General features: G+C 35.3%; 2 protein-coding genes and 1 long non-coding RNA gene across 3 annotated transcripts; 1 reads left to right on the forward strand and 2 right to left on the reverse strand.

Annotated features, from left to right (window-relative positions):
- Positions 1 to 22,024: 22,024 nt before the first annotated feature.
- On the reverse strand, positions 22,025 to 48,619 carry LOC143614782 (uncharacterized). The gene is made up of 21 exons (XM_077088113.1): positions 48,558 to 48,619; positions 46,632 to 46,747; positions 46,280 to 46,364; positions 46,106 to 46,159; positions 45,904 to 45,995; positions 45,716 to 45,819; positions 44,200 to 44,275; positions 43,663 to 44,116; positions 43,223 to 43,546; positions 42,314 to 42,523; positions 25,931 to 26,693; positions 25,114 to 25,349; positions 24,919 to 25,040; positions 24,718 to 24,835; positions 24,550 to 24,605; positions 24,122 to 24,212; positions 23,855 to 24,044; positions 23,079 to 23,156; positions 22,896 to 22,996; positions 22,744 to 22,806; positions 22,025 to 22,132 (listed from the first exon to the last, which is right to left on the reverse strand). The coding sequence occupies exons 1-21, from the start codon at positions 48,615 to 48,617 to the stop codon at positions 22,025 to 22,027; spliced, it is 3,501 nt and encodes a 1,166-aa protein (XP_076944228.1). The 5' UTR covers positions 48,618 to 48,619.
- LOC143614779 (uncharacterized) lies at positions 32,806 to 42,402 on the reverse strand. Its single transcript, XM_077088110.1, has 5 exons — positions 42,310 to 42,402; positions 42,104 to 42,260; positions 41,713 to 41,785; positions 33,350 to 33,477; positions 32,806 to 33,256 (listed from the first exon to the last, which is right to left on the reverse strand). The coding sequence occupies exons 2-5, from the start codon at positions 42,245 to 42,247 to the stop codon at positions 32,948 to 32,950; spliced, it is 654 nt and encodes a 217-aa protein (XP_076944225.1). The 5' UTR covers positions 42,248 to 42,260; positions 42,310 to 42,402; the 3' UTR covers positions 32,806 to 32,947.
- Positions 48,620 to 69,668: 21,049 nt separating the features above from the next.
- Positions 69,669 to 70,463, forward strand: LOC143614783 (uncharacterized). The gene is made up of 3 exons (XR_013150350.1): positions 69,669 to 69,952; positions 70,019 to 70,103; positions 70,309 to 70,463. It is a non-coding gene; the product is annotated as an uncharacterized LOC143614783 (long non-coding RNA).
- Positions 70,464 to 72,089: the final 1,626 nt, after the last annotated feature.

Raw genomic sequence — 72,089 nt, forward strand, 5'->3', positions numbered from 1 at the left:
GTCGATATACGTTATGATTGATACGAATGATGTGAGAGAATGAATTGGCAGAGTAACGAGAGAGAATTGATAAACAAACTTGAAAACTTACATTAGTGAATAAGTTACAGCATATAAATAGGGGATGACCACATTCGTTAACATAACAGTACGAATGTGTCATTCGTTACATTAAACCACACGAATGAACTCTTCATTCATTAATACATTTAACATATAACGAGTAGCCCTCATTCGTTATCTCATTCGTTAATCTGGGTTAACGAATGAGCTTACAGATTAGACGAATGTGTTACATTAGAGCGAATGGCCCATTTAGCCATATTTACATTAAGATCCCTATACTTTAAACTAATTACATTAATGTCCTGATAAAGACTGAGACGTACAAAACGTGTATCAACAAACTCCCCCTCGTCTCGAGCTCTTTATCATACTTTAGCGTTGAAACATCTTTGTCGTCCAATCAACGCAACTATGAATCTTGTATGCGTAGCAGACACGAACAACCCTCTGAAACTGCATTGCAAGATCATAATCCTTTACATTAGCGAATCTGATCTGATTTGTGAATAACGCGTCGTTTTCAGACTCAGATAGATTGACCAGCCACATCGGATCAAATACACGTAACGTCTTCGTGCGTGAACCCTGTCCATAAACAATAACCGCTTCACCTGTACGATTATCATAATACCAATAATTAAATGAAGTGAATAGACTCTGAGGGAATATCTTCATCGGAACCCTCTTCATCGTCTTCGGCGGCTTCACTATTAAGATTAACTTCCTCCATCTCGTGCGTGCATCTATTTCGTTAATATATTTGTGTGTCGGCACCTGAGGCTGGAAGAATTTGAAACCAAAACGGGTTTCATGCAATAACTGCCTGTAGAACCAGCTAGCCCATTTATCGTCTCCACGATTAACAAATGGACGATTAGCTAAGGTTCGTACATCCCATCGAAGCATAGATAAAATATCGTGTGGGCGTCTGAAATAATAAATACCATGCTCCCACTTCACGATATATACCTTAAGATCTGAATCGTACTGCCAGGCCACCATATCACCTTTAACGTCTTTAGCAGGCTTGTACTTCTTCATCTGGTATGCAGATTCCCGAGCTTTTTCAACTTTCACATCTTCTCGGTCATGATATCTGAAAGTCTCGATCATCTTTCACATTATGCTCAAACATATGCTCAAACATACCATCAAAAGCACGTTTCCTCTTTTTCTCTGTAGTGGACACATGGCTCGATTCTGTAGCTTTTAACTTATCTTTTTCTTCCTGTAATCGATGCTCTGCTGCATTGACATGCTCAGTTGTAAAGAACGAAATACCCGAGTCATTGTTATTATCTGTGTAAAACTCTGGATATTCTTCAGCCGTAACATCTTCCACTTCCACTTCTTCAAAATCAGGTACATTCCCGTGAGGAATACCTGTATCAGTACTATCTTCCATCTCCACATCCACATTCTTACCCAATTCTTCAATCTCATCATCATTTAGATCCAGAAGCAAGGCAATTTTTTCTTTCGTTAACGAATGATCAACAAATTCACCTTCTTCGATCTCATCAGCGTTCACCATACTGTATACAATCCCATCCATTCCTACAAACAGAAGCATGTTAGCCTGAATAACGTCTATTGGCTTGGCTCTCGTGTAATCTTTATATGGAACAATCTGTAGATTAATAGCTTTTGACCCACCACCAACACTCGCATCAGTCTTATTACCCGCCGACAGTGTGGAACTTCCGCCCGGTTGCTGATCTACCCCACCCCCTGCACCATCCTGATCGTCTTCATTATTCTTAAACTTCTTTAATTCATCTTCTTTGCATGTTAGTTGAAGAATAATCTCCTCCTGTTTGTCTAACCTCTCCCCCTGAGCAGCAACTAGGGCTCGAAGTTCCTTATTATCACGCTGAGCCGATAGAAGATGCCCCAGCAAATTTCGTTGTGCCAGCTCATTTGCAGCTCGATCTGCTTGCATTTGAGTGTGTTGTAAATGCAGCAGATTCATCATATGAAACCATTGAGCATGAGGAGCTATGTGATAGAAATTAGGATGCACTGGTTGCATAGGACCCTGAGGACGACTGAATGTCATAAAAGAGTGCTCAGGCCTCGGCAACGGTGTAGGAGTAACATATGTCGTTGGCTGTGGTGAAGACATCGGTGCCAATAAAGTATGTAAGATGTCTCCAAAGTGAGGATCAGGCCTCACAGTAGTAGCCAAAGTCAAAGTTGGAGGCATTGGAGACGTAGGCATCTGCACAGGTGTTGGAGAACGAGGAAAATCTGCCATTCTAATAGGAGTAGGAGATCGTGGAATCTGTGGAACTTGAACTGGAGAAGCGATAGAAGAAATAATAGGAGTAGAAACAGCATTAGAAGGCACAAACGGCTGACTTGGTATCTCAATACCCGAACCCCTTCTAACTCGTTGTTTCTTGATTTTCTCCCATTTGTCTGTCATCGGTTCTTTACCTTTACGCTTACGCTTCTGTTCATAAGTTAACTCGGCTTGTGGTCCTGGACCACCATCACCACCATCATCTCCACCATCATGACCGTCACCACCTTCACGTTCTGAATCTGAATCATCATGTGCCCAACGATCATTAGGAGGCGCGACATAATCAATCTTCGCTAGATGACCAATCTAGCGTTTAAACTTTGGTCTATCTGCCAAACTCTGACCTCTGTACGATCTCAAACATCGCATCGTCTCATCATTCATATGATTGAGCTTCATCACGTCTGCTTGATCTTTTTCCAAGTCAGGCACCAGATCATTTATCATCATTTGCAAAAATCTGGGATACATTAAGAACTTATGTCTGCTGGTGATGTTTTCTTTCAAATGATAATAAACCAATTCGGAGAAATTGAATGGTTTATTAAGAACAAGAGCAACAAACGCAGATTGAAGCATCACCCGGCACTCGTCAAATCCACCCTTACGTCCACCGAGACAATGAATCAATACGTGAAGCAAATACTTGTATTGTTCACACAAGTTTGCTTTGTTGTACATAGATCTGCCCAAATCACCATTATACTTTACACGACCAAATAATCCTCTGATCAATGCTCGATCGAACTCACATCTGTCATCAACTGTGTCATTAAATCCCAGTGAGTCTATGATCACGCCAATATCAATCACCACCCGTTTGTCCTGAATAACCGCTTCTATATGATTATCTTCTTCATTGAACGTAGCAGTATTCCAAAACACTTGGATTATCTTCTGATAAACAACTGTACGGGTAGAAATGGCCTTGTAAATTCTTGAACGGATGAGAAAACTAATCATACCCCCAAAGATAGGAATATCTTCAAAGTTCGGCTCTAAAAACGCACATATGTTGTGGCTTTTATTCCAAGACAGTGACATATCTGTTTAGAACAAACATACATTAGTAAAATATCTGAAAATAAACAAACTGTTTAACAAATGACAATCACATTCGTTAAAAACTGTAAACGAATGGGACATTCGTTAAACATGAAAAGGTTTATTCGTTATCTTTAACGAATTATCCTTAATCGTTAACCTATTCGTTACAAGTAACGAATCAAATTTAATGAATCACTCTTAACGAATCCAATCTGATTTGTTATGACTTTAAACAATCCATTCGTTACTTTAACGAATCATACAGTCATTCGTTAACTGTTTTAACGAATCAAGCTACATTCGTTATAAAGATAACAAATCATGCTTCATTCGTTATAAAACTAACGAATCAGTTTTGAGTGTCTGTTTGACTAATATGAGAGTCAAAATACAAACAATTTTGACTATTTATAGTCAAAATCGTCATGTTCATATCAGAAACTGTTAAAATTTCAAACAATCTGTATGATTAACCATTGAGTTTGTGTTCAAAAAACCAAATGCATGGAAGAATCTATCCATTATCGATTCAAAGTAAACTTATATATAAACATTATCGATTTTAACTATTCAATTAAGTGTCACGTAAGTAATGAATCAGTTTAACACTTAAACCACTGATGAATCTTCGTGAAACACATATGATGAGCATCGTATTTACCTGCTGAACAAAAAGATAGCAATCAATTAGGCAAATATGCAAGTAATGGATTTTGAGAAAATTTTGGCAGAGTTTCGTTTAGAGAAGACAATGTAATATGAATTAGGCGAATAAACCGTCATTCGTCTAACCTTGGGATTATATCCAATAATTTCACGCGAATCAAGCAAAATTTGAACTAACGAATGGCCTCATTCGTTAACTGTTGAATCTTTAACGAATCTTCTCTCATTCGTTAAATTGTTAACGAATAACTAAGTCGTTCGTTAATCTTTAACAATCAATACATTAACCATTCTTATTCGTTAAATGTTTTAAACGAATGTCTTCCATTCGTTATGCACAACGGAAGCGAATGTCTTTATAACGAATGAGAAACTCATTCGTTATGTTTAAATAACGAATGGCTTTACATTCATTAAAATTTTTAACGAATCACCATGTTCCTTAGCGAATGAGACAAAATTCTCATTTTAAGGAATTAAATAATCATTAAAACCAATTAGGGTTTTAATCAATGAATTAAATAATCAATTAAATCCAAGTTAGGTTTTAATTGTACACATTAAAATACCCGATCACCGTGGATTGGTAATACTTAACTTAAACGGATTTTTACATTAAAACATCAATTGTTACCAATTGAAAATACGTTAAGCATGATTTAACTTAAGCTTTTTCCGGGGTTTAAATCTTTTTCCATTTCTCAATGATTTAATTCGCAAGCTTGGCAAATCGAAACTAAAGCAGAAAAAAAAATACAAAATCTTTTTGTATATTTTGAAAATTTTCAAATAGTAAAGAACTAAACACAGTAAATGAAAAGCAGAAAATATTTTTGTGAGTTGAGCAGGGAATCATATTGACTAAAAACGTCCTAGACTACACTTCAATTTTGACATTATTATGCACGTAACCCAAAGAAGATTGCAGATATAATTGTCCACTTTAAACTTTAGACAGATCCGTCTGTAACTTTACGATACATTTTAAGGTTCAATTAAGCACAAATCTTATGTGGAACCCACCTGTCAGACATAGTTTCATATCTCTTATACATTGAATTTCACATGTACGTTTTTCTTATTTAATTGATTAGCTGTGACTCATACAAAAATAACGAAAAGAAAATAAAGCAGAAAGTTAAAATTTTCCCTTAAGATCGGTATTACTACACGCAGATAAGGTTCCATTTTAACAAAAATAACAAGATAAAATAAGTTGAAGTTGCATAAAATCTTAACTCTCAATTCGGATAATCCCGTATTATCGCGCCGAGAAAGTCCAAGATTTTATACGAAACACCAAGAAAATAAAGCAGAATATCCAAATCTTAACCCTCAGGTCGGATAATCTTATCGCGCAGGAGAGGATCCAAGATTTGAATAAAAAATAAAGAAAAAATGAAGTTGAATTTCTTTGCAAAATTAAAGATAAACCAAAACAAGTGTGTCCCCCTTCCAGTTACCACATATCCATCACACGAATCTTCCTCAAGCAGAGGGGAAATAAAAAGGTGGTATTTCTTAAGGAAATTCCGAATTATAAAATTGTTCTAAAGTTTTGAAAATAATTTTAAGGGTGAGGCATAGCCTCGGGATAAGTGTGTGATTTTGTGTACAATTGTATATGATAAACAATTTAAATAGGATAAGCTATGTACAAAAATTTAAACAAGTAGGGTGTACGTATAGGGACCCTAAGCATGCTACTAGGTCGTTACGTCTAACCACCTATCTTATAGCATTCGGCTCTGATACCAATCTGTCACACCCCAAGCTACGACGGAACATGCCGTGGCACGACATAATTTGTATCATAGCTCAAAAGACACTAATTGAATTACACGTGTCAATATTTAAATTATTCATTTCATATATCATTCAAGTACAGAAAACACAATATTGTTTTAAACGAAATTAACATCACAATTAAATAATAAAAAAATCCATCATTATTCATCATGCATCCTAAGGTCCAAACTATTCTTTAACTTCTTTCTTCATCCCGAAAAGTTACCTGCATTATGCGTGAAAGAGATAGGTTTGTCAACATAAAGTTGAGCAAGTCATCATAATTTTTGCATATAATAGTATACAAAATGACAATTCCTTGCGATAAACATGAACTACTACAACTAGTATAACAATAATATAAAAAGGCCATTTCTCTCATCCCAACGGGTCGAGTTACTCTGGCTGCGTATGATCATACTAATGAGGATGAGGATGATCATACCAACAACCATAACTCAAAAATAAAAACATAGTCACATTCACACGTATCAACAAATCGAGCAATTGCATATCTACGTAAATAGTGAAATTGTAGTAAAAATGCTAACTTATTTAATTTGTGAATGCGTAACGCTCCCAAAATGTAAAATGGTAAAAAAGGGGATGTGAATTACTTACCTTATGATGATGATATAAGTTAAGAAGACAACGATTGCGCTTCTCGAGAAACGTCAACAAAAACGACCTAATTGTTAATGATAATGTTAATTAATGAGCAAAGAATTAGCAAGGCATATAACGGTTTTGAGATTTGATAGGATATTAATAGTTTTTTTAACAACATTATTTTTGTTTATAAATGATTTAAAATGGATTTGAAGTCTTCTAGGGTTTATATTGTTATACATATTATTTATTATTTATTTTTATTATTACTATAATTATTTATTAGTATTAATATTATTATTTGGTATTTATGATTGATAAATAAAATAAGTAACAAATATAACATATTTATCTATATATATATATTTATAAGTAAATGAATATAAATAATAAATAAGCAATATTTAATATTCGCAAAGTAATATATTATATGTTTTGATGGAAAACATATACGTGAATTTGTTGATAAAATGCTATACATGTACATATATTAGCGAGAAATATTATTTGAACTTCTAAGCTAGATCGATTGATTAAGCATCATATATATATATATATATATATATATATATATACAATAAAAAAAATAAATTACGAAACAAGGGTCAACATGAGGGGGGAATAATAATTCCGGTCTTCGAATTTGTCGAAATAGGGTTCTTTTAGCATTATATATAATTAAAATGAAAAAAAAACAAAAGTAATAAAAAAAATTAAGCAAAACCGGGCCTAGGGGGTTCGAACCCGCACCCCCAAGCCAGTTCATGTTTTAACACTTATGCAGCTGCCATCAAGGCAGGTGGCTAGCTCATTTAGCATTCAACAATTTAAATATATATACATTCATAGTTGCTAATCATAAACCCTAGATTATCATAATGGTTTAATTGATTATTGTTTGTTGTAGTTGATTTGGGGGTTTTGTTTGTTGATTAAAAACGGTTTAAAAGCATATAACAATTACCGTAAACGTTAACAAATTGAAGGTTAATGGCCAAAAACGATTCACGGGTGAGCTCGATGTCAATGCTAACCTTGACGGCTTCGTTTAGTAAAATTAAGTTAGGGTTTTGAATCGTGATATTGAGGGGAAGGTGTGGACGAGTTGAATTGCATTATACACGAGTATTTATAGATTAAGAAGATGGAGCATGCCGCGGATTTGATTATGACGAATTAGCTGTCAATTTACATAGTTTCTTCAATTAAATCGTCGGCGGGATTCGAATTTGGTTAATAAACGATTTGGCAATATTAATTTTTTCTTAAACCTGAGAATTAAGGGCCAAGAAATGGGTTGTGGGTGTGGGTTGTCGGCCAAGAGATATGGAGGGAAAGAAGAAGAAGTTTGATTTTTTAAATTTTTGCAAAAAGGTCCTTGGTCTTTGAGGTGTGTACAAATGTTGATAAATTGATAGTTTAGGGTCATTAATGCACATATTTGATAGTTATTATTGATTTCTAGATAAATCAAAATAAATAAATGTGTGTGTGTATGTATAGACACACACTAAATCATGCGGGATTTTATTGATGAAATTACCCGAGTACGAAACGGGTTGGGTGACGGTTACAATTACAAGAAATGAAAACCCGAAATGTTACAATTACCAAGTATTAATCTGCACATTTTGAAAAATTATAGAACTCATGTTATAACCACCTAAGAGTTGTTTAAAATATGTTATATTGCACACTCACTTAACAAGTAATTGACCGATTTTAATAGATGAATATCGACAATCCGTTTTCACAGCATTGTCAACATTCTCATTTTAAGATAATCAATTACTACTAATATTTCATTTGGTCCACATTCATATTAGGATTTATGTTTTTTTCTCCACCAAACCTTATAAGAATGGCCGTTCCCCAAATTAACATTGAGCTCGGTACTTGGTGTCTCTTTTAAATTTTATTATCCCATGCCTTATAAGAGTGGCAGTTCCCCGGCTTATCGTCAAGCTCGGCACTTAGGGTATCTTTTAAGAGTATTTTAACATTCCTCATCAAGTGATAATTACAACATAACCTTTATTTTTATAAGCCGATCACATGTTTAACCAACACTATTAAATTTCAATTAAACGATTCATTATAAACCAAGATGTTATTATGAATGTTTAGCCAATGATAAACATAATGTTAGACATCAAAACAATAGATACAAACATGATCAAATTAGAACAATCTAACTAATTTGGATGACTGATCTTTGATGCTAATGACTTCTTTCAAGAGCTTAATCTCTTTGATCTTTCAAGGGTGGATGGATGGGATAATTCTCTTATTAATGATGGAGAAAGGTAGTGGTTGAAGTGGTTTTAATATTCTTCAAGGTGTGTTCAATGTGGTGGATGAGCATTCAATTTATAGGCTGAGTTATGCACTCAACACGTCCCGTGTTGAGCTGGGCACGGTCTTGTTGATCATTTTGTCTTATTGTATTTAATGCTCGTTGTCAGATGGTACAGCAGGAGAGAGCATACGGCCGGGTTGACCTCTGAACACGGTTGTGGTGAGCTTGAAAGTGTCACATTTTGTCTTTTATCTTGTATTATCAACATGGTCGTGTTGAGGATCAAAAAAGCCATGTTGAGCTTCAGAATCTTCTATTTTGTCTTTTCCTCTTGTTCTTGTCAACATGGCCATGTTGTGACTTCTTGAATTTTGTCTTTTCTTCGAATGTTCTTAACACGGTCACGCCTTGCTTCACCATGGGTGTGTTGAGTACGTTTTCACAGTTTTCTCCATTTTCTTTCTATATCAGCTCATTTTATTTTTTAAGGTTATACTTAGAGATATTTTAGTGCTGAAAAGATATATAAATTTATATACATCATGCGGTGACACTGGTGGAGCGAGAACGGGGTGGAGCGGCGACAGAGAGGAGCTACAATGGAGCTGGAGCGGGAATGAGGTGGAGTTAGTGATGACAAAGATGAAGATCGAAAACGGTCTTGTTAGTGATGACAACGGTGATGGGGAGAAGCAGATGGACGAAAATTGCACCTCCTAGGTAAGGTGAAGGAAATAAAGGGTGAGAGTTGTAATATAGGTTGAACATCCATTTTTCCCCTCGATTTAACGTCTCAATAAAAGAATCTTGATGGAGGGATGCATTTGATCCCTTCCGAACCCCACACGGAGTCAACCGTTTCAAATTCTTTTGGAGGGAGTCAACCTGGTCCCACATCTAAACTATAGGGACGCAAAATACAGTTCTCTAACTCTCTAGATAATGTATACCTCCAGAAATATTCTAATAATCATATATACTCAGCCGTATATATGTTTGCAAGTAAACTATACGTTTTTCCTATAAAAACAAAAAAAATACACAATTGTTTAAATCCGTTTTAAACGAAAAGTACCCATTGAAAAAAAAACAAATTTTCACTATTGTTTCTTTGGTTCACACCCAAAAAGGAACTAACTACTAAAAAAAGGATAAATATATATATGATTTGTTGTTTTGGTCTAAAGAGTTTTAAGTGTTTAACCAAAACAAAAACAAAAGTTCACCACCAAATGCATTATTATTTGTGTTAGAAAGGCAACCCACACCATTTCATATGGTTGATCTCCCCAACGAAAGAAAAGGCCACATCAAAATAGCCAATCATAAATATTTGAGACGAGTCGTGTCTTTAGAAGTGGTTACTATGGCGATGTAAAATGGGGGCCGGTTATGGAGAAAACAAACCAATAAATAAAGACGGGCCCGAGCTAACTTTTTATATTTTTTTTAATAAGGTTTGGAACCACCCCTAATACCCAGGCAACCAACTTAAGACGGTATGTCAACCTTCCATATTGATTTTGAAACTTCTGACCTTACTCACGCAAGAACATAATCAATGAGGAAACTCATCACTATGGAAAAATCCTCTTGAGTCAAGTTTCGAACTTGAAACCTTAGGAAACCAAGCATTAACCGTCATCCCCATGCAATTGGGCAGCTAATTATATAATAATAAATTGTTATTGTGTATAAACTTCATAAGACTTTTATAAAATAAATAAATAAATCAAAGGCTGTTCAAGGAATATGTTAAGTCAAAGGCTGTTCTTGTCAAGAAGCTTATGGCGAGGTTGAAAGATTCGAATAAGTCGATAATTGAGAACAAGAAGGAAGTTGTGTGAATGTTGGCGGAAGTTGAGGCAACATGGAAGAAGGAATGTTGGGTCATTACTAATGGGGTTGTTCGAAAGAACAAATTGCTTTGAGAAGCTTTGGAGGAGACAGAGATTAGAGAAGCTGGCGAGGAAGATATTGGTTGAGCATCCTTTGGCAAGACATGAACTATTGAGTACAAATAGTTAAATTTCAAGTGTTTAGTAAGTGGAGCAACATGCTCGTTATTCAAAGGCTATACTTGGGTGTAAATTTTTTGGAGCCTCAAAATAAAGTGCAAAGAAAATGTTGGTTATTGGTGTAAATGTGGCCTTCAAAGTTCAAACAGTGTACTAATGTTTGTCAACAAGGTATTTTGGTTAATGGGCACCATGCTATAAAACGGTGTCTATGAGGGATCTGAAGTGGAAGTTACCACCTTGGAAATGATGTAATTCACTTACATGTAGTAGCTTTCTAGTTTGAACCAACCCAAGCCTATTGGTTTGTATCATGTTGCTACATAGTAGCTTTAAGCAAGAGCAAAACGACCTTATTTGATAAGAGATTGATTTTTTTCATAACTGAGTGAGAGGCTTGTGTTTACTACTTCATGTTTAGTAGGTTGCTTAAAACAAAAAAGATGTTCATACCTTATGAAAGAAGGGAACATAGTGTTTCGTCCTTTAAAGCTTCCAAAAAACTTCGAAGGACATTTTGTACATTTGACGATAGCGATGACTCCAACATTTGCAAAGATGTCATTTAGAAATCTTGCTACTATTGGAGATTTTGATATGTCTTTGGACAAGTGAGCTCCATATAAAATAAACATCATTGCCACATGATAAAACTATAACAAGGCTGCCATCCCTTTAAAGGTGCATTAATCAACTAGTTGATATAATGATATTTCAACTCACTTTTACATTAGCTTTTACGATCACTAACTTGTGTATACGAGTATCAACACTAGGAGATCCCCTTCCCTCACCAATTATGATATTTAAATTGCTATTTTTAATACAAATTTTTGTATTTTATAATCCATATAAAAATATTCAGAAAAATCTTTGTTTCATTGTCCGACTAAAGTAACGTTTTCAAAAATCAATTATTCAATTGTGTGACCACCAAAGTGAAGTTTGGATATCCTTAAACCTTAGCAATGCTCAAATTATATTACCTTAAAACATTGTCTTCTTAATTATATAAAAGAACCATTAGTTTGGCTAAATTTCTTATATTATATCGGATATGATAAGATTGATATTAACATTAGAAATTGTTTGGTAATGAACTTTCAATTATTTGGTTGGTGTTCCCTAACGTTTGCTTTTAGCTAAACATTGGTTAGTGCTATTAACATTTTCAAGAAATATATGAAGTAAAGTACCCTTGTTCGCCATTAACATGTTTCAATGAGTGTGCTCTTTTTTTGGACACTTTTGTTGCTTCAAATTAAGTATAGATTTCTTATATCTAATAATAATATAAATTGGTGTAGTGAATATGATGTAGTGGTAGGAAGTATGCGTTTCTCACTCACAGCACTTATGGGAGGATATGGGTGGCTTAATAAAGAAAGGCTGAGATCTTTGTGACTCCAGTTCGATCCTGAGGGAGTCCAGGTTTTACCATCAATAGGCCTTCGAGCGATTGGGTTTTCCCCATAATTGGTGATAATTTGGAGGCACCTAGGGGTTCCGTACGGCTGGGTTGGCCAGCTGGCGATGACCTTTTGTCATTAGGTCACCCTGTACGAAGTACCTAGGCATTGTATGTTTGTTAGCCGTTTAAAAAAAAATAATAATATAAATTGCAACCACTTATTTATTTGTTAATAATGTCAATTTTGTTAATTTTATAAATGATTAACATATTTTGTTTACTTTATTAAAAGGCACTTAAGACATTTACTAGGTTAGATATATGGTAACTATTAATATCATGTGTGTCATAACTTTTACATGTGGAATATAATATTGTGAAAAAAATAATAATAAAGTACGTATTAGAACAAAAGAAAAGGTATACATCATATAGGTATATCTCTAATTTAGTTAAGCTACAAAAGGCCATATGATCCAAACCTCTTATTACTATTAAATCAACACTACTTACACATGAAATGTGTTTTATGTTATTTAATACATTTCATAATATCTGAATTGCAGTAACAATATATAATATTATTATCAATTTGTTGAAATGTTTATATAGTAGAGGAAAAAATAAACATATTTGTTGGTCCAAATTCCACTCAAATCATCCACTTAACCAATGCAATTATGAACCCTACTCTTCAATGTTAACATATCATTTTGGTGTTGAAAACATACGATCCCAAACATAAATAAATTATGTTATTCTTCTGAGACGGTCTGAGAATATTGAAATGATACTTGAGATACTATGTTAATCATAACTAAATAGTTAAATATGGGCCAAAAATAGTAATTACTATTATTATTATTATTAGTAATAATTAAAACAACACATTGCTGGTCAAACCAATATACAATGCTCAACTGCAAGGTGCTAACCACATAATTTTTTGGGAAAATTACCAAAATAAGCATTTAGGAAAACAAAATTCTAGTTTTAGGTATCATTTGTAAAAAGTCCTAGAAATAAGGTATTATAAACTAGTCTTTTATGTATCATTTGTAAAAAGTCCTAGAAATAAGGTATTATAAACTAGTCGTGACTAGTAGTTTGTAGAAACCAATTAGAATTTGCCACGTGTCCTTAAACTAACCATAACAAGCACGTTCACTAATCAATTACACGTCACGACTAAATAAGTTTCATGTCTCGTAATCAATGCCCACGAGTAATTCATAAGTCTTTTAGTCGTGACGAGTAGAATACGAGACATGAAACTAATAAACTACTCGTGTAGGGAATGCAAACCGGGTAAACTAGTCGTCGCGACTAAAGGACTTATGAATTACTCGTAGGCGTTGATTATGAGACATGAAACTTATTTAGTCGTGACAAGTAAATGATTAGTGAACGTGCTCGTTACGGTTAGTTTAAGGACACACGGAAACTTTTAATTGGTTCTACAAACTACTCGTCACGATTAGTTTATAATACCTATTTCTGTAATTTTTTGCAAATGATATCTAAAACTAGAAATTTATTTTCATAAATGCTTATTTTAGAAATTTTCCCTAATTTTTTTTATATAATATTGTTTAACTTCCTATTTACTGAACAAGAACTTGAAATAAAGTTAAAACACAAGATTGTATCAAATAATTATTATCTAACTGTTCTTACTTGAGAAAAAAAAATAGTAGCAGCTATTATCTTTCTCTTTGTCTCGAGAACAGTGTTTACATAACAGAACAGGATGGTGAATCGATCGTCTTATCGGTCAACTGGTTAGATCAGATTTAAAAACCGTCTTACGTCACAAATAATTAATAAAAATAAAAGTATGTGCATATAGAAGTGTGTATAAAATACAAAACAAATTAACAAAACATGAAAATACTTTTTATCTTTTTGGTGTAAATATGTAGTTTAAACTATATGTTAAAACTTAAATAAATAAAAATATGAAGTCTTGAGTACTAAATGATCATAAAATAAGTCTTTTAATGAAAAATTAAAAAAATTGAAAAATCTGGTTTAACTCTCAGTCATGTCCATTGTATGACTAGTAACCGGCCAGTTAAAAAAGAAAACAAGCAAAGAGTCTTAGGTGTTGTTTGTTTTTTAACACAAAAACTGTCTACCAGGGTACAACAGTCGAAGCAGTTGGTATTGTCAGAGATATCCACACGCCCGAGGTTACATCGGGTAATTGTAGTGTTAAAACTTTTGGAAAAAAATAGAATAAAAAAGGTAGAGAAATCAAGTAGATAAACTCATCTCTATGGGTTCCCAACATATAATCTTCAAAGCTTTTCACCCATAACTCTTCATGCATGCATGCATTTTTCCTTGAATTTTCTACCTTGCAATTTTTCTAACTCTCTCAAATGTAGCTCATAGCCTACCATATATACAAGAGTCATGGATGGTGAAGAATCTCTCTTAATTAGAGTCATAAACTCTAATAAAACTAATCAAGTTCATTAAGTAACTCTACTTAAAAGTTTCTATCACATAAAAAGTCTAATAATAATGGTTTCATAAAATTAATTTCTATTTATTATATTATAATTTCCAACACTCTAAACTGCATGTGCGCATGTGTTTTTTAGAAGATCATTTACGCATATAGAGATAGAGATTATTTGGGTTTTTTCCTTAAACGCTTAGTTTCAAAAACCAGACATGCCGAACATGTGGGGCCCAAAACTGTGTATCCTAGTTCTAGATATACATACTAAATACGTTTCAAATGCATTTAATATGTTATATTTTGAAAACTTTCTTCTTTATTCAAAGAAATCTAGTTTAAAAAATATTTCTATCTTTGTAATATTTCAGTATATAATCACATGTTAAATTTAATTATAACATCAAGCACTTCCTGAGCTCTGTTTTATACGACCCAACAAAATGAACTAATAAAGTGGTCGATTCAATAACCAGTCCGGTTATAAAAACATTGCTTATACATGTGAATTAACAAAACGCTAATATTAGGAATCATACCGATTCCCTCAGGCCTCATGCTCATGCCCTCTAAGGCCTTAACCAAACATTCTTAGTAACAGAACAAGTTACAAAGTCAATTAAAAATATTGAGGTCCAAAAAATTCGAAAGTGATTTTTGCTTTGAATGAGTTTTATCGATCTATTGCCATCCGTCGCTATCACCGTCCATTCTTTTTATAGATATTAATAAAGAAAACCAACATTTTTATTTATTGTCTGTGGGATCCATGGTAATGACTGAGTGTACATTTATAGAGCAATAGCACATATCAATGTAGTTACGTATCCAGAATTTTCTTTTACATGTTATTCTTTGAATATATTTGTTTAATCGATGTCACTTGAATGTAGGATACATAACGGGAAAAAAAAATAATGTATGAAAATGAATGTATGGTGTTGTGTGTGTCCGTGGATGAATGTATGGTTGATTACATTATATAAACAATGAAAACTTTGTTGTATCATATTTACATATCATATTTTGATTCCTTGCTCATTGGAAAACAAATAACCGACAAAATGGAGTTGATCGAAGACAAGAGGTAATCAAATCTAGATCGGATCAACCAGTCTAACCATGTCACAAAAACCTTGAGGGTTTTGATGTTATGGATTGATGTTGGTTAACCAGCCGGCTTTATTGTTTCGTTGGTTAACCAACGAATCAGTGTGGGGATGGGGTCAGACCGAGTTCAACATGTTTCCATAGGTCCTATGTGTTTTAGAGGGGAATAATGATTTATTACCTATTATAAGGGAAGTATAAAAATTTTGTACAAATTACTTTATAACTTATAAATGAAAGAAAGACACGAAAAGTACTAATCATTAAGCAACGTGGTTTGGCTTGAAATTATAAAGGTAAGTCCCATCTAGGGCCGTTCAAACCGTTCTTCGCTCGAACTGGCTCGTCGCTCGTTTGGAAACTACTCGGAAAATGCTCGCTTATTTTGTTGCTCAATTGTAAACGAGCCGCTCTGCTCGATTCGGTTTGTAAACGAGCCAAGCAACGAGCAAAGGTCTGCTCGGTTCGGTTCGGTTCGAATATTTTTAATTTATTTTATATTTAATTATATATGAACAAATATATAAATATATAGACAACATACATAAAATATAAGTATACAATCTTTTAAACTTTTTTTAAATTTTTCCTATTCTGTCAATTTTATAGTTTTATTAGTTTGATTCAAGTTTTCATAATACTAAAAATGTGTTTACATGTTCATTATATCTCACTTGAAACTTTTTTCTCTTAAAAATTTACAACCTATTTTGCGTTTGTCTAAAAACTACTAATTTGTTTCAAGGTTGCAAAAGTCGCTAGGCGGACCCTAGGCCGACTAGGGAGTTGGGTGTAATCGGAGTACTCGGGGAGTACTCGAAAATTATGAATATAAAAAAAATTAATTTTTGAATATTAAATATATGTCAAAATATTATAAGTATGCTAATATTTGTAACAAAATAAGTGAATATCGATATAAATAAGAGAATATATATTTTTTAATACAAAATTATTCTAAATTTTGCAAAAATTAACCCAAAGAAGTGATATTTTTTTATATGAGAAAATTGGTTTTAAATAATCCCAACTATATACTATTGGCAAATAACGGTACCAACTTAACACTTGGCTGGTGGTGGTCCCAACTAAAGGTGTATTTGTTTATAATAGTCCGCGACTAACCGACAGTTAACTCCGTTAGTCTGATGCTTACATGGCATGCCTAGTTGTCCAAAATTCCTTATGTGATAGCTTGCGTGGCAACAAGGCTGCCACCTACCTCCACCATAGTCATCATTATTGCCGGCCACCACCCACCTCCACCACAACCGATCATCTCTTGCAGCACAACAACTCCCACCCATCTCCCTTTTTTTCTCGGTCCAATACCGCCACCACTTCCTTATCCGGCGAGACGCCATCACCTTCTCCTACAAGCCACCACCGAAAGCCCTAATCTGCATTTGACCCAACCATGACGGTTGAAACCTTTCAACCCCGAATGCTAACATTTATTTACCCACTCCATTGAACCCACATATGGTTCAACAACAGATGGGCATCGCGTATCTACAGCTAACCAAATTCATAGTCAATTTCAATTCAACTCATCACCGTTGTGTCGTCGATCTTCTTAGGGATCAATTTCAGGTTCAAGAGATTACGAGCATAGTGCTCATCGTTCAATCGTAGATAGAACTGGTTTATGATATGGATCGAAAATCAGATCCTCTGGGTTTGAAACTTTATTACCGACGTGTTTAGGGTTAACGGAAGCAGATGACTCGTTCTAGGGACGATTCTGGTGTGCTCGATTTTGGGGATAACTTTAGTGTGGATAATTAGAAGGCCATGGAAGATGATTTTGATAAAGAAATTACAGGTTTGAGAATGGTGGCAGTGACGGTTCTATAGGAGGAGGGGGGAGAGAGGAGTTAACCATCCGTTAGTCGGAGACCGTTATAAACAAATACATTTTTAGTTGGGATCACCATCAGCCAAGTGTTAAGTTGAGACTGTTATTTGCCAATAGGGTATAATTAGGATTATTTAAAACCAATTTTCCTTTTATATATTATAGAACTATGAATTATGTTTTCTTTTTTTTTTAAGTCAACATCGGTCCAAGTTTACCGACTAGATGTGATTCTGGCTGAGTTTGACCACATTTGATCGATTCTCAGTAATTAGGCGGAGTTGAAGAAACTCTCCTCGGCACCATACTTTGTAGCGAGTACTCGGCCTTGGAGACCTACTTTTACAACATTGATTTGTTTACAAAATATATTATTTACATCTTTTAAACTTGTTTCTTATTGAAAATTTTAAGGAGAAAAGGAAACAAAAATACTCGAATCGCACGATGTTCGATCGAAAAATGCTCGATTCGATTTGGCTTGTTTCATTTTTCGCTCGGTTCAAATTCCAGCCGCTCGGTTTGGTTCAGTTGTAAACAGCCAACCAACGAGCAATCCTTCGCTCGGTTCAGCTCGGCTCGTGAACAACCCTAGTCCAATCATTTTAGCTTTGTACCTATGTTATAATTTGTTAACATAAATTTCACTTATAACTAATTATTGTATTTATATATATAATAAAAGAAGAGTTTGGCAACGGTGGACTATGATTGTTCATTTGGCGACGTCTAACTGGACCAAGTATTATATATATATATATATATATATATGGGATAGTTCAGGAGAGAAGTCATTTTATTGCGAGAAGTACGAGAAATGATTTGCAACCCTTGATTAGATTGATCGATGGCCAACATTCCTTGTGGGATTTTTGTAATTAATAGGTTCAGGGATTTAATGAGTTTTTAATAAAATGGGTACGAATGTAAATTTCTATGTGTGAAGAAACGTTGAAACTAATTATTAGGTCAATCAGTATTCCATCACGCTTACCTTTATCAAGTTCTCATATTTTCCAAATTAATCACTAAGCTACTCAATCTTCACAAATTATCAAGCGATTCTTACAAATCATCTCTCTGTTGGTGAAGATTAGTCTTCAATTTTGCATAAAAGGGGCTTTTGGTTGATGAAAATCTACTTTTTTAAGTGAAGGAGTTGTATGCGTCTACGATTTACGGAGTTTAGGTTATCGTTCTTGATCGACTTTTATCTTTTTTTTTTTGTCAAATTAGATATTGTGGTTCCTTAATTATGTGTCGGATAGCCTTTATTTTAAAGATGAGATGTTAATCTAGATTATTATAATAACTTTTATTCTCTGGTAAAAAAAATGTTTTTCGTTCGATTGAGTTACTGATTACACCAGTTCCATTGAATATTCTTTGTTACATATTATCCAACACTAATTAACATACTCAAGAGTTCAGTGGTTACAAGTTCTTTAGTAAAAAAACTTGATAAGGCCCATACCCGCGAATTCGGGTCAAACGCATGAGAAACCTCAAATCACAAATCAAGCAATTTGGTGGATTGAGAGGGGTATGGAGCAACCAGAGAGTGACACATATGATATTTTTGGTAGACATCTAGATAGATAGATAGATAGATAGATAGATAAATTAATTAGTTTACATTTTTTCTATTTTCAAATTATTTATTTATGAAGTTGCTAAGTTTGTGGGTTTAATCGAACGTCAAAGTGGTAGGACTAATTTGATAACCTGTTCATGGAACATTTAATGATGTTGACAACTAAAAAGATAATTAAAGATATGATAAGTTGTATGATAGAGTAATGACCCAATACGATATATAAGAAAGTTTTGCACGAATGATTCATTACCTATTATAGGAGAATTATAACTTATTACACGCAACTAGTCATTCTTCTATAATTTTAATACTCTCTAAAATCCCCGACCAAACATGTCTTGTTCAATAGATCATGCTATGCGTATCATTTTACTGAGCATAACCCATCTCCTACCAATTTAGTCACATTGTCTCTCTACTTTACTCTATAGAAGTGTATTTAGCATATATGAGGTACGTTTAGTTAACCCATGTTCAATAAAGCTAAAAAGGTTACTTTTAAAATCGATACAGTTTGAGAATCTCTCTAAACTTATGTATACGTGAATAGTCGTGTATAGAGTGCTCTAATAATTAAAATTATTATATAAATTGATCATATACATTTGAGATGTATTATAAAAATTTCAGGAAAAATATTTTATCTACTTGACCATGTGCATATAGACTACATTCACATCTACATATACCCGGATACATACACATGTGCCTTATCAATATATAAAAAAAACAAGTATTTTGATACCGATATCGATACCAAGTTTTTAAGAAATTCAGGATCGGTACAGTTATTTACCAAATTTTGGTCTCCGATGCTAAGTTTTTTGGAAAATCGGAATCAGAAAATTCATGATCCATACCGTTATTTACCGAATTTTTGCCTCCGTTACAAGGTTTTTAAGAAAATCAAGATTGAGGAATTCATGATCACTACCGGTCGATACGAGTAGGGTACTGAGCTTATACCCAGACTGAACTAGAGAAAGAGCAGTGAGATGAGAAATAGATTATTTTCTAGTTTTATCCTTTTTGTTAATTTTAATAATTAATTAATTAGAGAATGACTAACTAAACAGTAAACGCTATTAACAAGGAAGTGCTTATGCTTTTTATATATTATCTACATAATATGATTCCGTATCAATCCCATGCACGTGCATATATAATACGAAACCATTGCTTTTTGACAGTTTCACTCGTAAGCTTTGATGACATACTGGATCAAAACTAAGGGTACAAACAAGCAGAGCGTTCGCGAGTTATTCGAGATCGGCTCGTTAAAAAGCTCACTCAAGCCGAGCATAGTTGAGCCCGAGACCGAGCTCGAGCCTAAAAATAAGCTTGTTTAATAAACGAGCCCGAGCCAGCTCATGAGCCTAAACGAGCCCGTCATTTATATATTTTTTTAAAATATATATTTAATAATTATTATTAATTTATATATATATATATATATATATATAATGTTATAAGAAGAAACAAAAATAACTAAATAATATATATTATTTTATACATAAAATAATAAATGAAAGAAATATATAAAAAAAATTAGAAATATATAAGAAAATAATTAATAAAAGTGAATGAGTCAAGCCCGAGCCGAGCTCAAGCTTGAAAATCTACTTACGAACCAAGCTCGAGCTTTAAAAAAGCTTTGAAAATAGAGCTCGGAACGAGCCTAGCTCAGCTCCGCTCCGTGTAAGTTAAACAAGCCAAGCTCGGCTCGGCTCGTTTGCACCCCAAATCAAAACTTTAAAAAGTTAAATGTATTTATTTTTAAGATCAATAATTTGGCAAAGACGTTCGAAACTCTTAAAACTTCAAGGTTGGGTCACATTAAGGTAGCGTTTGTTATGAGGGAATGAGAGGCGGAATGGAATAGGTCATTCCAAAGAAATGAAAAAAGTTATGTTTGGTTGTCATGTAGTAATGAAATGAACTATTCCATAATGAATGAAATTCCTTTCAAATATAGGATTTCATTCTTTAAGGAGTAGATGCTTTTTTTTTCGTTCCTTCAAGGAATGGAATCAACACCACCACCAATAATAATAATAAAATATTATGATTATTATATTAGAATTATTATTATATTTAATTGTTATTACATTATTAGATTATTATATTATTGTTATTAATTTTATATTATTATTATTATTATTATCGTATTATCAATATTATTATAATTATTTGATGAGTCAACGCTTCATGACACACTTGCATGATTCAACATTACTATGATTATTTTCATTCGCTTTAGTGCTCTCGTTGAAGCATGCATGTCTTAAAAATAAATACGAATATTCATATTATTAATATTATTTATTATTATTACTAGTAGTAGTAGTAATAGGAGCTGTAGTAGTAGCAGCAGCAGCAACAGCAGCTAGCAGCAGTAGTAAAGGGATGATCATTCCATTCTTATATGGTAACCAAACATGACAATGAAATAGTAATGATCCATTTCAATACTTTGTCCATTCCATCCCTCATCCATTCCATTACGTCATACCAAACATACCCTAAATGATGTTTGATTGTTTGATATGACACACGATCGACGTTATCTAACAAATTAACATTGGCACACATCCAACTCTATTTGTCAAATCGAAAGACAAAATAAGGTAAACGAATCAACCAAACTTTCTATAAACAGAAAGAACAAGCACACAAGCGTTCACGATATCAATGTGCTTAATGAGGTTTACAAACATATTATTAGGTTAAAGAATGATTATGGACCACCAGATTGCCCTTCTATATGGAGCCGCACTTTATCATATTTGCCACCACTTTCGATTCTCCATTTGTTTTACAAGCTCGCCGGCCAGTGATGCCAAGTTCTCGGACCCGCTTGCTAGTTCTTCCGAGTTCTCTTTTAGTTTCTGTCACATTTTTATCATGTGTCAATATCAGGAGATTAAGATATGTTAACACATGGTGCTGTATGAAATCAAGAGAGGTTAAGAAATTATAAAGTAATGGTGGTCACTATCAGGATATTAATCATTATATGATTATAGCTAAAAGTGGGGACTAGTAATGCTTAGCTTTATTATAGCACAGAAAACCCTAATAATCATGACAATCATGTGGAAACCAATCAAACAGCTCAAACCAAAGCAAGTCGATCGGTTTAAAATGTATATGGCTCGGTTCACAGTTCGGTTTTGGCAGTTTAATGCTCTTACAGGCTATCAGTAACTTGGAATCAGCCATGCATACCGAACCGGACGTTTAGAATTTGTTATTTAACTTCTTTTCATTTTAGGAATATGAAATTATCAAACATGTAGTATCTTATCGTTTTTGCAACCTTAATACAAACTACACTTTTTGAAAAAAAAATGGATCAAACCGCTAAAACCAGCCCTAGTTTGGTTTTGTCATTTCCTGATACCATAGTTAGGTTCAGCCAGAATCTTTCAACAAAACTGGATCGTGGACACCCCTAAAACTGTATAAAGAAAATGAAAAGAGGGGGGGGGGGGTTTACCTCAAGTTTCATTTGGCGCTCGAGAAGCTTGTCTTTTGCTTCTAGAGCTACAGCAGCCGTATCCTAGATGATGATAACAAATTCAAAAGGGTTAAATGATAAAATGATTCTTAAACACACACAATAAAAAAATATTTTCTTTTATGAATTACCCCGGTCCCCGCCTTTCGATATTTCGCCTTGACTTCATCAGCTGTCCTAGCTTTTGGTTCTGAGCCACCTTCAAGTAATTTCTCCCTCTCCATCTGTTTGTCTACATGTCACAATAAAACTGGTTAGTGTATGCCCAAACACAAAAATATTTTATGCATAAAGTTTTAGAAAGTGTAGTATACTTTTTTCTGTCTTTGCCTTTGTCTGAGTCGGGGATGGTGGCTCAGGAGAAAGAGGTTCCACCTCAATTTTTTCTACAACTGATCATAAAGTTAAAATAGTCAAAAGTTGAATAGACAGAGGGAACTACATGGTGGTTGGTTAACAGGTCAAAACAGACCACGTTTAGGTAGGGATGTAAACAAGCCGTCCGCTTGTGAGCTACTCGAGATCGGCTCGCTAAAACCTCGAACTGAGCCAAGCTTAAACGAGCTCAAGCCCGAACTTGAGCTTAAAAATAAGCTCTTTTAATTCACGAGCCTGAGCTTCAATTATCGAGCTCGAGTAAGCTCGGGAGACTAAATGGGATATAAGATCTATAATAAATATATAAATAAGTATAAATACATGTAAATTAGTTAATTATAAAAAAACGAGCCGGAGCCCAAGCCGAGCTCAAGCTTTAGAAATAGAACTCGAAAGAAACCAGTTCAAGCTTAGGCGAGTTTGGTCTTGGCTCGGCTCATTTGCATCCCTATGTTGAGGTAGCGGGTTAAAATGGACTGCATTCAATTGAGTTGGACTGAAACATTTCTTTGTCCATTTGCAGAAAAGGTTACTTAGGAGGTTGTATGCCTTATATATCACTTTAGATTTGACCACTTTCCTTGGTTAAAATTTATGAATTTACGCATGATCTTTCACTAAAACATATAGCCCATATTGACCGGTTCATAAGTAAACTGGTTGAATTGCCACCTCTAGGAGGAGAAAAAGGTGAGAAAGCCAGAATTAGAACCTAATTTGATCGGTGCATCAACTTCGTCTCCCAAGTCCAAATCTAAATCGGAAATTGAAAACGGGGACCTCGAAAACAAGGCAGCTAGCTTAGGAACAAGAACGTCTCGGGTTTCTTCAATATATGTATTTTCATTTTCCTTTTTTCTTATACCCTTGATGATACCACCAATTAATCCTGTTGGTGCAGCCTGCAAAAAGAAAAGTCAAAGCAAACTAAGAGTAGTGGTAGAAACTATCAAGGGAAGGTTCTAGAACATAGAGCAACCTGTTGCTTCTGGCTAAGAGAGAACTTAAGAGCAGCCTCTGCAGCTTCTGCGACAACTTTATCATGAAGGCGAGGTAAAGCCTCTGGGATCCTAAACGATTCCAAAAGTCATAAATCAGAATGTGTGTGTGCACGTGCGCGTTTGTAGGGTGCTAATCGGGTCGTATATGTGGGCTGTCGAGCCATACCCGACATGTAAACAAAAATGTTGCACGAACTCGACAATTTTACACGAACCCCTCAGGTTTGACACGAGCACACTCCGTTTACTTAAAAAACTTGTTTGCAGTTCGGCATGATGCCGAGCCAAACCTGTTTAGACTAAAACCCAAACCCACGAATTTCGTGTTGAGGTTCTGTCATGTTTTCATGTCATGAAATTCACACCCTTATGTGTGTGTGTGTGTGCGTGAGAGAGAGAAATAGACCTGAAGTCATTTTCAGAGGTGAAAAGTGAGAGAACAGCAAATTCACATCCATAGACCTAACAGAAAATTAAAATATAAAGTTGATAAATAAAAAACAATTTGAAGATAATTTGAATTAAACAAATCATAGTATAATAACAAGATTCTATAAGTGAGAAAGAATCTAACCATGGTTATATTTGTATTACCAAAACAACTCATTGTCTTCTCCATATTGGTCTTGAAATTCCATCTGAGAATAGACATTATGGAAGTTTCTGCCAGCACATTAAGATCTGGCAAGGACCTGCATGAATATAACAAGTTCATTAATCGCCCCACACATGTTGACACAAACTTACTAAAAAAACAAATAAATAAATACTTCACCTGATCTCAACAACTCCATTAGAATATACTAAAATCACTCCATACTCCACTTCATTTTTCTTGAATATTGTAGCCCAGCAACATTGTTTCAAATTGATTTTTCTCATGAAGTTTGGCCGCCCCTAAAGCATTATATTTTAAAAAATGCTGTAACAAAATGATAAAAGTAAGATAACATAAAAACCAAGTAGGAACCTGAATTAGTGACTTGGCTGAAAACAAAAGTATTGCATCGGCACAAGAAACTAAAATGAGTGAGTCAGCAAAAGTCTTCCATAATTCAGTGGCTTCATTTGAGGTATTTACTTCTTCTTCAGTTGCATCACTTTCTGAATCCGTACCAGACTGTAAAGACTCTTTTACATCTGTCGGGGCATGTGGCGAGTTCACGGGATTCTGTTCAGACAATTCTGGAACAGCAAATTTTTCATCTGAATGTAAACGCATTCCATTAGAAACAACAATAACACAATTGGTCACACATAAACATAAACAAACAAGTGCTATACTGCAGTTTTCATAAACTAGACCCTTGTATCTTGAGAAGTGCATATTAAATATTTTGAATTCATAGAGAAAAAATAAAGTATAAAGTTTACCAAACTAATCGATCTAAAACTTACATAAAATAGCACACCGTTCCAAACAACCAAATATTAATCATATCAAAATAATATATTTCAAACTTAATGGTTAATCTTTTATCTATACATATACAAAATATGTTGGTTAACTAATAGATAAATCGCACCATGAATAAGATAGTATATACCCTGAAATAATTCATATCCATTAAATTCACATATATATGTAGGATACCGTAATTAGTGTTAATATGGTGAATAATGTTCGATGCCTTTCATTCACAAATGTATCAGAATATATAGAGTACAAAGGGCCTAATCTATATTTGGCAAATATTCAACATTGACTACCAAATCTTTATATAATAATACCATATATCACTAATACAACCCCGCAGTCGAAACGGGAGGAGGCCGAATGTTGAGACTGGATCTGAAGTCTTCAAAAAGAACTTGTGGAAGACCATTTGTGAAAATGTCAGCGATCTGAAAACGAGAGGGAACGTGGAGGACCCGGACTTGGCCACAAGCTACCTTTTCGCGAACGAAATGTATGTCGATTTCGATGTGCTTCGTTCGTTGATGTTGAACCGGATTTGTGGATAAATAGACCGCACTCACATTGTCGCAATAAACAAGTGTTGCTTTTGATGGAAGATGATGAAGTTCACCTAGTAAATTGCACACCCAACACGTTTCAGAGACAACATTTGCGACACCTCTGTATTCCGCTTCAGCACTAGATCGTGAAAGTGTAGGCTGTCTTTTGGAGGACCATAAAAAAAGATTGTCCCCCATGTAAATGCAATAACCCGAGGTCGACCTCCGAGTATCCGGGCAGCCTGCCCAATCAACATCAGTGTAGGAAACGAGGGAAAAAGTATCTGACCGATTAATGGTTAGCCCATAATTTAAAGTCCCTTGAATATAGCGCAAAATGCGTCTAAGGGCATTCATGTGTGTCGATCGTGGAGCATGCATATGCATGTAGACTTGTTGAACCGCATAACTAATATCAGGTCTGGTGAAAGTGAGATACTGTAGTGCTCCACACAGTTGGCGATATTCAGTTGCAGTTTCAAGTGGAGTGCCATCTGTGGAGCTCATTTTCTGGTTTGTGTCGACCGGGGTGACTGCGGGTTTACAAGTGGTCATACCTGCACGATAGAGAATCTCAGTGGCGTACTTTTGCTAGTTTAAAAATAAAGACTGGTTAGGATGTTTAGTAACCGCCACCCCGAGAAAGTAACTGATTGGGCCTAGATCTTTCATGGCAAATTCGTTTGCCAAAAGGTTCATAAACCGTTGGCGAAGTACATCTGAAGAAGTAACGAGCAGAATGTCATCCACGTATAGCAAAATATAAGCCATGTCACAACCATGGTGATAGACGAAAAGAGAGTTGTCACAACGACTTTGCTGAAATCCCATACAATAAGCATACTCGGCAAAGCGTTGATACCACGCCCTTGGCGCTTGCTTTAGGCTGTAAAGGGATTTCTTCAATAAGCACACATGGTCAGGATAACGTGCATCCCGGAATCCCATGGGTTAATGCATGTACACGGTTTCATTAAGTTTCCCATGAAGAAACGCATTCTTTACATCCAATTGATGAATAGGCCATGATTTTGAAACCGCAATGCTTAGAACGGTCCGGATGGTGGCCGGTTTCACCACAGGACTAAATGTTTCTCCACAATCCACCCCGACCTGTTGAGATCTCCCGTCACATACTAAACGGGCGTTATACCTTTCTAAAGAGCCATCTGAGCATGTCTTGTGGCGAAAAATCCACATACTTCTCACAATATTCATGTTTGGATTCCGTGGTACCAAACCCCATGTGTTATTATCGATAAGGGCACGAAACTCATCAAGCATGGCACTCTTCCAATCCGGGTCAGCCAAGGCTGCTGTGGGGTTGCGTGGTAGAGGGGAAATGGTAGAAGTGTGGAGATTAAAGAACGGTTGTCTAAGTTTGGAGATGCCCGACATACTACGAGTAGTAATTGTACGGGATGGAGGAGGATTGAGAGGGGGGCTGGAACCGTAGGTTGGGTAGGGACAGGAGGTTCCGGAGCAGTAGGTTGGGTAGGGACAGCAGGTTTCGAGCGTCTGGAGTAAGTGATAGTGTATGTGGTGGATGATGTATTTGGTGGTTGTAGGGTAGTGGTGGTAGGAGCAGGTTGAGGAGAGGAGCTGCTAGAATTTGGAGATGGGGTTTGCGGTGGGGGAGATGAGGGAAGGGACGATTGTGTAGAGGAGGGATGTGAGTCAGTTGGATGTGAGGAATACCATATAGATGGGTGAAGATCTGATGTAAAAACATCATACTTGGGAGGAGTAATGTGGCGATTATGAAACGGGAAAATAGTCTCGTCAAATATTACGTGTCGGGATAAAGTAATTTGACCAGTGATCATATCATAGCATTTATAGCCACAATGGGTGTTAGGGCAACCAAGAAAGACACAAGGTGATGAACGCTTTTGAAGTTTATGGATAGTGGTGGATGGGATGAGTGGATAGCACAAACTGTTGGGTTCGTAGGCCTTGTTGGCCCGGTTTATTATATGAAGTCAAAAGAGGAGACGGGTGTGGGCGGTCGGGCCCAAGCCCGGCCCGGTTTAGATTTCTTGCATAATAATTTACTAACCCTAGTTCAGTCTCTATATAAACAACATTATGTACTTGTAATATTTGTCACTCAATAAAGATATACCTAGTTGCCACCCGTGGACGTAGGTCAGTTTAGACCGAACCACGTTAAATCCTCGTGTTCGTTTACTGCTTTCGTGTGTGTGTTCAGTTTCGTGTGTGCGTTTAATCCTAACAAGTGGTATCTAGAGCTTAGGTTCGAATCACACGAAGAACACGGGAACCAGCCGAGTCGCCGCCAAACCTTCCGCTGCCGCCACCCTACTGCGCTAGGGTTCCGCTGCCGTTGTTTCGCCACTATCGTCTGACTCTCGCCGCCACAGCAGCCGTTGTCGCGCGCTCGTTGTAGTTTGGTTCTGTTTGAAAGCAATTAACTTTGTCATCACCATCGTATGCACCGTTGCAGAAGATGACCTTGTACAGTAAGTAGTTTCCTACTTTGTTGGAGACCTAAAATTGTTTATTTTTTTTTTGAGATCACGTATTGAAGTAATTGGGCAGGAGGCCCATTTGGTTTATTTTGTGGCATAGAAAAAAAAAGAAAGAAAAACAAATTATATTTTCTTTGGGTCACGAATTTAGGCACTAGGCCCAACAATTTAGTTTAATTTGTATGGGCCAAGTCTTGAGCAGCTTAGCTTGAAAATATTTGGGTTGGGACGAGATCATATTTTGCAAAGTACGAGCCAGGAATGCATTAATCAAGATCCTATTTTAGTTGAATAATCGTTGTCAAGTCAGAAGAAGCGTTAAAGAAACGGAGAACCAGTGCCAACCGCGTTTGTCAGGTTTATCGTTTCAGTTTAAAGTTTCGGTTTCTGATTTTCAGTTCGATATTCCGCTGCGTATAAATAGATTGACTTTTTAACAGAGTTTAGTAGAACAGTTGTTAAGTTCAGGCTCGTGCCATTGTTGTGTCTGTCTCTGTTTTTATCCAGTTTTTCGTTTTAGTCATTGTTATGGCAGAAGACGGAAAGGTTTCGATACAGAAGTTTGACGGACAGAAGTTCGGTTGGTGGAAGATGCAGATTGAGGCACTACTTTGTCAGAAAGACTTGGATGTAGTGTACGAGGATGAAAAACCAGAAAAGTTGTCAGAAGCAGATTGGAAGAAGTTAGACAAGAAAGCTAGGGCTTGTATTACATTGTCGTTGTCGGAAGATGTGGCGTTTAACGTCATGAAAGAAACCACAGCCCGTGGTATGATGGACGCACTATCCAACATGTATGAGAAGCCTTCGGCAGCGAATAAGGTCTATCTTATCAGAGAGCTAGTGACAACTCGAATGAAAGAGGGTGGGTCAATTACAACTCATATCAATAATCTTAATTCGATCTTGTCCCGCTTAGTGTCAGTTGACATTAAGTTTGATGATGAAGTTCAAGGCCTCTTGTTATTATCCTCTTTGCCCGACAGTTGGTCGCAAACAGTGACTGCAGTTTGTAGTTCGTCTACAAATATTACTTTCGATGGGATTCGAGATCTGATTCTGGGAGAAGATTCAAGACGCAGAAGTTCAGGTGAATCATCAGGCAATATGCTAGTCACAGAAGGTAGAGGTAGGGGAAAACAGTGAGGCAGTGGGAGCAGGAAGAGGAGTCAGTATAAGACTCGTAAGGATATTGAATGTTGGGGTTGTAAAGAGAAAGGACACTTCAGGAATCAGTGTCCGAATGGTAAGAAAGAGGTGAACGTTACAGAAGACGACACAGATGACGGGGTCAGTAGTGATGAGGCTTTGGTTTGTAGTGTTGAGAGTAGCGTTGATGCTTGGGTGATGGATTCTGGTGCATCGTTTCATGCCACTCACTGTAGTGAAACGATGAAGAATCTTAAATTTGGGGATTTTGGAAAGGTTCGACTAGCGAATGATGATATTTTAGAGGTTACGGGTATGGGAGACGTTGATTTGATAACTTCAGCCGGTACTTCTTGGACTTTGAAAGACGTGAGGGTTATTCCAAGTTTGAAGAAACGTTTGATTTCAGTTGGGCAGTTGGATGACCAGGGGCACGATGTTAAGTTCGGGAATGGGCAGTGGAAAGTAGTCAAAGGGAATCTCGTGATTGCTCGTGGCAAGAAAATGGGTTCGTTGTATATGGTCGATATGTCATCGAAAGGAGTGGATCCAGTTTTGGTGAAAGACAAAATCCGGTTCACAGAATCTCGTGGGCAGAAGAAGGTTCGTTTTGCAAGTAACAAACCCAGAGCCAAAGTGAAGATTCAGGATGAACGAGCTAGGAAGGTTAAATCAGTTGGGGGACATCGTGACAGTGGGAGCACAGGTCGTGTTTCAGTTACAGTTCCAGGTCGACAGTGGATTAAGAAAACCAGTATTCCAGCTGTAAAAGTCTCTCCAATGAATTACTTGCTGAATATGGAGAGTGTTTGTTCTCAGGTTATCTCAGGATCCGGTAGTTCGTTACAGTGGGAGCCGGTAGGGACAGAGAATGGGTCAGGGGCAGTTTCAGCCGTGACTGACGTGTTGGAGCTCCGGGGAGCTTCAACGGGCCTTCAGGTTAATTGATGAGAAGGCGGTGGCAACTAGAAGAAGTTTAATGTTCAGATTACAGAAGTACAATCAGGAGTGCAGACGAGAGTACTCAAGGCCTCCGAGTGGGAGATTGTTGGGTTCGTAGGCCTTGTTGGCCCGGTTTATTATATGAAGTCAAAAGAGGAGACGGGTGTGGGCGGTCGGGCCCAAGCCCGGCCCGGTTTAGATTTCTTGCATAATAATTTACTAACCCTAGTTCAGTCTCTATATAAACAACATTATGTACTTGTAATATTTGTCACTCAATAAAGATATACCTAGTTGCCACCCGTGGACGTAGGTCAGTTTAGACCGAACCACGTTAAATCCTCGTGTTCGTTTACTGCTTTCGTGTGTGTGTTCAGTTTCGTGTGTGCGTTTAATCCTAACACAAACAACCAAACACAAGAAGATGAGAATATGAGTGGTGACGATTGTATAGACGGTATGTGGGAGTGGCAAATGAGAGGACTTGACTTGGAAGGATATTGAGTAAATAGGTTGCTAAATCTAAGGCATGGTGCCAAAAATTTAACGGAACAGAAGAGTGAGCTAGAAGAGTTCGAAGAATGTTAATAATAGAACGTATTTTTCATTCAGACTTACCATTTTGGGAAGAGGTGTATGGGCATGAGAAACGAAGGATCATGCCGTGGGTTTCACAAAATTGTTTGAAGGATTTGTTATCATATTCCTTACCATTATCACATTGAAAAGACTTCATGGTTGTGTTGAATTGAGTTTTAACGAATTGATAAAACTTAAGAAACGTGGGGAAGACTTAGGACTTATTTGCAAGTGGATAAGTCCATAAGAAATTAGTATAATCATCTAAAAACAATAGATAATATTTGTGACCTCCTGAACTTAGAACGGGAGAGGTCTAGATATCACTGTGAACAATGTCAAAAGGTGAATAAGTAACAGAAGTAGATGAAACAAATGGTAATTTAATATGTTTCCCCAAAACACAAGACTGGCAAACTGAAGAATTGCTTTTACTACGAGAAGAAAAAGGTAAGGTTTTGTTTAAGCAAGACAAAATATGAGATCCCGGGTGTCCAAGACGGTGATGCCAGAGATATTGAGTGATAGCAGCAAACGTGGAAGGACTGATAACTTTGGAATGGGGGTGAAGGTGAGCGGGTAGAGGTCTCCAGTGCTGTTACATCTAAGCAGAGGAGTGCGGGTCTCGTAATCCTTCACATCAAAACCGTATGGGTCAAATTCAATTGAAATGTTGCTATCGGTTGTTAACCGACGAACATAAAGTAAATTTTTAATAAGGTTTGGGACATGAAGGATATTGTATAAATGTAGGGGTGGGTAAGGTGAAGGTAGGGTTTGGTTACCGGTTCCGTCAATTGGGATTTGAGTGCCATTACCTACAATTATGTTCCGAAAAATACCCTTATTGACATAAGAGGAAAAATTGTCTGGGCTGTTTGACATGTGAGCGGCGGCACCACTGTCCAGGTACCAATTCTCCAATTCTGATCAGAAGATGTCATCGACATTGTGTTGAAAACTTGGTCTGGTCTTGGAAATGGCGCAGAAGGGGCCCAATAATGATAAGCTGGCTGCTGTTGAAAGGGGGGCCAATACGCTGCTGGTTGAGCCTGCTAATGGGTCGATGGGATATGCTGGGAAGCCCAAGGAGGGGTGCCAACAGTTTGCTGATTTGGTTGCTGGCAGTTCCAATCAGATGAACTGTGATAAGCAGCCATGAATAGGACAGACCGACAGAGAGTACAAACAGTTTTTTTTTTGTTTAACTGTGAACAGTAATATGGACTGGAAATTGGGAAGGAAAAGAAAATCTGGAACAAGGGTTTAGATGTGGCAGCTAGGGTTTGTACAGGAGGTGGCAGAGAGCCTCCCCAGCCTGGGTGGCTCTGATACCATGTTAATATGGTATTATGGTGAATAATGTTCGATGCCTTTCATTCACAAATATATCAGAATATATAGAGTAAAAAGGGCCTAATCTATATTTGGCTAATATTCAACATTGACAATCAAATCTTTATATAATAATACCATATATCACTAATAATTAGCATCCTATGAATTTCAAAAGATTTTGTAACTGCTAATCTTATTTTTTGCAAAACAATCTTATCCAACTCATACTTAATTTAAATAGTTCAAATTAGTTTTGGCATGAACTGACAGCTGAGACTGGCTACCATGCCATCATTTTTTATCTACTATGTGGGTAATACATATATAATTACTTAATAACATTAATTAGAATAAAGAATGCAACTTGCCTAAAAGGTGTATTGAGATTGCAGTTGATTCTTTAGGGTTTACCGACTGACAGCAGATCTTGTCAGCACTATTAATATCCACAAGGATGACATTTGCATCTTTAGTCAATATGAAAGCCACTTCCTTTTCTGGATCTTTTGATGATGTGTCTCCAGATTGCTCAGGATCGTTGGTATGAGTTTGTGAATATGTTTTTATGGCTATAGAAACGACTGGAGAATTGTTGCTGAGTAGGCAATCTGTGAGAAACACTACTGATGATGATATAACATCGAGTACAGCAACCTAATATGCAAAAAATGAGTTAGTAAAGAACTAATAATGCATGACCATTTGAGTTAAGAGCCAACTCAAAAGAATTGTGATTATGATGCTTACCTTACCACATTCATAACCAACAATTATTTTAGCTCCAGAAAATGTGTATTGTAGGCTTCGTACTGGAGATTTTATAAGGGAAAAGACAGCGGTCGAATGCCACCCGTCCCCATGGTGCAAATCAATTTCTGTAAATCATGTGTGGTATCTATTAAAGTAAATGAAATGAAATTTTAAAGGGAAACTATTATGTTTCTTTTACACACTCAAGTACATATACATGGAAGTATAGTGAAACGGTATTAAGGCCTGTAAATGAACCAAATGTTCCGTGAACTGTTCAACGGGAGGTTCATTTATTTAACAAATGAATGAACATGAACAAAAATTTGGTTCATTTACTCCTTCGTAATCCGTTTATGTTCATTTGTTTAGGTTCATCAATATTTGTTTGTTCACGTTAGTTTATGTTTGTTCGCTAATAATTCATTAAAAACGTATTAACCCATTACAACTTAGTCTAGTTTTCATTTTAGATCCAACACATCGTTCTCCACATTACTTTAACTGGTTTTAGTTCAGCTGTGTTCAGTTCAATTCCTTCATTTACGTTCGGAAACCGTTTGTTTATACTGTTAACGAACGAACATTAATGAACACGAACATTGAAGAATTAATCCAGATTTGTTTATGGATTGATGGTTTAATTTGAAGGGGTATAATTGTCTTTTATTAAAGTATGTTTTATTATAATAGAGTCTGTTTAGATTAAGATAGCTGGTAATTAGAGTTTGAGTCATAGGTTTAATTTGAGTTTGAGTTAAATTAGGATATTTGTTCTCCAAGTATTAGCAGCCTATAAATAAGGCAATTAGATTTATTGTTTTTTAAGTATCGTACATTCAGTTTTAATAAAATCAGAAAAGGACTTCTTTGTCCACCAAAATTCTGTGTTCTTTGTTTTGTTATCAATTGTTCTTCCAACAATTGGTATCAGAGCTTCGGCTCGAGAAGATCAAAGGGGCAGTTTCAGTTGGGGTGTCAAAACCAATTGGAACCAGGAAGTTGTAGCTGCTGACGACCAGAATCAAGAACCGGAAACTGATCAGGGAGTCTAACTGATCAAAACCAAAACCGACAACTTGGGGATCAAGTTTAATATCTGGTAAGTTTTATCTCTTGATTTGAGGAAGACAATGGCTGACCAACAACCACAAGGTAGAGATCATCAGAATATTAACCTACAATGTCCAAAATTAACCACAACAAACTACACGTCTTGGTCTGTTGTGGTCCGAGCTGTTTTGTGCGCTTACGACTTAGCAGGTGCGATTGATCCAGTAACGGGAGGCACCACAGATGATCGAAGGAACCAAACCACTTTGGCTTTATTGTTCCAATCGCTACCAGAGGATATTTTAAATCAAGTTTCAAAGTATGCTAGGGCTCATGAAGTTTGGGAAGCAATATAAGTACGTTTCTTGGGCGCAGACCGTGTTCAAAAGGCCCGGTTACATGTTCTGAGATCAGAACTGGAATCTTTGAAGATGAAAGAAAACGAGTCGATCGATGACTTCGCAGCCAAGATCAGTGCAATAGAAGGCAAGTTTAAAAGTCTCGGTTCAACTCTTGAACCAGAAGTGCAGGTGAGAAAACTCTTCAACTCGTTACTGATTAGATACCTTCCGATTGTAGCGTCAATTGAACAATCGGAAGATTTGGATAATATGCCTTTCGAAGATGCTATCGGTAGGTTGAAAGCGTTTGAAGATCGGGTCAAATTATATACCGTGAACCAATCTGATCAGGACGGTAAGCTGTTGTATTCAAAGACAGATGGCAACAAAGGCTTTAATAATTACCGAAATCAGCATGGACGAGGTTCTTCGAATTCTGATTCCCGTGGAAGAGGTCGGGGCCGTGGACGAGGTCGAGGCAGAGGAAGAGGCAATGACAACCGGAGAGATGACAGCCAAACTCGTGATAAAAGTAAAGTTCGTTGTTACAACTGTAACGAACACGGTCACTTTGCGTGGGAGTGCTCGAAGCCGAAAGACCAACCTAAAGAACAGCAAGCGAATTTGACCAAATCAAAGGAGGGTGGTACACTAATGATGGTTTTGGCCATATCCGAAACGGACAAAATCCTTTTAAATGAAGATAAGGTACACCCGGTTCTTTATGCTAATGACCATAAAACAGGTGAGACATGGTATTTGGACAATGGAGCGTCTAACCACATGCGGGAGACAAGACCCACTTCACCGAGATCGATTCAAACATTAACGGTCTTGTGAAGTTCGGGGACGGGTCCACAATAAAGATCGAAGGTAAAGGATCAATTGTTTTTTATTGCAAGAATGGAGAACAACGCGTGTTTAACGATGTTTACTACATTCCAAAGTTGTGTAGTAACATCCTAAGCCTTGGTCAACTAACAGAAGTCAGGTGCAAGGTGGTAATGGTTGATGAATATTTATGGTTATACGAGAAGGAGGTCGAGGGTGGACGTCTTCTTATGAAAGTTCCACGTTCTAAGAATCGTCTATACAAGAAAGACTTAAAGATTGGCAAACCGGTATGTCTCCTAACCTCTATAACCGACCAAGCATGGTTATGGCATGCGAGGCTAGGTCATTTAAATTTTCAGTCAATAAATCACATGACTAGCTCGAACCTGGTACGTGGTGTACCAAAGATTAAAAAAATTTCAAAGGTTTGCAATTCGTGCATGTTGGGAAAGCAACGTCGTTTACCCTTTCCCAAGAAAACCAAATTTCGAGCTAGTAAACCACTAGAATTGATCCACACAGATCTGGACCAATCTCACCACCGACCCGAGGTGGAAATCGGTATTTCATGTTGCTGGTAGATGACCACACCCGTTTCATGTGGGTGTATGCTATTAAAACTAAAACAGATGCCTTAAATGTGTTTAAAAAATTTAAAGAAGAGGTTGAACGAGAACGTGAGTTAAAAGTGAAAACCCTAAGGAGTGATAGGGGTGGAGAGTTTTTGAACAATTTATTTACAGCCTATTGTGATCAAACCGGCATAAAACGAATGTTCTCGGCCCCTTACACACCGCAACAGAACGGTGTTGTCGATGTTGGGTTCGTAGGCCTTATTGGCCCGATTTATTATATGAAGTCAAAAGAGGAGACGGGTGTGGGCGGTCGGGCCCAAGCCCGGCCCGGTTTAGATTTCTTGCATAATAATTTACTAACCCTAGTTCAGTCTCTATATAAACAACATTATGTACTTGTAATCTTTGGTCACTCAATAAAGAAATACCTAGTTGCCACCCGTGGACGTAGGTCAGTTTAGACCGAACCACGTTAAATCCTCGTGTTCGTTTATTGCTTTCGTGTCGTGTTCAGTTTCGTGTGTGCGTTTAATCCTAACAAGTGGCATCAGAGCCTGGTTCTCGATTATACACACAGTTCCGCCGCCGCTGCTCCGCTGCTACAGTACCGCCGCCGCCGCTACAGTACCGCCGCCGCTACAGTACCGCCGCCGCTGATTAGGGTTCCGCAGCTGCTGGTTCGTTTTTTCTGATCAGTTTCCAGTCCTTTTATTCCTTGGGTAGTTTGGTTGTTTGCTGTAATCAAAACTCAGTTTGGATAATGGCTGAGGACGGAAAGATCAAGATTGAGAAGTTTGACGGACAGAAGTTCGGTTGGTGGAAGATGCAGATTGAGGCACTACTTTGTCAGAAAGACTTGGATGTAGTGCTTGAGGATGAAAAACCAGAAAAGCTGTCAGAAGCAGATTGGAAGAAGTTAGACAAGAAAGCTAGGGCTTGTATTACTTTGTCGTTGTCGGAAGATGTGGCGTTTAACATCATGAAAGAAACCACAGCACGTGGTATGATGGAGGCGCTATCCAACATGTATGAGAAGCCTTCGGCAGCGAATAAAGTCTATCTTATCCGAGAGCTAGTGACAACAAGAATGAAAGAGGGTGGGTCAGTTACAACTCATATCAATAATCTTAATTCGATCTTGTCCCGCTTAGTGTCAGTTGACATTAAGTTTGATGATGAAGTTCAAGGCCTCTTGTTATTATCCTCTTTGCCCGACAGTTGGTCACAAACAGTGACTGCAGTTTGTAGTTCGTCTACAAATATTACTTTCGATGGGATTCGAGATCTGATTCTGGGAGAAGATTCAAGACGCAGAAGTTCAGGTGAATCATCAGGCAATATGCTAGTCACAGAAGGTAGAGGTAGGGGAAAACAGCGAGGCAGTGGGAGCAGGAAGAGGAGTCAGTCTAAGACTCGTAAGGATATTGAATGTTGGGGTTGTAAAGAGAAAGGACACTTCAGGAATCAGTGTCCGAATGGTAAGAAAGAGGTGAACGTTACAGAAGACGACACAGATGACGGGGTCAGTAGTGATGAGGCTTTGGTTTGTAGTGTTGAGAGTAGCGTTGATGCTTGGGTGATGGATTCTGGTGCATCGTTTCATGCCATTCACTGTAGTGAAACGATGAAGAATCTTAAATTTGGGGATTTTGGAAAGGTTCGACTAGCGAATGATGATATTTTAGAGGTTACGGGTATGGGAGACATTGATTTGATAACTTCAGCCGGTACTTCTTGGACTTTGAAAAACGTGAGGGTTATTCCAAGTTTGAAGAAACGTTTGATATCAGTTGGGCAGTTGGATGACCAAGGGCACGATGTTAAGTTCGGGAATGGGCAGTGGAAAGTAGTCAAAGGAATCTCGTGGTTGCTCGTGGCAAGAAAATGGGTTCGTTGTATATGGTCGATATGTCATCGAAAGGAGTGGATCCAGTTTTGGTGAAAGACAAAATCCGGTTCACAGAATCTCATGGGCAGAAGAAGGTTCGTTTTGCAAGTAACAAACCCAGAGCCAAAGTGAAGATTCAGGATGAACGAGCTAGGAAGGTTAAATCAGTTGGGGGACATCGTGACAGTGGGAGCACAGGTCGTGTTTCAGTTACAGTTCCAGGTCGACAGTGGATTAAGAAAACCAGTATTCCAGCTGTAAAAGTCTCTCCAATGAATTACTTGCTGAATATGGAGAGTGTTTGTTCTCAGGTTATCTCAGGATCCGGTAGTTCGTTACAGTGGGAGCCGGTAGGGACAGAGAACGGGTCAGGGGCAGTTTCAGCCATGACTGACGTGTTGGAGCTCCGGGGAGCTTCAACGGGCCTTCAGGTTAATTGATGAGAAGGCGGTGGCAACTAGAAGAAGTTTAATGTTCAGATTACAGAAGTACAATCAGGAGTGCAGACGAGAGTACTCAAGGCCTCCGAGTGGGAGATTGTTGGGTTCGTAGGCCTTATTGGCCCGATTTATTATATGAAGTCAAAAGAGGAGACGGGTGTGGGCGGTCGGGCCCAAGCCCGGCCCGGTTTAGATTTCTTGCATAATAATTTACTAACCCTAGTTCAGTTTCTATATAAACAACATTATGTACTTGTAATCTTTGGTCACTCAATAAAGAAATACCTAGTTGCCACCCGTGGACGTAGGTCAGTTTAGACCGAACCACGTTAAATCCTCGTGTTCGTTTATTGCTTTCGTGTCGTGTTCAGTTTCGTGTGTGCGTTTAATCCTAACAGTCGAGAGGCGAAACCGGTCAATCTTAAACACTACACGTAGCATGCTAAAAGCAATGAACGACCACAAGATTTGTGGGGTGAGGCTCTTAGGCATGCTGTGTTTATTCTAAATCGAGTCCCGACGAAACCATTGAAGAATAGGACACCATATGAGACTTGGAAGGGTTACACACCAAACCTCAGTCATCTTCGCGTTTTCGGGTGTCGGGGTTACATGAAAACACCTCCGGTGAATCTGAAAAAGTTAGATGATCGAAGCAAGCAAGTAGTTTATCTCGGCATAGAACCGGGCAGCAAAGCTTATCGACTTTATGATCCAGATCAAAATCAGGTCTATGTAAGCAGAGATGTAGAATTCGATGAGGCTAAAGGGTATAATTGGGCTGATTATATGAAAGATGTTGACTTAGAATCCGAACCAAAGTGGGTTAATTTCCGAGTGCAGCAAGAAGACGACCAGAATACAATTTCTTATCCAGATCAGGATGATATGCCAAGCCCGAATGTTGACCCAAATCAGAATGCAGATTCTAATCAGTTTGATGAGACTGACGTTGACTCACCAAACCCGACCGCTGTTAGAAGACCCCGAGTCCGTGAAAAGAACGAATCTAGTCAGAATTTTATTTACCCAGAACCAAACCCGGATGACAACTTGGCTGGTCCATCACAGCCCGATCATGATACGTTTGATGATACCCCATCACGTGGGTTCAAATCGATCGAGGCTGTTTACACCGAATCAGCCCCAATTGAGCAGCTAGCAGTCGAAGAGGTTTTGTTAATTGATGAAGAACCAAGAAACCATTCAGAAGCAATTGGAATTAAAGAATGGGAAGCTGCCATGAAAAGTGAGATTGCTTCAATCGAGCGAAACCGAACCTGGAAGCTTGTTGATTTACCAAAGGGTCATAAGTCAATTGGGCTAAAATGGGTTTTCAAAGTAAAACGTGATGCTGATGGGAATATAATAAAATATAAAGCAAGATTGGTGGCGAAAGGGTATGTTCAAATGCCGGGCATTGATTTTGAACAAGTGTTCGCTCCGGTGGCCCGACTTGAAACCATCAGACTTTTAATTGCCTTACCAGCACGAGAAGCGTGGAGTATCCATCATATGGATGTGAAGACGGCTTTCTTGCATGGAAAGCTAAAAGAAGAGGTATACGTACAACAACCCGAGGGATTTATTGTACCTGGAAAAGAAGATAAAGTGTATCGTTTATACAAGGCTTTATATGGCCTTCGCCAAGCTCCTCGAGCTTGGAATGAACGACTAAATGCAACACTTAAAACGGTTGAAATTCAAAAAATGTCCTAGTGAACAAGTTGTTTACACAAGAACTGAACAAAACTCGGTGACAATAGTGGGAGTATATGTCGATGACTTAATAGTCACCGGGACAAGTTTAGCAATAATAGATAAGTTCAAGGCTCAAATGAAACAAGAGTTCGAGATGAGTGATCTAGGACCACTGTCCTACTATCTCGGTATCGAGGTAGACCAGCACAAAGATGGGATCTCGATAAAACAAAGCGGGTATGCTCAAAAGATTTTGGAGAATGCTAGAATGATAAACTGCAATCCTGCAAAAGTTCCTATGGAGGCTAGACTACACCTCACTAAAAATGAAGATGGTGAGGCTGTTGACCCGATTGAATACCGACGAATTATCGGGAGTCTTAGGTATCTAGTTCACACAAGACCAGATTTGAGCTACTCAGTCGGTGTGGCTAGTCGGGTTATGCAGGAACCGAAACAAAGTCATATGCTTGTGGTGAAACAGATTCTGCGCTATGTGAAGAGTACGATCAGTTACGGGTTAACTTATGGCAGAAATGGGAAGAAAGAATTGACTGCCTATAGTGACAGCAGCCATGTTACTGATCAGTGTGATGGCAGAAGTACAACCGGGATGGCGTTCTACTACGGTAAAGCCATTGTGTCTTGGTATTCACAAAAACAATGTAGGGTTGCACTTTCCTCGTGTGAATCTGAGTTTATGGCAGCCGCAGCTGCAGCTCAACATGCTTTATGGTTGAGAGGTTTGTTAAGCGAGATAACAGGTCAGGAACCGAAAGAAGTGCTACTACGAGTAGATAACGTGTCAGCTATCGCATTGTTGAAAAATCCAGTTTTTCACAAAAGGAGCAAACATATAAGTACTCGTTTCCTTTTCATTCGAGAGTGCATTGAAGAAGAAGTTAAAGTGGAACACATCAGTGGAAAAGTGCAGCGGGCTAATATTTTAACGAAAGCCTTACCGAGAATAAGTTCGCTGAGATGAGAGAGTTGCTCGGAATGGTGGATCTTGGAGGAGAAAATCAGGATTAAGGGGGTGAATGAAGAATTAATCCAGATTTGTTTATGGATTGATGGTTTAATTTGAAGGGGTATAATTGTCTTCTATTAAAGTATGTTTTATTATAATAGAGTCTGTTTAGATTAAGATAGCTGGTAATTAGAGTTTGAGTCACAGGTTTAATTTGAGTTTTGAGTTAAATTAGGATGCTTGTTCTCCAAGTATTAGCAGCCTATAAATAAGGCAATTAGATTTATTGTTTTTTAAGTATCATACATTCAGTTTTAATAAAATCAGAAAAGGACTTCTTTGTCCACCAAAATTCTGTGTTCTTTGTTTTGTTATCAATTGTTCTTCCAACAAACATGTTCATTTTTTTAACAAACAAACAAACATGAACAAGAAAAATATGTTCGTTTAATTGTCCGTGTTCGATCGTCTGTTCAGCTAAAGTTAAACGGACGAACACGAACGTGCTCCGTTTGTGTTACTTCATTTACAAGCCTAACTGTATTTAACAAAACGTACCTTCACGTTTGGTTTCCGTCACAAGGTTTGTGTTTAACTTTTCAGATTCTCCAACTAGCTTAAATAAATAAACCTATATATAAATATAAAAACATTATCAGCTATGAAAGCTAAGACATAACCAGGGATCTATCACCTTTTAAACAGCTAATAACTTGAAACAATTTCCTTTTCATAGAAATTCCCAAGTTAAAAATAGTAGCAATCATAATATCCCTCCAAAGAAATAATTTAAATTATTTCTTTGGAGGGATATTATTATTGCTAACAAAAATTACGCATAAATCACAAATCAATTAATTGTATTGATTTAGACCCAAAAGATTTATTTTGGATATTCAAAAATTATACTTCCATCAAACCAAGTAGTATTTGAGAATATAGTTTGTACCAGACCACAATCATTGCCAACAGCTAAACTTGATGTTGTAGAATTAAACTCTAAGGCTGATATGGGTTCACTTGCACCAGAAATTTCAGTACCTTCTACCTGGGGAAATAAATTAAGCTCCAATGAGAAGTTATTGTTATTCATTGTTAATCAGACCCTCATGACACAATTTTAATGAATTTTAATTTAATAAAATTTCATATAACTAACCTGCAATCCTAGAACAAAAATAGGTGAGAAAACAGGAAATGTGGCATCCCATATTCGAACATAGCCATCTTGATACCCTGCAATGTATATTCTCTCAACTCCTATATTTTCTGCTGAGGATAGCTGACTGAGAAAGCCACCACACACAGGCCACTTTACATCCCCTGTGGATGTAGGAGATGATGATTGAGGTTTTGCAGCCAAAACTGTCTTCCAACATTAAATGAACAAAGAGAGAAACTTAGCACTCGCATGCAATATAAGAAAAGTGAATATTTGGCCCATTTTATTTAGAAAGAGTCGACCTCCAAGACAGGTCAATTAAAATAACTAGCTAAAAGGGGAACGAGTCAAATAGTTGAACAGTTCAAATGGCTCAACCTCAAAACTATTTCCGACACGACACGGGAAACACAATCAGGTATTGGGTTGGCATATCTAACTCTTTTAAAAGAGAGATCATGTTTGGGTTGACCCATTTATTAGCGGGTCGTGTCGGGTTGACCCATTTAACTCGTTTGGTTAAACAAGTCAACCCACTAGCCTGTTGAACCCACTTTTTTACAACGCATCAACCCAATCAACACATTTACAACTTAATTATTACCTGAAAATCCGTTTTGACATCTCTAGGTAAATGGGTTAATCAGGGTCGTGTTCACTGTTCAGGTTACACGAATTGAAGTGTGTTGTGGGTTATGGTTGATGTTTTTGAAAACAATAAAATCATGGATCGTGTTCGGGTTGAACAAATCAACCCGCCGACTTGCAACCCGTCAACCCGACACAATGACACCCCTAAAAAAAGGTGTTTAAAGGCCAACCCATAATAAAACTGGCATGCTTCAATCCAAACCCAATTTGACCCAACCCGTTTGGCAAGCTACCTCAGCTAATAGGTGTTCTAACCTCCTTGAGAGCTCTTTGCAAACCCTCGTTCTCGTCCACCAAACAGAGCTTTGAGATGGTCATATAAGGTTCAACTGTTGGTATAGTTACAGGACATTGAACTGCGTTTACAGCATGTTTCATGTCTGGAGCAGATAATCCCGTCAAGCATTCGTCATCATACGCATGCAGTTGACCAGGATTGGTCAACACAAAAAGTGTTGTATCACTACTCTCAGGCGCACGTACCAATTCTATATCCGCATAAGAACCGTTAAGTGTTAAATCTAATCGCTTAACACACTTCAGGGATTCTAGTCCAGATGAAAAATCAAGATTCAAGATCTGCAAAACGCAGATGATTAACATAAAGATGGAAATTTTACCAAAGTTATATCATCATGTAGTTATTCCGGTTTAAAAAAAACAAACATAAGTGAGTGATGTGTTTTGAATGATACCGTTAGGACTTCCTCAGATCCAATATCATCACCTCCATAGACATAAAGTTGACCTGCGGAACCACTATGTTGACTATTTGACCAGTGGAGAACAATGACTGGGAGTCTTCTGTCACCAGAAGATAATCTTAACTTAACTCCATTACTAGACGACTTTGTTTTCTGATTATTCATAGATATTGCGGTTGGTAAATTCCATAATATAATATCTCCGTCTACATAACCGACAGCAAGTATTGACCCATCAGAAGAAACCCAACAAAGAGCACTAATCTCCTTCTCTATCTGCTCTTCATTTGAACTAATGGTTAATTTATTATGTTTGATATCACTTGTGGAATGAATAACTATTTCATAGTTTAGCTGGAGATCAGTATCGCCTCTAACAAGTATAGCCATATCTTCAGAAATATCCCATAAAATTATCACTCCATCTTGATATGCAATCAACACTCTACAAATGAAGCAAACTACTGTAAACATGTGTTGACTGTTAATCTAACAAGAAACGAATTAAAAGACGAATATTTTTCATGCCTTTTTCCTGAGGAACAAGGTTGGGCAAGTAGGCCCACAACAGACTGTTGATCAGGTACTTGAATCGAGGCTTCATCTGCAAAATGACAAAATATGTTGTAAGGTATTGCTGCATATATTTTGAACTTAACAAATTCAATTATAATATTATTTGATTTTGTTTCAACATATGTGGGGTGCTGTGACACGTTTAATTAGCCGGTGTAAAATATTGCCCTGCTTGAACTTATACACAGATTTTTATTGATTTTGTTATCTTTTATTTGTAAATGAAAGGGAAGATACATGATTGGTGAGAATACATTTAACAAGTAGCATCATACATCAGCCCAAGATTTCAATTTTTAGAAAACCGGTATTAACTAACTAAAAGTAAAAAATATCTAATCCTATCTGCAGTTCTGTTGTTTTGGGTTTTTTTCTTTGTAATGGGTTAATTTTGTATTGACCCTGTTAGTAACTTACAAACAGATAACTCGCATACATACACCAATGAGCCTAATAAAAACTTAGATGAAATATATGCACAGCGTAAGATTCATAATACCTTCTAAGAAATGAAATGAAATGAAATGATAGAACATAAATAGTTACTGTTATGCAAATGCAACGTTATTAAGAAATAGTTGTAATCAAAGGTGAGCATAAATACAAATAACTGAACCATAACCCAAAAAAACAAACAAACCGACTGAGATCCAGATGATTCAATTATGATACTTTTATAACCGATTTTTATGATTTGGTTATGGTTATATGAATATAAAGTCATAAATAACTGAATTATATTTCTTGTTTTTTAAGTATTATGGTATGTCATATTATTATAATTTTTATAAACATATTAGTTGCTTATTCTCACTAATAAATTAAAAAAGATTGCTAATATTTTATTTGACCAATACATAATTAGATTTATTAATTAAAACTTACTTGAATTCACCCACCTCCAAAGCTAGTGGTTAACCAAATTAACCAAACTATCTTTTCCAATAACCAGATTAACCGAACCGTTTATAAGCGAAACAATCAGATAACAAATGGTCATTCTAGAAGACTTAAGTTGTAACAGCCAGCTAAAGATAATCCCAAATCATTTATTGTTGATATCTGAAGAAACAAAGATGCCAATAGTCTAAAATAGAAGCAGTCTTAAATGCACAAAAAAATATATATATCACAACAGAAGGGCTGTAAATGATTCGAGCTGAGACGAGCCGGCGAGAGTTCGAGCTCGAACTTGAAATTAAACCAGGCAGATCAACTCAGTTTGAGCATAAGCTCAAAGTTAGACGAGCTTAAGATCGAACCAACAAGCCGAGCTTTGACTCGATTACAAAAACGATCCAGCTCGGCTCAGGTCGTTTTAAGTTTTTTTAGCTAGATTTATTCGAGTCTTTATTGAGCGAGCTACAAGCCGCGAGCTTTTTGAACAGACGAAGCAGAAGTTCCTAAAGCACAACAATAAATATTAGCTCAATTTTACTAACTACAAATTTAGTATAGTCGGCATTACCAGCTATGAGATCAGCAGGAATCAGATAGGGCATTTGTTGGATATTCCCTTCTTCAAAGTTAAACTTTAATACAGACAAATAGCCATACTCATCTCCAAGATACCTGCTTGCAATAGTCAACTCTTCAAAGCTGTATCCTTTGTATAATCTAAACTGAAATGCAGAAAGTCAAATTGGCGAGACTTACATGTAATTAGTGCCACAAACTACAGAAAATGCACTTATATTAGATCCCCATTGTAAATTAGAAGTCAATCGCCTCTGTTCTAGATCCCACGCCTATCAAAGTCAAAAGAACAAATAGTAGGTGAAATGCCTCTTCGAGTCTTCGGCTTGCTTCAGGGTACAAGAGATGAAACTGCAAATATATATAATTGTATATAATATACCTGTACTACATTTTCATTTGAGACGCTGACTAGATAACCTTGGTTTTCTAAGAACTGGAAAAAGAGAAAAATGTCTGTTAAGCAAGACGTGGTATAAGTTCTATCTTCAAAAGGGTATAGTACATGTAAAGCAAACAAGAGAGTAAATAATGTATGTTTAACTAGACAAAAGACCTCTAGATATTTGAAGGGTACTGAGTTTGGAGATATTAGAAGGCATTCAATATTATCACCACCAATCACCTTTATCCTGCCATCCCTGCAGCAACAAAGGAGCATGTAAAAAAATCAAGTAAATAACAATTTCTTTTAACAATCAGATAGGATGTATGCTATTGCTGGTTTAAAGAAATATGAATTAATCTTTAAAATGAGAAGGAAAAACATTATGCACTAACGACTAATTGCCAAGGTTTTATTTACAGATATTAAATGGTTGAACCCATGAACAAAATCTTCACTTGAAGTAGGTTCCGGGTAATAGCTTTTTTCGACTAGCTATTGAACAGAAGAATAATATACTCACAGTGTGCCTACAGCTAGTAGATGCTGAAGGGGATCAAAGGCCAGGATTGATGCAGTAGATGGGACCCCATAATGAACAACAACATGTGGTTCAAAGTCATTCAGTTGTGGAGCATCCTACAAAATAAGCATGAAAAAGTTTCAAATTTATAAATATTAGTTTACAAAATAACATACACAAAATAGAAGATACTTTGACAGGAGTTTAACAAAGTGGTAGATATGCTATTTTGCTACAAACAACAAAACGTCATAATCCATAATTTTCCAGCATAACAAGATATTAGGTACCACACCAACCTAAGTATCTGATGCAGAGTGATACGCGAATTAGTGGGAATAAGTTGCAAGAGCTGGACGTGAAGCTTGGATAATCCAAATATATATCCAAGCTTCATGTCCAGCTCTTGCAACTTATTCCCACTAATTCCCATATCACTCAGCATCACTATCTATACAACTTAATTCCCAAAATAGGTTAAGCAACTGTACTTGATTACACAAAATCCTCAACATACTTATGAAACTAAAAGTTCCGTGCAAATTCTACGGGACGCGCATTCCCATTATTCAAAATTATGACTCACGCTGACATCTTTCAACAAGTTATCTAAACTGTCTTAACCTACTGCAATGCATAACCGTCATCATATCAGCCTGCACATGTTTTCAGAGATGCCATGACGCTAGTCATGATAGCGGAAGTGGACCATTCTACAATCTACTATCAAACATCCTAATTTACCATAACTATTCCATTTTCATATTTATCATCATCATCATCATCATCATCATCATCATCAGACGCCCTGCTTGCGGTGCGCGCATATAATGTATATATGTGCGAACCCTCGGGTGGGCAAAAGAGAAATTGCACTAATTTTGACGTTATTTTACTAATCTCGTGAAAATAACGTTAAAAAGTGGCGGAAGGTTAATCAGGCATCATGTGGTGGCGTTGATAGCCGAAAGACAAGGGTACATGCACCAATCGACCGGTGTGCCGATGGTTGAGTGCTATGTGCCTTATGTCCAAGGCTTGATGCAAAACTACTATCGAGCCGGGGCTCTCACCGGAAGCAGCCTCTCTATTCCTACGGGGTAAAGGTAAGGCTGTCTACATCTTACCCTCCTCAAACCCTACCATAGCTTTGCTATTGGTGGGATATACTGAGGATGATGATGATGATCATCATCATCATCATCATCACATCACCACTACATTCTTTAGTAATTGTTTAGCTGTATAATAAGATCAACAGTAACTTCACTTGTAATACTTGCATTGGAGAAATAACACACACATTTCCACTGCTATCCTTAGTTTTGCCTAATTCAATATTCCTCCTAAACCTAGCGGTCTTCACTTTCAAGTTATATAAACATTTAACCTACTGCAATAATGCATAACCATCATCAGATTCAGATCAGCCCGCACATGTTTTCAAATATGCCATGACATAAGTAATGATAATCGTTGGATCACCTATTATCGAATTTCCTAATTAGCCATCACTATTCCATTTATTATATCTATCTATCATCACACCACCAGTAGATTATTTATTTAATAATAATTATTTGGTTGTATAATAAGATAGGAATATAGTATATTGATTAGCACTAGTTGCATTGGAGAAATAAGGCATGTCCTGTACTGGTAACCGAAATCAGGAAGCTGGATGCTTAGTTTTGCCTAATTCCATTTTCCTCCTAAGCCTACTTTCAAATTATGTGCTGCATATATAATATCTATGTTCAAATATAACATCAATTAACGTTGCTTTCATTTCAAATTCCTAATATTATTTATCGGCAATTAAACAATTCGTAAGAATCAATTATGGTAATTGATGACGGAATTAAATTAAAGTCGATCATAACTCATAGACCTAATAATAATTAGGTGAAAATAATAAATTACTACCTTAGGAGGAGAAGAAGATTGGGATTCCGGTGGAGCTCTGTGAAATAATTTGGCAAACATAGCGCAGGCAGGATCTGACGACGATCCTATAGCTTCAAATTTCCTCTTTAATGGCGTGATCCTTCTTGATGTTGAGTCGTTTCAGGCCGGCGTGTCACACTGTTCTGTTCTGTTCTGTTCTGTTCTGTTCTGTTGGTTCGGCTATCTTGCTTTGGGCTTGAACCTATTATTAATAGATCGGTTTTTAGTAAAAGTTACTTCATAAAAATATTTCCGAACCTGGACGGGTTCTGGTTTAGAACCCGCATCGCCTTGTTGTCGCGCCTCTGTCTAAACCAACCGACCAAGCTTTTCGCTTGGTTAATTAGTCTTCCCACTTAATACGCACACATTAAACACCGGCAGAAATCACAATGGATATACTTAGTCTAAGAACGATTAATCCTTAATCCTTTGCCCTCTAACGTTAATAGCCATTCGTCTAGCCTTGCATTGAGGCTTTGTTTAGCTTGAATACTGCAACTTGCTAAGTTAATTATTAGAACATTTGTAATTTAATTTGGGTTTATCTTTTATTATGTGGCCTGACACGAGCTAAACTGGAAACTTCTTTTATATTTAGCGATAGGCAACCAACTTTCGAAATTTATGACTCCCGTGAAAGAAAATTTTGAGCCTGCAACCGTTTAAAACTATGGCTTAAGGCGCGTATTGTATTGGAAATGAAGAGGCGCCATCAACTAAGAGCATTTAAAATAGTTTCTCTATCTTTATTCCAAGAATTTTGCTAAAAACATCTTTTATCTCTAAAATTCTTGTTCATCTTTAAGAACACCCACATCCCATTTTCAATATCTATTAGAATGGGGGTAGATAGTTTATTTTATTTCAATTTTTTGATTGTTTTTTTCTCTAAATTTTATGGATAGGGTATGGGATAGAGACTTCAGCCTCCAGCATGAGCGCTCTAAGTAATAACTTTATTGTAAAGAGTTGACGGTAGATTATATATAAGACTTATAGTGGTACAAGAGGCAAATAGCAAGTGTTTTATTGTTCTCTTTTAATCTCCCTATTCACATATTATTTGTGCTTTTCATTTTCCTAAGATCAAGAATGATGACGTATTCGGGTCAAAACATAGATGAATCGGTTTTTCTTACATTCATTTTGCTGATTTCTTGATATGGTATTATGTGTGTTCTTTGTGGTTCTTTGTTCAAATTTTTTGGTTTTAATGTTTTGAGAGACACGATGGTCCTTGTGTTTTTGTTTGATTAATTTATTTCTTTTTATGGTCCTAGATTTCAAGATATAAAGAATATTCTTAGTGCAACGATCCGATGAAAATTTTTATTCAGGTTGTATATATATTTCTATAAAATATATATGTAACTGAAAAAGACATTTTTACTGCTTAATTTTCTCAATAGTGAATTTCTTGAAGTGTAAGGCCCCGTTCCCGGTAACCCTATTTTGGTGTTGGATTTACTTATAAACACAGTTCTAAAATCAGAGTTAATTTAAACTTTCGCGGAATAATTTAAAACTTCAAACATCACATTACAAACATTCATTTTTGTCTTAACATACAAATTGTCTTTTCATAACATAACATAAAATAGTCGTGACACTTCTTCATAGATGTCAGTCTCCTTAGCTCGTGCCATGTGTCCCTCCTCAAGCCAGCTGCTTCAACCTATCTGTCTGCGTGCATACTAAAAGTCAGCTACGCTGAGTGAATTCTAGTTAATCAATTAACATACAATACATTTCTATCCTTACTCATACGCGTCCGAAGATACGTATTCATACCTTACTTTTCTATTACTTCTTTCACACATACTTTATATACATGCATACGTACTTACATACTTTCTTTCATAAAACCCTATGGTATACCATAAGCTATTCTACATTAAACATCACAGATATTGTAAGGGTCTGGTCCCTATCATCACAGATATTATAAGGGTCTGGTCCCTAATATCACAGATATTATAAGGGTCTGGTCCCTACTGCCTCGAATAACCATACATTTATCATACGTGCATATTTTATCTGTCTCATGTATATAACAATATATATATACATGCTCATTCATACTATCATTATATAGTAATAACATCCAATACATAGTCATACACGTATCATACACTTATCAATTAAGTAAATGTATTAACTATCACATAGGAGTATGCACACAGCCCCGAACACATTTCAAAAAGAAATGGGGCTAGAACTCACCTGGAGTCGGTTTCTCTCGCCGTTAATGGTAATGCTCTTCCTTAGTTGAGCACGGCTAACTGTACAATATATTACGCGTGTCAATTATCCATTACTACTACTTCCTACATCTAATTTAATGAAACTCTCATCTAACGGGGGTCCGGGGGCAGCGCCCCAAGTAGCGGGGTCTAGGGGCGGCAGCCCCTAGCAGGGTCCAAGGGGCAGCGCCCCTGGCTGGGGTTGAGCTGCTTTTTCGCTTCGCATGGAACTTTTTCGCTTCGCATGGCTGTGCGATGCGAAACAACCTTTTTCGCTTCGCATGGCTGTGCGCTGCGAAACAACCTTTTTCCCTTCGCATGGTCATGCGATGCGAAATAACCTTTTTCGCTTCGCATGGCTGTGCGAATTTTTTCCTTTTCTTCGTTTTTACCATTTTAAAGCCATCTCCCGATACATTCTGACCCCATGCACCTGATCCTAAACCCATATCTCTCATAGCCCGATGCCACCTTTTCACCTTAAAGTGCACCCAAGAGGTTATAACTTACCAAGTTTATATTTTTCTTACATTTCACAACCCGATCTATCATTATATCTGTTTGCATGCCGATTCTAACCATAAAACTTAACCATTTAAACCGAAACCTACCTTTTGCTTCGGGTTCGAGTTTAGATCGGGACAACACGCAGGATCTTCCAAACGTTTCTTGTTGCTCGATGACGTTGAACACGAGATTCACCTTTCTTTTGCTCGGATTTGGATCCAGGTGTTTGAGAGAAAAAGTGTGTGTGTTTTTAGTGTGTGGGGAGGGAGACAAAATGGTGAAATGGTAGGTGGGTTGGGTTTATATAGTGGGTTATGGGTCCCACCACCCACTCTCCATTCCCATTTCAAATCCTTATCCAAACATTTAACACACGACTAACTTAACGATACACAGTTAATAACAAAACTTTCCGTCATTTATTATTTAACAAAAAGTTTGATGTTACATGAAGTAATCCGGGTGTTTATACCTTTAGTGTGTTTGAAGTCACATTTATGTTTTTTTATTGAAGTAATTAAGGGTGTTCATGCATTTAATGTGTTTGAACTTAAATTCATGTTTTTTTATTGGCGTGTAACTCTTAAGCAATGTATAAAGATCTCTAAGGGTAATTTTGGTATGACGTAATAGAATGGATGAGGGAATGGAATGGACGTGGGAATAAAATGGATCAAGGAATAAAATGGACCATTACCATTTCATTGTCATGTTTGGTTACCATATAGGAATGATCATCCCATATTATTATTATTATTATTATTATTATTATTATTATTATTATTATTCCATTGGTAATAGTAATAAATAATATTAATAATATGAATATTCGTATTAACTCGTTTTTAAGGCCTACGCGTTTTAACGATACCACTAAAGCGAATAAAAATAATCATAAAAATGTTGAATCACGCATGCGTGTTATGAAGCGTTGACTTGTCAAAAAATTTTAATAATATTGATAATGCGATAATAACTCTAATATAATAATTGTTATATTATAATATAAAAAATAATGATAATTTAATAAAAATAATAGAAATAATATAATAATCCGAAATGTAATAATAATTATAATATAATAATAATATTATTATTATTATTCCAGTGGTAATAGTAATAAATAATATTAATAATATGAATATTCGTATTAACTCGTTTTTAAGACCTACGCATTTTAACGATACCACTAAAGCGAATAAAAATAATCATAAAAATGTTAAATCACGCATGCGTGTTATGAAGCGTTGACTTGTCAAAAAATTTTAATAATATTGATAATGCGATAATAACTCTAACATAATAATTGTTATATTATAATATAAAAAATAATGATAATTTAATAAAAATAATAGCAATAATATAATAATTTGATAATGTAATAATAATTATAATATAATAATAATATTGTTATTATTATTATTGTTGTTGTTGTTGATGATAATTCCATTCCTTGAAGAAATAAAAAAAAAGCACCTACTCCTTAAAGAAATGAAAATCCTCTATTCAGAAGGAATTCCATTCGCTATGGAATGGTTCATTCCATTACCACATGCTAACCAAACTAGGTTTTTTCGGAATGACACATTTTATTCCACCTCTCATTCCTTTATACCAAACACTACCTAAAATATTTTGAGATATCTTCTTTCTATGATTAAAGTTTTATTCCCGTCATCTTTTTCTCACACCATAAACAAAAATAAATATTTTCTTGGATTTTTCTGTTGACGAACATCTTTCTTATTATTATTTTTTTTATTTTTTTTTCTCTTCTCGTCATAGACACATAAAGAAATAATGCATTTGATATCTAACGCTATATTTTTTGTTCTAGTTTTTCGTTATAGTGATGTTGATCTTTATGAGCAACTATGACATGAGTGTGTTGGCCTTGCTATTAAAATTCCTCAAATAAGTGAAAGGCATTTTACTTCCCGCATGGCCACATCAAACAGGTTTGTTTCTCTAGATTTGCATAAGTTTTATAATAGTTAGATTGAGTAATAATGTGTAATCTTATAGTCCGACCACAATAATTAATACAATTTAATTTGCAGAACCTTTTATTTGTTTTTGTTTTTAATGCTTAGTTTAGTTTATTAGTTTCTTTATTTATTTGGTTAAGGTAATAGAATATTATGAGTTCACATTGCAAATACTATTGTATGAAAAAAATAGTTTATTTAAAAATAATTTATTAAAATTGCACTGAAACTATTGAAATAACCTGTTTTTTAGACTGATTGCTATGGGGCGCGGAAGGGGGTGTTGTACACTGTCGTGGGGTGCCGTCGGTGGGGGCGCGGAGGGGAGAGGCGCGGTTGAGATGGCCGGCGCATAAGAGGTGGGGGGGGGGGGGGGCATAACGGCTTTTTAACCGTTAAAATTAAAAAAAAAAATCAAATTTACATTATATATATATAAATGAAACCTCTAAAATCCTACGTGTCGCAATGTGGCCACTCCCTCTTTTTATGGAAGCCACCAGATTACTTGATTTTTAAATGGAGGCCTCTCATTGATTTAACCCAAATTCATGGGTATGGATCTTACCAAAACCAGATAGCTCTTAAATGGATTATAACATATCATTAAATTAAAAATTAATCTTACCAATTATTTGATATGAAAATCATATAAAATAGGGATACACTAAAATTTAATATCCAATTTAAGAAGAAAAATATATTATTTATAATTAATAAACAATTTTTTAGTAAAAAACATAAGCGGGCCATGGATCACCAAATCCAGATAGCTTTTAAACGGGTTATAGCATATCATTTATTTATAAAACCCTTTCATCATCAAACCCTAAGTATATTATTAACTTTCTTACAATAAAGAAAATTAAATCCAAAAAATAAATATTAAAAAACGAAAAATGTAAAACAACTATTATCTCAAACCATCAGATTGCTTTATTTGTAAATAAAGGCTTCTCACGCATTTGACCCGAATTCACGGGTAAAGGTCTCACCAAACTCAGATAGCTCTTAAACGGGTTATAACATCTCATTATATTAAAAATTAATCTCATCAAATATTTGATATGAAAATCCTATAAAATAGGGGTATACTAAAAATTAATATCCTATTTTATTTAAAAAAAAAGATACTATTTATAATTAAGAAACAATTTTATAATAAAGAAAATAAACGGTTAATTGGTATTACCAAACCCAGATAGCTTTTAAACCGGATTATAACATATCTTTTATTTGTGAAACTATTTTATCATCAAACCTCAAGTATATTAATTATTAACTTTCTTACAATAAATAAAATTAAAATCCAAATATATATATATATAAATATTAAAAACGAATAATGTAAAACAACCTCCGTAATACGGGGGATAAAATATAGTATATATATATATATGTATGTATGTATATATAGAGTAAGGATTCTAAATGAACCCTTTGCAAATTGAGAACTTTGAACCATTTTAGACCACTAAATAAAAACTTCTAAAAAATATTTAAAAAATTATAAAACAAAAAAAAAATTTAAAAGTTAAAAAACAAAAATTCTTATATTTCATTCCTGTTTCATAAAAAAAATTCGTATTATATATACACATGTGTATAATTTCATTTAATCTTTAGTTACGTAACGTACACGTATGTGCATTATCATTTACCTTAAATTATACATATGTGTATAAAAAACATGTGTGCACATATATGTATAATTTTGCTAAACTGGGAATTTTTTTTATGAAACCAGGATGATAAATAAGAATTTTGTTTTTTTTTACTTTTTTTTATTTTTGTGTTTTTTTTTCATCATTATTATTATTATTTTTGTGATCCAAAATGGTTCTCAATTTTCATAAAGGTCTCATATGATCCTGAGTTTATATATATATATATATATATATATATATATATATATATATATATCATTCACTTAATCTCTACAAACATCTCATTCACCTCCTTAAACTTTTTAAAACTTTTCACCCGAGTACTGCCCCGATATCGACGTTATTTCATATTCGGATTCAAAGGATGAATCGACATTTAGTGCTATTCGAGAGGCTACCCAACTCTTAGTCGAGCATTGCGAAAGCTCACAACCACGAACATGACGACCTCATCTTCAACGAAATCGTGTAGGTGCTCATGACCGATTGATGAAATATTATTTTTCGTTGGGCGTGGCTTTTGATTCGGAACGATTTCAGCGTCATTTTCGGATGATTCGCCAACTATTTTTATGGATAGTTGGTGATTTAGAACGCGATTATGCATTCTTCCAACAACGGGAGGACGTTAGAGGTGAACCGGGATTTTCTCCTATGCAAAAATGCATGGCGGCAGTTCGTCAACTAGCATACGTGTCACACCCCAACCTAAGGCGGAAATGCCGGGGCGTGATCCGATTGCTCACAGCTCGAATATACTATCATAAATAAAATGTGACAATATCTAATTAATTATTTTAATTCAAATGTACACACAATAATCAAATACAACAAAACAATTCAAATAAATAAATACAATCAATTAATTTTAAGTTTGTCTTAAATATAACCTATGGTCTTGACTAAATATCCATACTTCAATCTAAGCAACCTGCATATGCGCAAAAAATGGAGTTTGTCAACAACACATGTTGAGTGAGATGATCACCAATTTTGAATCATTAAATAATAGCATATATATATATAATGATAAATGCGCAAACCAACCATGTGATAATAATCAATCGAATCATAACAAACATGCATATAACCAAATCGTGTGTGCCAATGAAATCATTGCCAAGCGAATCGGGCATTGATTACAATGACTAAGGTTGTCGTTTTACCTTTGCCAAGCGAATCGGGCTCCGGTTACTAAGACGGGCGTATGATCATACTAACGAGAACCCTCTACAAGGGGATATGTTGGATCTCTCCGAACGTTATCAAGTAAACAATTAACCATGTAGCAAATAACAAATAGCATTCAACGGATATTCACACAATGATTATGTTTGCGATTTTGTATATATATATAGAATAGAAAATATGAGTACGTACGCATATGTCCCCAAACATTTGAAATAGTGTATAAAAAGGGGAATAATAAAACTCACCTGATCGATTAAGCCAAACGGAAATAAATACGACAAGAACGATAATCACACTCCTCGAGAATTACCGACAAGAATCCTAATTAAATGATATGATGAGTGAATTATAGATGGTATAATACATATAATGAATTTAGGATTCGATATGATTTGAGTTACAATTATGTTTGGGATGTTATGGATTGAACGATTGATCTCTACGAATTATTGTTATTGTAAAAACAATATTATTAGTTATTACTTAATTATAAGAATTATTGTTTATTATATAATCTGATCTACGAATAATTAGTTTAATTAAATATAAGTTGAAATCTATTATAATAATAATCGTTTAAATATGTAATTATAGTAAAATTTATACCTTAAAATCATTAACGAAATTCGACGGTAAAAATATAGTTAACACTTTTAAATACGTTAATACGTTTATTATGATTTTTAATAACACTTACATACACACACACACACACATATATATATATATACATATATAATATATATTTATTAAATATAAATGAATTTAGAAAGACGTTTTTACAACGAGAAGCATTAACATTAGCGTCGGTTTTCAATAAATAATTGTTGATTTATAAACATACACTTATAATACATACACATATATATACCTCTATATATACACGAAAACTTGTATCAAAACTAGCTGACACAAAACGTTAACCTTACGATGACGGTTTAAATAAAATATTGTTTATTTAATATTTAGCATTATTTATAATACATTATTAATACTTAAAATAAGTTAAAAACAATTTAAAACATCAAAGAACCAAAAATACTAAAAACCTGCTACTGGCCGGACTCAAACCTGGGTGGCTGGACGGCACAGAGGCTGTGAACACACACACCAGCCATGCGTGCTGGTGTGCCAGTTGTTTAGGAGTTGTAAACGGTTTGATTTATACATAAACAAACAAAGTCCAATTAAATCATGAACCATAGAATTATCAATTGATCAATCCGTTGTATATTTGACAAATTAATGTTAGGGTTATTGTTTAGTGGCGTGAGACGAACTGAATGCATATTTTGATTACCTCGTATGATGAGGAAATCGCAGAGAACGGCCCCCACAGTTGCCGACGGCAAGAACGAGATCGAACAAGGGGTTTCGGCTATAATTAACGTAGTTAAGGTTAGGGGTTTTGGTCGCTGGACCATGAAGGAGGTGCAGGTGAGATGAATTGTGTTATGATCACGTCTAGGTTATATATCAGTTTTTAGGTATAGGTCGGTTCAGTGTATAAATCAATTCGTATAATAAACGATCTTGTTTTCCTAACTAACCATCACAATCAGGCCGAAAATGGCAAAAAGAATCAAAAACATAATTCAATTCCAAGTTTATGACGAAAATTGAGGCTCAAGTAAACTAAATGGGTTCACGGGTACGGGTATATGGGTCTGAAATACGGGTTTGGGTGATGGGTTATAAAGTTATTTTACAGTATTTGCAGTTAAGTCCTTGGAAATTTGAGGTGGGAACATTAGAAGATTAAAGTTTTAGTTTCGGGTTAAAATCGTATACTTTTCAAAGTTTAAATGTATTTTAAATAAATATATAAACAAATATAAATCGTATAAATATTTCTTGATAAACATGATACTTTCATCGTTTAACTTTCCCAAACATGAAACGGGTCGGGTAATAAGTATAAGAGCGTATGTGGAAAACCCGAGTTGTTACAATACGGGACTACGAGTGACGCCATAGAAGAGTATTTACATATATCGGAGACAGTGGGACGTGAAGCGCTTCACAGGTTATGCGAATGCGAGTATTATTATTTTAATTATTTATCTCAAAACCTTAATATTTCGAGTATAAATTTTATAAACTTAGGTATTCCTCAACTATATCATAAAAAATATTTGAGGAGGCCGACTCAAAGTGACGTACAAAAAATATACGAGGTGCATCAACAAAGATACGGTTTTCCCAGGATGCTTGGTAGCCTCGATTGCACACGTTGGCCTTGGGTGTAACATCTCGGATTTTTCATATCTGTATTCCTTTATGTTATAACCGATTCGGGAATGTAATTTGGATCTTTCGAACTATTTAAAACTTGTATTTATTGGTATTTAACTTAGTTTAAGTTATTTTATAATTTCATAACCTTCAATCATGCCAAATAGCCTTAGAAACTCTTAAAATTGCTAAAAAAATACATTTTCGGAACCTCAAGGACCAAAATTGACAAAACAAATGTGGTCAGGAATATCCCTACGCCACGGCATCAGATCAGCAAAAGCTTTCCTTTGTTAGTTTCTAACTCGTGTTTAATGCAGAATCGATTTTTTTTTTGACCAAATCGCGTGTCTTAAGCTCCAAGAAAACCCTCTTAGAGTCGGTGCATGTCCATATACATTATCCCCTTCCTCAAGAACGAATTTTGGTTGATTTTTAGTTGATTTAGTCATTAAACGAGATACTGTTGCGTAAACGAATCTTTTGACTAAAATTAGCTTTTGTTTACTAATCATATATAAACAAGGTCATTATAATCTGCAAACTTCTTTCCTAAACCCTAATATCTCATATAGCTGTCGTCCGTTGTCACCCTAAAAAAACACCTGTTTTCCCCTTCGTTCTTTGCTATTTTATTCAAGATTGTTCGTGTTCGAGCTGATTTTGTTAATTTCCCGGTGTTTGACTATGTTTTCTCACCAATCTAATCACTTTCCGGGTAAGTTATCTTCTGTAAAGTTATTTCTTATTGTTCAATGATTAACAAACCTCAATCAATTTCTGTGATTGAAGGAAATTGACGGTTCAATTGGACACCGACCCATTTAAGGGCATATTGGTCAACAACGTTGACCAATCGATTTCACTTCTAGCCAAAACCGACTTCGGTCCAGAAGACTTTTATTTTTATCTCAATATTTTGAGTGTACTGACTAAAACCCAACTTCCGACTCGCTGTTCAGATTCAGGTCAGTTCCAGCTTGCTTATTTACTGAAAAACTCATAAATGGAATTCTAGACATCCGTTTGGATTGATTCCAACGGTTATGTTCTCGGTTTTAATTGTAGTTTATTGTCTCTAAGTTTCAGGTCTGTTCGAATTAACTCAGTCAGCGTGTTAAAGGACGGTTTACTCGTTTATTCTTATTTTATTCTAATTATCTTGCAAACTCATCTAAGTAATAAGGTGAGAAGTCATTCCCCATTTTAACGGCTTTTAAACGTTTTGGGAACACTTGCATACTTATCAGTGTTTACGTATTATATATTATTCGCACTAGCAAACTGTGAGTGTTGTGTATTAAAGTATAAGAAAAATAAGAAGCCATGTCAAATTAAAACATTGAGCATCCATTAAAATAAAATAAACCATCTTAGTAAATGCTAAAATATAAAGTATAAGAAAAATAAGAAGTGTAAGAAGCAATATAGTCCATTGATCGTATATTTAAATGTTTGTGATTAATTTGAGAGAAAAAAAAAATGATAGAAATGACATAATAAATAAATTAAAGCATCGAGCATTCATTAAAATAAATAAACTATCTTAAATAGGTAAAGGTTAGAATATAAAAAAAATGGGAGTATGAGAAGCAATATAGTCCGTTGACCTTATTTAAATTGTTGTGATTAATTTGGAGAAAACAAGTAATAGAATGACATAAATGGAATATCCCACATTTGTTGAGTTTTTCTCTGCACATGCAAAACACGTTTCAATTTCCCAATTATTTTAAAATATTTATAACTTTTATATACAACAATTAAAAAAAATCACCATAATAACAAGCGTTTTTTTATTTTTAATATTAGTACCATATTGCTATAAAAAATTGTGGGTTTTTTATACATTGTGTTATTGGTTGGTCATTGTGTTTTTCAATTGGGTTTTCTATACATTGTGTTATAGGTTCTAATCGTTGTGATTTTTCAATTGGTATTCCTATTAAAGATTACAATTAAAAAAATTACGTCCCTGTGTTTTTTGTTCGACATTGTGTCTTTGTTCATCATTTTGTCTTTTGCTCGTCATTATGTCATCTACTCATCGTTGTGTTTTAGTAATTTTGTATTATGCTCGTTTTCTTTTGTTCGATAATAACATACGACATTCACTTAATTTGAGAAAAAGAGTATTACATTCATTGTGCATTATATATTGACCATTATGCTTTATGTTTTAGGTCATTGAGTAATATGTATTGACCATTGTGTTTTATGCTTTAGGTTATTGTGTAACGTGCATTAATCATTGTGTTTTGTGTATTAGATAAATTTGTTGCTGATTTATCATTATATTTACATATTATGATTACACAGTGTATTAGATAAATTTGTTTTGTGTAAGATTTGTGTGCTGGTTTGTAAGATAATACCAAATTTGTTTGGTTGATTGTAACTTTGAGATATAAGCCTAAAACATGATAAATTTGTGTGATGATTTGTGATTTTCTATAGAACGTTGTTTGACTAATTGTAATATTGGGATTTAAGAATCTAGTGAAAATGATATAAATAGGTGTTTTTAAGTTTTTAAATTTTTATCATTCTTGCTCTTTCTTAGTCTCTTTTCTCACACTATCTAGATTATGTTTTAGTTTTGTAAGTTTTAAATGAATGAAGCTACCGGTGGTGAAAATTATGAAGTTACTAGTGATGAAAATTCAAGCAACATATTTACTTTTAAATTGTGAGTTGCTATTTTGTAATCAACTCGAATGTTATTTTTAAATTTTTTGTAATTTTAAAGCAATCTAAAAAAAAAAGATTCAAACAGACTTTATACAAACTGTATAGCCCTAAACAGATCCTATAAGAACTATACGATACAAATAAATAAAAACTAACACTCCCTAACCGAAAATAACCTCTACACTTATGCAAGTCGTATAGAGTATAGACCTTACCGCATTTTCTTCTCCCACCACCCACCGCAATCTGACGCTGGCAATGTGGCTGGCCAACCCAAAAGCGTAACCCTAGCCGCTGCATCACAACCTCCATCAAACAACACCTTACTTTCTACATCCGTCATCAACCAGCCTCGAATCACAACCTTAGATAAAGCCATCGAAGTGAGGGTCAGTTTTTCCTGTGCCTATTATTGCTTTTTAGGTTAGGGCCGCCATGAACTGTAATCTTCTGCTGCTCAAGGTATTATTATTATTATTATTATTATTATTATTATTATTATTATTAACTGAACGTGAATATAAAGTATCACCGTGTACCATCCTCTGTTCTATCGGCTAGTGCCTCAAATTGTGCATTTCATTTCCAAAAGGATACATACTTTACACCATTAGTTTAAAATCTTTGTTCACATTTTCACAAAATTCTACGTCATATTACTCTAATAAAAAATTAAAAGACCATTTTTTAAGTCTGTCTTCATATCAAAAAGTAAATCATTTTTTTGTGATGCATGTTCTTGCAAAAACTGCTCTCTAATACACACATTTGCGTGTATAATAGAGTTTTTGATGCAACGACGAAGTTAAAAGATTTATTAATTTTGGATTTAAGTAATACGAATTTGGTAAACATGTGAATAAAGGTTTTTAAACTAATAGCGTGAAGCATGTATCGTTTCAAAAAGGCGTGATTTGGTTATGTCATTTCAAAGTGTTCTAACTTAAAAGAGTTAAAATGAAATGTTTGCGATTACGATTAATTCTTTTTTAACTCTTAAGTCTTCCCAGACTTGTTTCTTACCAAGGCTTTAAGTAAAAACTTTTAGGGGTGTTCAGTAGGGGTGCAAACGAGCCGAGCTACTCGAGATCGGCTCGTTAAAAAGCTCGAACGAGCCAAGCCTTGTCGAGCCCGAGCCATAAAAAAGGCTCATTTATTTGTCGAGCCCGAGCCCAACATGTGAAGCTCGTTGGGCTCGTCGAGCCTTATCGAGCTTCTAATAATATTACTTCTTTTATAACATTACACAGTCCATTCAACGTTAATATGATTAAGCCCATTATCAAATTACTTCCTGGCCCATTTAACTTGTTAATCTTAACAAAAAAACCCTTTGCCTTTGAAATACTGAATCGACATATTATTAGATTTAGGAGCCAACTCCAGAGTCCAGAACGTCGTTTGTGTTTCTAGTTTCAACTTTCAATGAATCATTACCCATCTGGTCATCTGCTCTAGAGCGACGACGATTAAGCATTCAAACCCCATGCCCTAGAACTAATCGAGGATCACTTGGCTGTTATTCCAGGTTCAGTTTGCAACTAATATCATTTAATTATTTGATTTTGTTCATCATATACTGTTATATAAGGATTCATTATTGTTCAATTTTTATTTGTCTCATGTATTTCAGCATACACAGCATCTCTTTCCTTTATCAGGGGTTCTACCAATTGATATCTTTCCAAAAATAATTCAAAGTCAATTTCTTGATTTGTATCTTCAATTTTTGGAAGCTTAGAAAGCTCCTCTGCCAAACCCTGATCAATGAACCTACAAAATCCTTCAAATTGTATCTGATTAAATCCAGGTATTGTGGACATTGCGTCTATCCCGGATTATTTTGAAATTGTAAGTTATTTATATTCATCCATATCGAATTCTAAAAAAAAAAAAAATACCATTTAGGCTGGCTCATTATCCATCAAATATCAAATAAAATCCTATAGATCTAGCAATGATGGAATTTCGATTCTATGAATCTTTGACTGGAATCTATGAGATAGGTGAAATAAAAATTGATACTGAACTTATTTTAAGAGATGCAACTGGAACGGAATTTATAAAACAGTCCTAGAAAAAGAATTCTACCATTTAGGCTTACTCTGCTTTGGGATTTTTTTAGAATATCAAATATCAAAACTGATTCAGTTTCTTATATTATAATGTATAATATAATGTATAACGGTATTGAAATTCTAATTTACTTGAATATAATATTGAATACCAGAAAACTATATGAATGTTGTATTTATTAACTTAACATTAACACGCGCGGATATACCTAATCTATATTTCCGTCTTCTCTATTCTTTTATTGCCCTCCTGTCCTGTCGTCAATTGACATATACAATAGCAGTTAATTTATGCATGTGTTTATGTTGTTCAATGTTCACGATAACGAACATTAGCAGTAAGCCAGTAACATGGTCTTTTTAATTGTTGTTTTTGAAAAGAAGTCCAAGTAAATAGCATATTAAACTAGCAATATAATATTTGCCTTGTATCTTTTCAATGTTTTAAGGTAAAAAAAAAACACAAAGTAAGAAGCCGTTTTAAACTGTTTATTTTTTTTCTAGACGGTGTTGCGATTATTAAAATGCATTAATGCTTCTATTATGGTATGTTGATGAATAACGATGGTCTTCTAAATTTACGAGTCATGACATTTGTTTTTCTTTTGATGTTATCAGATCTTTATATTAATGAAACAAAGAACTAGAAAAAGATTTAGTGCAATGCAAGGCTCAACATCAAATTCAAGGTAACAAGAAGATCAAAATCAACCATTTCAATCTGCACAAGATTACATTAATGTTGATGGCGATGAGAACCTTGATGCACCTCATAATCAAAATGTTAATGAGACTGCAAGTGTAGATCCCGATGACAAAGATGATGTCTCGCTTAAGCGTAAGCTTGCAAGAAAAGCTAAAGTATGGGAGGATGTTGAAGAAGTGACTCTTCCCGATGGGACTGAAAAAGTCAAATGCATTCATTGCAATAGACTTTTGTCTGTAAGCACTGGCAAGCCTACATCAACATGGACAAGACATCTAAAGGGTTGCATGAAACGGAAGCAATATTTAAGAAGGATGGAAATTGGAGAAGACGAGAAATTTGGAAATTGGACAAGACTTGTAGTAAACTTTCTTGAAATTTATTATTATTATAATTCAATTATTGAATATATTGTTGATTTATTGTTTCAGGTTTTTATTATAGTGGTTCGGGACTTTTGTTGAAAATGCTCTATGGAAATTGGAGAAGACGAGAAATTTGGATGGCCGTTTTGGTTTTTTATGAAAAAACATTACCTTGTTTTCGCTACTTCGTATGTTTATTTTTGTTGGCTTTATAAGTTCGTATGGTTATTTGGACTTATTTTGGTGGTTTGTATGGTTATTTTGGTTGGACTTTTTATGTTAAACTTTTATTTGAGACTTTCAAGTTTCAAATTACGCGCCTCTCTTTATTTATTACTGCACTAGTTAATGCTAAATCGAGCTTATCGAGTCGAGCTTTGGCGAGCTTATTCGAGCCTAGGCTCGTTATAAAGAGTTTTCGAGCCAATCGAGCCGATCTCGAGCTCTAAGATGTCAATACGAGCCGAGCTCGATCCTGAAAACATAGGCTTGAGTCGAGCTCGAGCTTCAGAAAATCATAACGAGCCGAGCTCGAGTAGTGCATAGCTCGGGCTCGGCTTGGCTCGTTTGCACCCCTAGTGTTCAGGAAATCCAAAATTCGAAAAAACCCGAAATCCAAATAATCCGACCTGAATTCTTATTCGGATCAGATTGATCCGAATATCTGAATAACTAATTCGTATTCGGTTAGAGATTTCAAAAAATTCGGATAGTTTGGATTATTCGGGTATCCGAATATATAACATGTGTTTTAATTATTTGAAGTTTGGCTTTACTCGTGTACTGTTTTAGTTTTTAAAATGATTGTGGATCGTGGATTTAATTATACTTTTCTTTGAATTTTGACTTTTGTTTGTGTACGTTTTATTTTAATTTTCCAGTTTTGTTTTTATTATTTTGGATTATCTGAATCCGATCCGAATTACCGAATCAATTCGGATCGGATAGATACACCCCTGATTCGGATCGGGTTTCGAATAGGGTCCTCAAAATTTCAAATCCGAACAATCCGAATCGAATAAACCAAATACTCCGTTATCCGATCCCGACACCACTAGAAACTTTTGTTATACAATTTAGCCTTGGCTTTCCTTTTATGTTCTCTGACTCTCTCTATTGTTATCTTCTTGTTTTTAATTGAAAGCGAAGAACCCTAACTTGTTCATTTCACCTAACTTAGAAAGTTAGGATGGTGCCGGAAATCAGTCATGATTTCATTTTCCATTTTCCATCATTTACAGCGTTTAAGCGGTCATAAAAGTTAGACATATTTACTTATTCTTTATAGTTGTTAAAATTCAAACGATTTGTGGTTTGAAAATTGAAATTATGAGTTACCAATTGTCTAGTCATTTGATTGATTAGTATACAATACAATCAGTCAATCATCATTTCTATTCAAAAGTTAGTTGTTGTGATTTAAGTAATTATAAAGTGTCTATTATTTTTGCTTATTCACTAATTGTGTTTTGCAGAAATCGTAAACAGCATGCTGCTGCTGGAATCATCTACAACTGGATCCTATTCCTCTGCCTGCCTAATGTAAGAAACAAACAACTACTGCTTCTTTTTATAATTACTTACTTAACTAGTTATAATTATCTCATGCCATTATTATCATTATAAACTTAATTCGTTATCTATCTATCTATCTCTCTTTGCTCTGTTAAAAGAAAACTTGCCAATCAGTAATTTATTAATCATCTTTACTAATATAGTTTCTTTGTGAATACACTATTAAAAACTAAGTGTAGTCACAGGTGAGTTGTACATTATACCTACACATGTAGGCACACACGTTCTTTTTAGAACCCAATTTATGTTGAGAACCACATAAAGCACCTGTACGTGGTGCATTGATGAACTAATGAGATAGTGTGGTATAACAGATTTAGTTACTTACACTTGTCAATAAATGTATTCAATGCTGAATAATATTTCTAACAGTGTATCACCGATAAACATAGCTTCTAATAGCATATTTACACGTGGATACACTGTAGTATATTCACAGGTGAATACACTACGGTTTTAAATAATATAGTCACCGGTGTTTACTTATACTCAGGGTGAATACACCATATCCAATGAGTATGTGCTTTAAATTAGTTATGAGATACTAACATCGCGTGTTATCGTGAATATATGTATGCACTCTGGTATTTACGTGTCTTAACCGAACAGCACATGCTTTAACCTTAATTAAGAAAATACCACCGTGCAATATAAATATTCAGTAGTCAGTAGTGCCTTAAATTGTGCATTTCATTTGATCATTTCCAAAAGGATACATGCTTTACACAATTAGTTTGAAATCTTTGTTCACATTTTCACAAGATTCCACATCATATTACTCTAATCTATAATTAAAAGAGCATATTTTTCAACTTTGTCTTTATATTAATAACTCCATTATATATATACGTGAAAATTGAAAAACTAAATAATTTATTTTGTGATGCATGCTCTTGCAAAAAACTGTTTTTTTGCCTCGAATCCTCTCTAATACTCACATTTGTGTGTATAATAGAGTTTTTGATGTAACGACAAAGTTAAAAGATGTTATTAATTTTGGATTTGAGTAATATGAATTCGGTAAAAATGTGAATAAAGGTTTTAAAACTAATAGTGTGAACCATGTTTCATTTCCGAAATGAAAGGCGTGCTATGAGCACTATCTAATGGTTGCTTCCTAGCTTTTTTAGCCTAACTCCACCTTGTGACAAAATAGAGAATATATAATCTCGTTATAAAAGATTAAAAGTATAATATTGCTTTCTGTTTTAAAGAAAAGGGTATTTATAGGAAGGTATAATGTGTAAAAATAAGAACCACTAGAAATTCAAAAAACCACTTGAAAAATGAGAACCACTTTTTAGCCATTGAATCTACACGAATATTTCATTACGCCTTGGCCATTTCGTTATTAACATGAAAACGCCTGTTTTTCATCAGTGTATTCACCGGTCAAATGTATTCAATCATTCAATGCTAATAATAGTGAATCACTAGTAAATACAGCTTTTATAGCATATTTACACGTGAATACATTATGGTATATACGTGGTGTATTCACAGGTGAATACACTATGGATTTAAGTAATATACCGGTGTTTACTTGTACTCACGTGTCAATACACTACATCCAGTGAATATGCTTTACGTTAATTATGAAAATACTGATAGAAACCGTGAATATATGTATTTACTCTGGTATTTACTTGTATTCACCGAATAGCACACGTGTTTATATCAGTTAAGAAAATACCACCGCGTCATATAAATATCCACATGGTGCCTCAAATTAGGCGTTTCATTTCCAAAATGATACATGCTTTATACCATTAGTTTAAAACCTTTATTCACATTTTACCAAAGTCCACATCATATTACTCTAATCTAAAATTAATAAGAGCATTTTTTAACTTTGTCTTTATATCAGTAATTTCATTATATATTTTTAAAAATGAAAATTGAAATAAATCATTTATTTATGCTGCGTGTTCTCGCAAAAAAATGTGTTTTGCCTTGAACCCTCCCCTACACACACGTGTGTGTGTGTGCGTGTAAAATAGTTATGGATGTAACGCCAAAGTTAAAAGATATCTAATAATTTTGGATTTGAGTAATATAATGTGGTAAACATGTGATTTTAAACTAATGGTGTAAAGCATGATCATTTCGGGAATATAATCCGTGATTTGAGGCACTATCTGCCTGGAACCCTCCCATACATAATAACTTAACTTCATTGTAAAGAGTTGGCTATATAAAGCGTATAGTGGTAGAAAAGGAAAATAGCAAGTGCTTCTTGTAGTCTGCTTGTTCATATTATTTGTGCTTTTCATTTTCCTAAGATCAGAAAGATAGATGGGTTCTTCAAGTCAAAACATAGGTGAATCGTTTTTTCTTATCGACATTTTCTTTTATAATCTTATATTCATTTTTGCTGATTTTTTGATATGGTGTAGTGTGTTCTTTGGGGCTTTGATTAAATTTGTTGGTTTGAAGCTTTTGGGAGACACATGGTCCTTTGTGTTTTTGTTTGATTAGTTTTGTTCTTGTTACGGCTCTAGGTTTTAGATCTCAAGAATCTTTTTTTTTACAATTATCTGATGAAAAAGTTCATTCAGATTGTTTATATATTTCTATAAACATCTATAACCAAAACGGACATTTCTATGAACATCTGTAACCAGTTTTGATCCAAAATGAGCATTTTAATTCTTAATGGATTAAGTTATCAAAAGTGAATTTCTTGAAGTAATCAGGGTGTTCATACATTTAATGTGTTTGAAGTTTAATTTATGTTTTTATTGATGCGTTACTCTGACGCAATGTATAAAGATCCCGAAAAAACTATGAAATATCTTCTTTTTATGATTTAACTTTTTTTTTGTTTCGCTATCTTTATCTCACACCATAAACAAAAAAATAAATATCGTTTTGGATTTTTCCGTCCATAACACAATCTCTGATTAAAATTTCATTATATTCTTATTTTTATCTCTCATTATAAACACAGAAATAAATAATTCATTTGCTATTTTTTGGTTTTAGTTTTAGGTAATGGTGATGCTGATCTTTATGAGCAGCTATGGTATGAATGTGCTGGCCTTGCTGTTAAAATTCCTCAAAGAGGTGATACGGTATTCTACTTCCCACAGGGCCACTTCGAACAGGTTCGTTTCTCTTTGGTCGTCTGCATACTAGTTAAATTGAGTAATTATTTGTAATCTGATAGTTCGACCACATTTAATACACTTTAATAGAAAAACGTGGCTCCATAATTATTTTCGTTTTTTTAATTTCAATTTTGTTTTGTTTAACCAATTTGAAATGATTATTGAAATTGCACTGAAATTGTTGAAATAACTTGTTTGCTAATGCTAGCTATTTATTTATTTTTTATTATAGTTCTATAAGGAGTTGCCATTTTTTTTGGAAAAGAAAAGTCGAATACATCTATAGCACTAATCTTTTTGGCCCGGATCACTTTTTTACCTGACCCAGTTTTAATGTAGTTTTTTGAATTTAATCTGCGGCTGATATGTACTTATGTACAAGCTTCACTAATTGGCTAAAAAAGTTTAATTATTGCTTATGATTTTTAATTTCTCTGAAAATTGCAACACTGAGAAATCCAGCTGTATTTGGAATTCCAAACAGTTTTATTTTTTAATTTCTTATTGAATAAACCTGTTGCTGTTATAATCTGCTAGATAAATGCATTCGTTGAGGACATGGATGATCCAACTCTACTAACGTATGGATTACCGGCACAAGTTCTATTCAAGGTTGTTGATGTTAAGCTTAAGGTATGTTTTGTCTTTGACCAATGCATTGTATTTGACTATTGTTTAACTTCAGGTGTTTTAATCCTGTATATCTTTGCACTCTTTTTATTTTCAGTTATATTTTTTGCAGGCAAATCCTGATACTGATGAGGCGTCTGCTAAGTTTGTATTGCTCCCAATTGTAAGGGCGTTTATTTTTTATTTGTTAGTTTTATATTGTTGGATTGATTATGTAACATGGATTATTTTCTAGAGGGAAGGTGAGGTGGCATCAGGCTGCATTAGAAGTGTTCCTTTAAAAACTCCTTCAAATTGTTTCCGGAAGATTGTTACCGTTTCAGACACAAGTGGACTTGGGGGATGCGGCTTACCCAAAGCGGATGTTGCAAAAGCATTTCCAATTTTGGTATCTCACATCTCCTTACTTTTAACTATTACAAGCCATATGTTTTAACTAATGTAATCTGTGCAGGATGCGAGTCAGGATCAAGCATCCCAACATTTACTGGCGAAGGATCTACACGGGACAAGATGGGATTTCGACCATGTTTTTCGTGGTACTGCCTGCCTTTTTTGATTTTATAAAGTTCCACTAGAATGAAAAGCGTTTATTTGTGTAATGCTATTAAATTTTGTGGTTTTTTTGTAAGTAATGTTCTAGAGTACCTTTTTAGTTTTTTAACAAGAGATGGTTCGGGACTTTTGACATTAAACGTAAATGCTTCCCAAGCTGAATTAATTGATTTCTGTTTGCAAGTGCAGGCAATCCAAAGAGGCATTTGTTAGTGACAGGTTGGAAGGAGTTTATCAGGGGGAAAAAGCTTAAAGCAGGCGACACTTGCATCTTCATGAAAGGACCGTAAGTATATATTCTTTCTTTCATTTCCTTGTGTTTTTATTAAAAAAAATATTTTTTGTTATTACAAAATGTTTATTATGCTGTGACAGATGCCCAGGTGAAATTTGCATCGGTGTTAAACGAGCGGTTAGTTTACACAAAGAGTTTACAGATTTATCCGGATTAAATATGCGACGTGGCGTTCTACTCGAAGCATCTGTGGCCAGGATGACAGGATGCAACTTCACTGTACTTTACCATCCTAGGTAATTAATCACCTTCTTTGCTTTTTAAGTGAAACGCAAATATTATTATTTAATCGGTATATGGATTTACTGCTTGCAGGATGAGCACTTCTTCTTTTATAGTTCCTTACAATATCGTCACGGAAGCACTTAAAATTAACTATGTGCCCGGGATGCGTTTCGAAATGCTTTGTAATGGAGATGACCCTGAACACATAATCAGATTTTCAGGGACCATAACTGCAAGGGGAGATAGTGATCCTGCCAAGTGGCCAAATTCTGAATGGAGATGCCTTGAGGTAATTAATTGTTTTAATAAAACCAGATTTCAGTATTAATTAAACATGTGTCTCCAATTGTTGAGGGTCCATTCATAAATTTTTTTATTTTATCTTCTTTGTATGATTTTCTAAGAGTTCTTAAAAGAAGTATCTTTGTGATAGAACATGATAAATGCTTGCTGTATGTAATCTTTATTTTTAAAATTTTGCAGGTTAAATGGGATGCCTTATCTTCCAGTGACGTGCTTCCTCCCAGGGTTTCTCCATGGGACATCCGACCTCTTGGTTTATATGCTAATCGGTCAATGCCATTCGAGCCTGCCATTTGCAACATTCCATTTTCAAGAACCGAGGGTTAGCATTTCTGTTTTGGTTTGTCATAAAGATTAAAATAGGTTTTTAGTATACAATACTCTGATAAAGAAGGTTGTGACAGGCAATAATCAATCGGGTGGCTTGCAAAGTCAACGGTTGACTCACTCTGTTTACAACATTGGTAGTTCCTCACACCAAAATGAGGAAAATATGGATAGAGGTATTTCTACTCTACTTATTGTATAATCCATCAACCTAGCCTGTTTTTTTTCTCATTTCTAAAAAGTACATGAACCCATTATCTGACCCGTCCATTTGGCAACCATTTGTGTTAGGCGGGTGAGCATTGGAGCCAAGATAAGTTTGTGATTTGAACATGGTGGTCAGAGGAAGAGAAGGTTCCCGCGGGGGGGGGGGGGGGTGGATGGCGGTGTCAAGAAATCTTTTATGGAGGAAGTATTATTACATGTCGAATAAGTAGAAGGCGTCTTTTGTAGTTGTTGTGTAGTATCTGGGTTGTCAATTTAAGTCAGAATAATCGTTTATCGTTTACTTAAACGTTGGGAAGTATAGAATGTGCTAGCAATTGATATGGGAGTCAATCTCCTCTGTGTTTTCTCCTATTCTTGTTATTCAATTGATATTTTAGTGCATCTATTTAAGTTCTAACAAATTCTTTTAGAACATATAGTTATTTTTCAGCATGTAGCAGTGAACCGCTTTTCTTTATGGTTTGTATTAAAAATGTCATTTTATTAAATATTGTACTTTCATAAATGGCCGAGTTATGGAAATCAATGAGATTTTTCTAATATTTATAAGAGTATTTGATAAAAAAAATAAATTGGAAAAGTATCGTTTTCA

Source organism: Bidens hawaiensis, unplaced genomic scaffold, assembly GCF_021521415.1.
Source record: "Bidens hawaiensis isolate Kalapana, Puna unplaced genomic scaffold, B.hawaiensis_p1.1 tig00041055_1, whole genome shotgun sequence".
NCBI lineage: Eukaryota > Viridiplantae > Streptophyta > Magnoliopsida > Asterales > Asteraceae > Bidens > Bidens hawaiensis.

Excerpts from the sequence above, each read along its gene's own strand:
- LOC143614779 (XM_077088110.1), bottom strand. The coding sequence starts at position 42,247 with ATGAATAACAATAACTTCTCATTGGAGCTTAATTTATTTCCCCAGGTA. Across the intron at positions 41,786-42,103 it reads TTGGCAATGATTGTGGTCTG|GTTTATTTATTTAAGCTAGT; the intron begins GTACAAACTATA and ends ATTTATATATAG. Across the intron at positions 33,478-41,712 it reads GACGGAAACCAAACGTGAAG|AAATTGATTTGCACCATGGG; the intron begins GTACGTTTTGTT and ends CATGATTTACAG.
- LOC143614782 (XM_077088113.1), bottom strand. The coding sequence starts at position 48,617 with ATGTTTGCCAAATTATTTCACAGAGCTCCACCGGAATCCCAATCTTCT. Across the intron at positions 25,350-25,930 it reads TTTTGAAGACTTCAGATCCA|ATGAAAAATTTGCTGTTCCA; the intron begins GTCTCAACATTC and ends GTTTACATTCAG. Across the intron at positions 22,997-23,078 it reads AAAGGCAAAGACAGAAAAAA|ACAAACAGATGGAGAGGGAG; the intron begins GTATACTACACT and ends TGTGACATGTAG.